At 42.3% G+C, this 72,089-nt stretch overlaps 1 protein-coding gene across 1 annotated transcript; it reads left to right on the top strand.

The window, feature by feature from the left end:
* Positions 1–13,963: 13,963 nt before the first annotated feature.
* Positions 13,964–63,553, top strand: LOC139326223 (vomeronasal type-2 receptor 26-like). Its single transcript, XM_070956379.1, has 5 exons — positions 13,964–14,121; positions 14,791–15,079; positions 50,727–51,521; positions 61,253–61,379; positions 62,643–63,553. Exons 1-5 carry the CDS (start codon positions 13,964–13,966, stop codon positions 63,551–63,553), a joined length of 2,280 nt encoding a protein of 759 aa, XP_070812480.1.
* Positions 63,554–72,089: the final 8,536 nt, after the last annotated feature.

The following is a 72,089-nucleotide window of genomic DNA, read 5'->3' as shown; positions in this document are numbered from 1 at the left end:
TTTTGCAAGAAACCCATCAGAAATCTGAAGGCTCAAATAAAATGTATATAAAGGGTATGCAAATTTATGAAAAATCTTTTGGAACTTCAAAAGCTAGAGGAGTTGCAACATTGATATCAGATAGGGTATATTTTGAAAAAGAACAAGTAATCGTGGATGAAGAAGGAAGATATGTAATAATTGTGGGAAATATTAATGAGGAAAAAGTGACACTGGTTAATTTATATTTACTGAATGAGAAGCAAAAAGAATTTCTTGAAAAAATAACTAAAATTTTGGAAATTGAAAGTGTAGGGAAAGTAATTGTGGCTGGGGATTTTAATTTAATTAGAGATAAAATAGATAGTACTAACCCCACTCGTTGTGGAGGAGCAAATAAAATGGGGACCTTAAGTAAATGGATGTTTCGAAATGGCGTGGTGGATGCCTGGAGAGAAGTGAAAGGAACTGCAAGAGTGTACACTTTTTACTCTAAGATACATAATACATATTCAAGAATTGACTATATCTTAGTTTCTAAAGATTTGTTGAATAATGTGGATAAGATAGATGTGGGAATTTTTTAAGGATTCTGATCATGCAGAAGTTACAATGGAAATAGATTTTAATTTTGAGAAAAAAGGAAGTTGTTGGAGAAAAGATGAAAAACTGTATAAAAATGAGGAGGATAAAAAATGGATATTTAAAAAATGGGAAGAATGTTGGAGATTGAATGATAATGGAGAGGTTAAATTTGAAATTGTTTGGGATGCGATGAAAGCAGTGTTTAGAGGGGAAAGTATCAAGTTATACAGCTGGATGCACGTCACACAAAAGGCCCTGAAACCTCTCCTGGGCTGATTGTGGACTGGGCTACATGGGGTCATCCATCAGGGCTCCCTCTGAGGGTCTGCCCAGCATTTGAGGGGAAGCAACACAGCAGGAGCCCCCGCCCCCAACCTCATTGAAGGAGCTGAGGGAGATCCTGGGAAGGAAGCAGATCTGAAAAGGGGATCCAGCAGGTCACTGGTCACCTACTAGACATTTAAAATTAAATTCAAGAACCACAGAGATCCCAGTCCATCTTTCCTTGCCCACAATGACTTCTCCTCCACCTTTGGCCCTTTGCCTTTTTCAGCAGGAAGCCTCACTTCTGGAGAAAGCCCTGAGATGCCCTCACCCAGCCTGTGTTTCCTAAAAAAGGAAAGAAGCTTTGGCAGAGACTGGCATTCTGCTTTTAAGCACCCCAAGTCTGGGTTACATTTTGACTTTCCCTCTTTGCAACCACATCAGGTGGCAGAGACCTTGGGGGACACCTGTCAAACTCTGGTTGCCCATCCCCATCTGAAAGGCAGAGGAATTGGAGGATGGAAGCAGGTAACACTAAGGAGACCTCCGCTGTTTCTTGACCTCTCTTCTGACCAAACTTTGGGGGGAGAGCTGGGAATAGCTACACATTTGATTCTTTGGATTTTAATTGACCGATTGCATTTTCCATTATTGTCACTATTCCTCGATTCCTTTAAATTATAATTTGCCCTCCCTGTTCAACAATTGTCCTAAAGGATCATTGAGATTATAAGAACTGGAAGACAAACACATGGACAATATTATGTCCTGTTCTGGAACATACAGTAGATTCTCTCGAAACCTATATTCTGATTTTCCAAACAAAATATTAATGCTATTACTTTGTCTTCTGGCTGACAACTGTCACTATTTGGTGAAGGCCTGCAATTTCCTAATTGCTAAGCAGGGATGCTGAAGGTCTCACCTGGATGGGCGCGCAGGGCGGGTGCTGCGGAGGAGCCAAAGAGCCGGGAAGGCCCCCCCTCCCTCTTCCCTCCCCCGAAGAAGCAGCAGGAGAGGCTCCCCCGCCCACAAGCACCGCTCCTCCTTTGCCTTCGCTCTGCCCGACGGTCCCCAAAGCCCCCCGGGCTCTTCTGGCCCTTCCCCCAGGGGGCGCTCTCCCCCTCCCCTCCCCTCCGCCCCCCCCCAGGCTCCTCCGCCGCCCCGTTGAGTCCCAGAGCCTCTGCCTTCCTCCGAGCGGCTCTCCCGCGGGCTCCCTCTCTCTGCCACTGGGGCTGGGACCTCCGGCTTCCCGCGGCTGAGCGAGGCTCCGGGGATTTGGGGCTGGCTGGGTTGGGCTCCGCTGTGGAAGGGCTGCGTGATGAGAGGCGCCACGAAGAGCTCCGGAGACTTTGGGGCAGCCGATGGGGAGGAAAACGCCATGGAAGGAAAGGAGGGGGGGACTGGGGGGGGAGAAATGAATAAATGCCCAGAAGCTTCTCCTTGGGTTGAGCTCTGAAGGTTTCAGTCGGTCAGGCGGAGACTTCTCCAGTTCAACCAGTTCAACCAGTTCAACCCAGGCAGCCAGCCAGTCCAACTCAACCACCAAGGCAGAATCCCTGGGAGCGCCCATCATCCCCGGCCAGAGCAGCTCCGTGGCCCAGGAGAAGCGGGAGGGAGGCCGAGGGACGGCCAGGCTGAGAAGGCAGGAAGAGCCCCTGGGACGGTGGAGCTGAAGGGCTGCTCGGCATCTTCCCAGCTTCCTTCGCGCCCTTCAGCTCGGCTGGCGGAGGCCCCGAACGGCACCTGGGAGTCCAAAGAGCGGGGGGGGGGGGGCTGGAGCTCTCCGGGGCTGCGGAGGGAGCCTCGGTGGGGCTGAAGGCTTTTGGCCAATGGGGAGGAAGAGCGCCCCCTGTGGGAAGGGCGAGGCACCGATCTGGCTAGACTAGCGGTGGGTGGGTGGCGGAGCTGTCCTAATAGGAGCTCACCTGGGAACTGGGGGGGGGGGGGCAGAGCGAAGGGGAAGGAGGAGCTGGGATTTTGAGGAGGGGGGCTGCTTTTCTTGGGGGGAAACAGGCTTCCCTGCTGGCTGGCTGGCTTTTCCACAGCGATCTCTGTGGTCGCCCATCCAGAGGAGACCCTCAGCATCCCTGCTTAGCACCAGAGACCATCCAGGCAGCTGCGCCTCCCTGCTCCCCTCTCGCCTTGCCCCATTGCCCGAGTGTGGGAGGCTGGACTCTAGAATCTCCTTAGCGTGGAGAAGAAATCACAATCTGTCTCTTAGAAGTTTAGAGCTCTTTCTGAGCTCAACTGCTTGCCTTTCCCTTCCACTTGAAGTTGGGCTGGGAGGGGGAGAAGAGAGAACCCTGAGAGCCTGGACAGAAGCATCAGTTCCTCTCCATCGTCTCCCAGGCATTTGGGAGGGGGCCTCAACCAGGGTCTCCATGCAACCAGGCTGGGCTGCCCCAATTGAGGTGCCCTGGAAACAGGCAGGAGGTCCTGAGTCCAGACTGGGATGGAAGCCCCGAAGTTGCCGTTGACCTGGGAGCCTCTGGATGGAGCTTGGCGCTGGGTCCTCTGGAAATTGGCTGCTCTCTTCGGGTCTCTCGGTTGTCCTCAGTAAGAAACGTTTGGGGGAGGCTGGGTATCATCCTACTTCAGGGGTATGTTTCTTAGGCTTTGCCTTTGCATTTTGGTTTAATTTGCTTGAATTAATAATAAAGCTTAAAATCTCTTTATTCATTGGAGAATATGATAGGAGAAGAGGAGGAGGAAGAATCAACAGAAGCCGAGACAGCTGCACGGGGTCCCTTCTGAAGAGGGCGGCCTTCGGATTGCTTTGATCTCGGAAGTTTTGAGCAGGTCAGGCTGATTCTTCTTCTGGTGTTTGTACTTAGAAAATCATCCAAAGACAAGGGAAGGGGACGGGGCTTCCTTCCCCCTCCCCTCCCCCTCCTCTTTCAATCCCTCTTTCCCTTCCTGTTTCCCACCAACTCACGCAGACTTCATGCAGATTCCTCATTCTCCAGGGGGGCCTGGATGAGGCCGTTGGAGATGAAAGAGAAATGCCACCTTCTCTTTGTTGATTTAGTGGAGAGAGGTGGACACTCAACCTAGTCTCAGACACACGTGGGTGGATGGATGGATGGATGGATGGATGGATGGATGGATAGATGAACAGATGGATAGTAAGTCTTGGTAGTACAGTGGTCTAAAGCACCCTGTTATTAAGACCAGCTGCCTGCAATTACTGCAGGTTCGAATCTCCCCAGGTTCAAGGTTGACTCAGCCTTCCATCCTTTCTAAGGTGGGTAAAATGAGGACCCGGTTTGTGGGGGCAATAAACTGACTTTGTATAAAATATACAAAAGTATGAAGGCTATTGCTTAACACATTGTAAGCCGCCCTGGGTCTCCGGAGAAGGGCGGCATATAAAAATAAATTTTAAAAAAAAATTAAAAATTTAGGGGCTCCCATTCAGCTCGGCTTGGCTCCTGGGCGCAGAGAGGGTTAGGTAGCAGCAGTGGCTCCTGACATTGCTGGGGAGTGAAGTCAGCGCAGCCAGAGGGGTAACCAGCCACAAATCGTGGCACCCGCCTTGTTCCCCAAAGCTGCTGGGCAGATCCCCCCACCCACTGTCCTGAAGAGGGAGGGTTGTTCCTCAGGCTGTGCCCCGACCCAGATCCCTGCCGCCTGGAACTGGCTGAAAATGGCTGAAGGGTGTGGGCCGGCAGGTGGGCAGGGCTACATTCGGCGTATAAGACGCACCCAGATTTTCACCCCCTTTTTGGGGGTAAAAAGGTGCGTCTTATACACTAAAAAATACGGTAAATCCAAGCACAGGGCAGAACAGATGACAGGGTAAAAGCTATAAATTAGGGAATTACAGGATACGTAGGAAAACAGGATGAAAGCCATAAGTGAGTAAAAGGATCCGAAGTCCCCTCCCCACTTGAATGGCAGTTTCACAATAGGGACCTGATGTCAGCTTTGGAAGCCATGTTAGGTACTGACAGGTACGCTGCTGTCATGTCACCCCTAGTCCTTTTCACTAGGCTGGCCACGCTGGTCATAGTCCTAGTCATTGTTACCAAAACAGGAAAGATGGCTGCAGCCCAGGTCTTTGCTTGGAAGACTGTGTGGTGTGTTTATCTAGATTGAAAATGGGGATGTAAAATGGATCAAAATAGAAAGGGCATCCTGGTAAGAAGAACTTCAGCTATTTGGTTGTGGATAAATGAGTGTTTTACAGTTGGCCCAACTTGCCATGCCAGCCTGTTGCGTAATTTTAAGGATCAGACTCAATAAATGATTCAAGGATGAAGTATTCAAACATAACACTATTTATTTACAGTAGGCATTCTATATTCTCTGAATGATTGTAGATAGAAGCAAGGAGGAGGTGCATACATCTCCTTTTATATTAACAAGGCGGAGTAAAGGATGGGAGTGGTTACATATGAATATATTCAGGGAGGAAGAATAAATTAACCCCTGATACCCCGTGTATATACAATTCCTCTATTAGAGAATAAGGCATTTACTTGTGACAAATCCCCCTCTAAATGCCGATTCGATATACAGCAATAATTACATTCAGATTCAGAACAATACAAAACTTGTAATTTAGAAGTTAAATATTTGTGTTGTTTAGATGGCAAAGGCTTAGTCAATATGTCAGCTATTTGTTCTGATGTTTCGCAGTGAACTGCTTTAATAAATCCATCTTGAGATAATTGTCTTACATGTTTGAATTTGATATCTATATGTCTGGATCTTTGACCAATAGCATCAGATCTAGATATCTCAATAGCAGCTTTGTTATCTTCATGTATGATAAATGATAATGAAGGATTTTTCCAAATATTTGATAATAAATCATTAAACCATACAAGATTGTTGGAGGCTTTAGACAAACAAACATATTCTGCCTCGGTTGTTGATGTAGCTACTAAATCCTGTTTTCCAGTATACCAGTAGACTGGACAATCGTTAAGAAAAAATATATAACCAGATGTGCTTTTTCTACATATGGTATCACCTGCCCAATCCGCATCAGCGTAATAAGTGAGGATGGGCTCTTTAACATTATTAGGTTCCAGTAGTAAACAGAAGTCTAAGCTGTGTTTTAAATATCTTAATATCCTTTTAACGGCTTCCCAATGATACATTAAGGGTTTGCTAACATACCTGGATAACAGATTGAGGGGCAAAGCAATATCAGGTCTAGTCCAATTGGAGATATACAAAAGGGAACCAATAACTGATCTGTAAAGCGTATTATCCTTAAATTCAGGGGATGAATCATCCATGTTTCTTAAGAAATCTGTTTGCATAGGAGTGTCACAAGTCTTAGCATCATTCAAATTACATTTGTTTAGGAGTTCTATAATTTTATCTTTCTGGGAAAGTTTAAATCCTTTTTTGGTTTTACTGATTTGAACTCCAAGATATTTATTTACCTTTCCCAATGATTTTAAAGAAAAATGTTCATTCAGTTTTGTTACAAATGTATCTCTTTTTTCTTTATGTTTACCAATATATAAAATATCATCCACATAAATTAACACAAATTCTAGAGAATCACCCTCTTTTTTGACAAAGAAACAGTTGTCTGCAGTGGTGGCATTGAAATTCATATTTTTGAGTACTTTGACTAAACATTCATACCAACGTTTGCCAGATTGTTTTAATCCGTACAAACTCTTATTCAATAACCAAGTTTCATTTTTGTTTGTGTATTGACTATGAGGTGCTCTTACATATATCTCTTTATCAAGTTTTGCGTGTAGATACGCAGTCTGTATGTCATATTGGAATACATCAAGGTTAAGTGCAGATGCTATAACTAAAGCTGTCTTAACACTCTCAGTCCTCACTGTGGGAGAGTATGTGTCTGTGTAATCCTCAGAATATTTTTGAGCATAACCTTGTGCAACTAATCTAGCTTTATATAATGTGTTGCCTTCTTCCAGATTTTTAATTTTGAATATCCACCTGGTGCCTATAATAGTTTTGTCCTTAGGTGCAGGAGTAGGTGTAAATACACTTAATTCTCGTAAACTGTCCATCTCTTTGGCCATGGCTAGTTCCCATTTTTTTCTTTCTTCAATGGGGAGCTTTAATACTTCTTCGTATGTGTTTGGCGTTGATGCTTCACTATTCATGTACATTATGTAATCCTTGTATTTGCTTGGCACTTGATTTCTGTTACATCTGATTGTTTTTTCTGGTTTGCTATCGTTATCGTGTAGGTATCTTGCCTCTTTTTTTGTTAATGAATCTGTTTTTATCCTGTGTTGGCTATTTGTCCATGTCTTATTTTTGTTTCTATGTGTGTCATGATTGTGTTCTTCTCTATCTATTTTATCTTTATGTTCAGTGTCTAAATTTGTGGTTGGGAATATTTCATTAAGATGTATTTTAGACCAATTGGCCTGTTCATGAAATACAGCTGTTCTAGAAATTATAAATTTGTTGTTATTATCAATAAATCTGTATCCTTTTGTGCCTGTTTCGTATCCCATGAATCTAAGTCTTCTTGATACGTTCTCTCCTTTACGCCTCAATTGTTTTGGTATGTGTACATCCGCTGTGACTCCAAATATGTGCATGTGTGTTATTTTGGGTTTTCTATTGTACATTAATTCGTATGGTGTCTTGTTTATAATGCTGGACCAAGTTCTATTTTGTGTATAATTGGAATATTGTAATGCTTCTGACCAGAATTGTTTTCCTAAGCCAGCATCTTCTAATGTGCATCTAATCATGGTTTGTAGTGTCGAGTTCTTTCTCTCTACCACTCCATTTTGAAATGCAGAGAAAGGGCTAGACGTGAAGTGTAGCATCCCTTTGTTTTTTAGCCATTGGGAGAATTCTTTTGACATGAATTCAGATCCCCTATCTGTCATGATTTGTTTTATTTTAATATTATGTTGTGTTTCTACACATTTGTAAAACTCTTTAAATTTTTGAAACGTTTCATCTTTGTGTTTCAAAGTGTAGACAAATCCGTAACGACTATAGTCATCTACAATAGTCAGAAAGTATCGTTTTCTATATGTGATTGATGGTGTTAATGGACCAACCAGATCCATATGTACCAGATCAAAAATTCGATTAGTTGATCTTGTTGCCTTTCTTGGCTTGGGATTAGTTCTGAGTTTTGTGGACTTACATACTGAGCATTCCAAATAATTTTTACAATTTTTTATTTTAACACCTTCAGCATGTTCAGTCATTTTTTTGTACTACAGGAAAACTAGCATGTCCCAATTTTCTGTGTAAAATATGTGCACATTCATCGTGGATTGGTTTTCCAATTGTAGTTTTTTTGTTATTGGATGTGTCATTAATAGATGTGTCTTTGTGGTTATGAATTGTTTCATGTTCCTCATTATCACTATTGCTATTGTCTTCATTTTCTATGTTATTGTCATCTTCCATGTTAGAATCAATGTTGTGTAACCATTTTTCTTTTATAACCAAATATGGTAGACCTCCTTTGATAATCACACTACCCAAGCTTGTTTTGTTTTTCTCTAGTGTTGCTTTTCCTTTTGAGAATACTATATTTATGTCAGAATCTCTACTTAGTTTTATTGCACTAAGTATGTTATGAGGTATTTCTGGTATTAATAATACCCCCTCTATTTTTCCTAGACCGGGTAAGTTTACATTTCCTCTACCAATAACTTGGACTTTTTCTTGATTGGCTACCTTAATTACAAATTTATCTCCTATAAATGAAGATAATATATTTTTGTTATGTGTTGTGTGATTAGTTGCCCCAGAATCAATGAGCCAATCATTATCCCCTGAATGTTGTATGTTAGTTGTATTAGGTTTATTTAATCCATTTAGTGATCCAGACTTTCTATCTCTCGAATTATCCCTGCCCCCTCTATGTTCTCTATAATTAGGTGAGCTTCTATATCTATGTCTATCAATGGATGATTGTCTGTTATGGTATCTACTTCTATAGTCATGTTTTTGCCTTTCTCTAAGAAATTTAGGACAATCTCTTCTACAATGTTCTTTGGATCCACAATTGTGACATTCAATTGATTCTTGATATTTTTCTTGAAATACTACTCTCTTACTTTGTCTATGTTCTATGTGATTATTACAGCGACTCCTTCTTGAATTATCTTCAGCTATTAGCTTATTTGATAAATTCTCTATGGATAAGTATCCTAAATTATTTGTGTCTAAATGTGATATATAGTTATCCCACGATGGGTCTAATGAATTAATGATGACACTTTCCATTGTTTGATCTGAAATTATCTCTCCCCTTAAATGTAGCTCTGCTCTGATTTTGTTTAAAGATATCAAATGTTCACTTATAGTAATCCCAGGTTTTATCCTAGCAGAGAAGAAATCTTTAGACATTCTTGTAGTGGTAGCTACACTTTCACTATGAAACAATTTAAACATGCATTGAATAATTTCTGAGACAGTCAAGTTATGCTTAATACTATGGTACATAGTAGGAGATATACTAGATATTAATAAGTAGAATGCTCTGTGGTGCAGGCAGTCCAATTTTAGAGTCCAAGGTCTTTTGGGAGGGTTAGTTATAAAGAATAATAAGTTTTCTTTTAGAAAAACAACCTGAAGTTGTTGACACCATTCCTGCAAATTAATACCATCTATTCTCAGTTTTGGGAAATCATTGGGCAAGTTCCCAATATTATTTGTTCCATTACTTACAACTGGAGGTAGTCCGTGATCTTGCAAATGTTGATAGTTGCAGAATGGTGTGGGTATGCTTGCAATGAGTCTGAATGGCTCTCTCTGCTCTTCATGTCCTCCGTAGTTGTCTGCATGTGTTTGCGCATGCGCGTTGCTCATTTCGCTTCTGAAGCTGTCGGAAGAGGTTCTCGCTGCTGCAGCTCTCTCGTAGTGTTCTTCTTCGGTCTCCGGTTCGATCTTGGGTGTCCAGGTGATGACTGGCACTTGTTTCTTTTCGCTGAAATAGTTCTTGTTGAAATCTCTGGTTCCTGGAATGGTCTGTGGCGTGGGGGAGTATTTGCAGGGTTCTCTGGGTTCGGGCGTCGGTGCTCTCGTCGTTTGGATAGAAGCGGGTAGATTCTGAGATGTTTGCTTGCTTGTCTTTTCTTTATTCCTTGATTGCTAGCTTTTGTTGATTCTTTTGTAAGTCTAAATTTTGGACCGAATGTTGCAAAAAGAGTTTTCATTGCTGATTCTATTTGCATTTTGATTGAAGTTTCTTCGATGTCTGTGTCAGATTCTTCTGAAGAGTAGATTTTTTCTTTTTTGCTTTTTACATTATGTAGGGTTTTTCGCGCCAGACATTTTGAATTCTGTTTTCTGATTGGCTCTGCTTCGCTCATCTTAGTGGTTTGTTGAAACCAAGATGGCTGCCATTCAAAATTCTGTGCGGGACCGTTAGTCTTCTTTTTTGTTATATTCTTATCTACAGGCAATTCGCTCACCATTTTTAGTTCTTTAGATTCATCTGTTACGATGTGTTTTTCTCTTGCTGCTCCGCTGTTTTTTATGATGTCTTGGAGGTTCGCGATGAGATTTTCGTCATCCTTTTGGCTTTTCAAAAGTCTCAGTATCTCTGATCTGAGTTCGTTGTTTTCTATCTCGTTCTCTTCCTGGTCATCAGTTTCATCAATTATCTCCTCGTTGTCTGTAGTGCAGTCTTCAGATTCTTTTGTTATTATAGTTGTGGATTCATCGATCATTTCTTGATCCGTTTCCATCTCTTTATTGTGTGCCCTGGTGTTGGGTCTTTCTCTTTTGTTTCTGGAGTTTTCTCTCTTAGGCATATCTGATTTTTATTGAGTCAATTCAACCATCCTCTGCTACCAAATTGTTGCGTAATTTTAAGGATCAGACTCAATAAATGATTCAAGGATGAAGTATCCAAACATAACACTATTTATTTACAGTAGGCATTCTATATTCTCTGAATGATTGTAGATAGAAGCAAGGAGGAGGTGCATACATCTCCTTTTATATTAACAAGGCGGAGTAAAGGATGGGAGTGGTTACATATGAATATATTAAGGGAGGAAGAATAAATTAACCCGATACCCCGTGTATATACAATTCCTCTATTAGAGAATAAGGCATTTACTTGTGACACAGCCACTCTGAGAATGGGCAGGTCACCTCTGTGACACACATTTTGTGAGTGTGTCAATAAAAGCATTTCAGCCATGCTCCGGCACACGCAAAAATGGCCTCCTCTTGATTTTGATCTGGAAGGGACTAATGACTCCTTCTAACCATCATAAGGCCAGGATATGAAAAGGAGAAGGCCCATTCATATAACACAACTGAATTAGTTCAGACCAAGGTGAGGTCTGTCTGGGCTGAAAAGGCAGTTTGAGATTGGAGACTTTTTTTTTTTTAATTTGATTTATATGCCGCCCTTCTCCGGAGACTCAGGGCGGCTTACAGTGCATTAAGCAATAGCCTTCATTCTTTTGTATATTTTATACAAAGTCAGCTTATTGCCCCCACAAACTGGGTCCTCATTTCACCTACCTTAGAAAGGATGGAAGGCTGAGTCAACCTTGAGCCTAGGGAGATTCAAAATTACAGTAATTGCAGGCAGCTGTGTTAATAACAGGGTGCGTAAACCACTGTACTATCAAGGAACTTTCTGTTCTTGTCCCACAAATCTCTCTATTTTAAATGATTTATAGAGCCACCCATCTCACATGAATGACTCCATTACCAGACTCCATGCTCACAAAGCACTAGAAACTTGAATTTGATTTGGGACTTTATCTCTCCCTTCAATGGCTGGGGTGAGATTTTTATTTCACAAATAGGAAAGCTTACACACTTTTTAAAATTAAAATAAACAGAAATTGTAAATCCTTTCAACTGGTGCAGAAAGTAATGTTAACACTATAACTATTTTAGCTATTTTCTATAAGCTGTTTGACGACACTATTTTCTGGTACGTCCAATTTCACTTCATCTTCCAATCTCTCTGCTCTGTGTCTCCAATAGATTTGCTTAAGGCTGACTTTTATCATTCTTTGCTTTTAATTGCTGTGTATCTCATGGCTCACACCCTATAGAGCTAAAGAACTTTTTCTACAGATAATTTATATTTTTTTATTTTTTTTGGTGTTCACTTTTGACTTTTCTTCCATCAAAGTCTAAATTTTACTTTATTGTTGTTTTTTTTAAATATATTTTTAAATATTCCTTTGTTTTCTGTGACCCTTCACTCCTTCTGATTCTGGGCTGCATCTGAACAGGATTTCCTAAAAGAAAGCAGATTTCACATTCAAATCCTCCAGTTCTTTCTTTTTCTCTTTAAACATTTTATTATTTATAGAATAAAATATAAAAATACAAAATCAAAAAGAAAGAGACAGTGGGTGGGGGGAGAGAAGGGGAAAGGGAAATGAGGGGGGAGAGAGAAAAGAAAAAAAAGTGCTGACTTCAGACTTCCTCTGTTCAAAAAAAAAAATAAAGCATTAAAATTGAACCTCTTTACTTTTCCATAATAATATAAAGGGTTTCCTAAAACAAAGCAGATTTTGCATCCAAATCCTCCAGTTCTCAGGGAAGACAAAAATCCCACCTCTCTTTCTCTCTAGTTGCTTCTATTCCCGCCCCCTTCGTCATCACAACCCTGTAGCCAATCAAACGGAGGAAAGAGACGGTTGCCTGGGAGCTTCCCTGCCCTCAGCCTGATGGAGAAGAGGCTGAAGGAGCCAAGCCCAAAAAAAAGGGGGGGTGTCAAATAAAGAGCAAAATTCAGAGCTTTGGGGGGGAAGAGAAAGAGGCAAAATCTCCCAGAATTGCCGAGGGAGGAGGGCTTCCCCAGAAAAACCCCTTCCCCAGAAAAGGCTGCAATGAAGAGGCTCTCCTCAGCTGGGGGCTCTGGAAGGGCCACGGGGGAACCCATCTTCCTCATAATCACCGAGGGTCCCTTTCATAGTGAGGCCAGCCCCCTTTTCTTCCAGGGCAACCCCAGTTCCCCCTTGGAAGACCCAGCCCTGCATAGCTTCTCCCCCACAGGAGCCTCTCCTGGAAAGACACGGAGCCCAAGCGAGGCTGGAGAAACCCCGAGGGCTGCTTCCCCCCAACATTCAACCCTGGGACCCATAAACCATGTTAGTCTGTTCCCAGGAATGCCCCAGATCCCCTCCTCCTCCCTGGCCATCCTGGGCTTTCTCCGTGGGTCTGGGCTTTGCTTTCCCCTGGGTGACCCATGCATGGAAAGAGGTGGCTGAGTAAGATGGGATATGGTCTCCCCCCTTCCCAGGACTCAGAAGATGGAAGTTGGATTTTGCAGATCAGCTTTCCATCTACAACACGAGGATCCTGAGCTCCCCTTCCCTCCTTTCGTCCCTCCCTCCCCTCCCCACACGGGGAAAGAGGCAGCCTTGATTTCTCCATCTCTTTTCACTTGGCTTTTTCTAATTTCTCTCTCTCCATCTCCCTCCCTCTCTCTCTCTCCCCCTTTCCCCCCCCTCCCTCTCCCTGTGATTTTTTTTTTAAATCCGCAAAGTTCGAATAACTAGTTTTTCACTAAAGTTGATTTTGTTCTTAGAGACTGGCTGCACTATTGCATCAGCCTTTTTGTGTGTTGCCCTTGAGCATTAACTTTCAAAATAAAGTAAATTTTAGCTCCAACTCAGCTGGCAGGTATTTCAGATCTGTGGCAGGCTCTGGCATTAACTGGCCCCCGTAGTTTTGTCTTTCATCACTATGCAAACAAATATCAGTTTTATTTGTTATTTCAGCCACTGGTGCCATGTATTCCTGCATGGAGCTCCCAAAACTCTCAATTCTAGATGAATGATTTAATTCCATCTCTGCTTCTGTTATTTTGAATCACATGGGGATTATTTCCCTTTCATTTCCCTCCAGAGAAATGCCCAACCATCTCTGACTGGAAGAACTACTTGAATTATCCAGGGATCCCTCCTGAGAGGGAGAACTGTAATAAAGTTTCAGCTCTGCTCTTTGGCCGAATCCTTCAGGGGAGACTTTGGGCAGAGAAATATGGAGTTTTGGGACAGGCAGAATCTGTGCTCTTGAATGTACGTCTCCCTCCTTTCCAGGTGAAGCTGAGTGTTTCTCTGTGTTTGAATCAGGAAAGCATCTAGATATTCCACTTTGTGAGAGTCCTTTGATTCTTCTAAATCTTCTTTAGAAACAGGAAAGGGATTCATTGATTCACGCCATGAATTATGGACCTCCTGCTTCTGCTTCTGATGCTGCTTTTGTCCCATCCAGTCTCTGGGAAGCTGAGGATGAAATGCCCACTGAGTTTGGAGAACCAGGATGGGAAACCATGGAGCTACTACAGACCAGGAGACCATCTAATCAATATAGTCATCAGTGGAAGGGAAAGATTGCATACAAAGTTGCTTTTCAACGTGGCTCCTTCTCTTCAATTTGTTTTCCCTGATCTGTAAGTCATTCAGGGTGATTGAGTTGCAGTCCCTCCATTCTAACACTCTCCTTCTTTTCTGTTTTTTTTTTCTTCTTCATTTTTTCCTATATTGGGGGATATGTCTAATTTCCTGAATGATTTTTATTTTATTTATTTATTTTATTTAATTTATATACTGCCCTACTCTGGAAGGACTCAGGGTGGTGAACAGCCACAAGATAAAAGTACATCATACAAAAGTTAAAAACCATTTAAAAGTATATTAAATAAATTTGGTCCAATAAATAATTTTGATTTCCATGGCTTCTCTCTTTTGTCTGATTTTGTGAAAGACACTCAAAAAGGGGTCTGAAAAAAAGCTGAAAGGGCTCCAGATTATTTTCCTCCCTCAATTCAATCCTTAATTTATCACTTTAATAATGAATTTTATTTAAAGTAGTGGGGAACCAGTTATAGTTGCTGTACCTCAACCCATTTCCATATTTGTGTAACTGATCATTGCTTTTGGATCAATGTTGATTTAAGGCTCAGTAGGCTTCTAGAGGATTATATAATATTATATATAACAAAAGTATTTGTTGTGGCTGTTGATTATAATTACTTTTTTTCAATAGGACTTCTTACGAATTTTTTTATTGCTTAATATACATTTTCAACATTCAAGTGGTCAACAAGAATTCCCAGTTTCTGCACAACCTCACATTGGGCTACAACATCCATAACAACTATTTGAGCACTTTCCGCACTTCAGATGCCTTGCTGGACATTCTCTCCACTGGAGAAGCCAATGTCCCCAACTACAGCTGTGGAAGGAAGGAGAACCTCCTGGCTCTTCTTGATGCAGCTGACAGGGAGATCTCCATCCAGATGTCAACATTAGGAGGCACCTACAAAGTCTCACAGGTTTGTGTGTGTTTTTCTCCTTCTGGTAAAGTGAGGGGTGGTGGTGGTGGGTGAGCAATAGATGCAATCATGTCTTCTCCATGGAATTCAATAGCTGCTTTTCTCCATATTCTCAATATTTTACCCCATTATGTTCATGTTGAGATTAATCATAAAAGGCCTGAAATGCAAGCAATACATTCCCTGGAGAAGATATTCTAACAACTTTTTAACTGATCAAAAAATATCCCTGGTTGTTGGGGCCTCTATTGGCATCTTCATTTTCACAGATAAATAATGCCTGTCCTATCCAGTCAGATTGAAGTTGGCAATAGTAGCATTTTATCCATCTAAAAAGTGGAATAAAAATTACTCTAGCAATTATAGGCCAAATAGACTAGCAGATAGTGAGGCTAAAATTTATGCCATGATCCTCTTAGTTAAACTTGAGAAAAATTCATTCCATGCAGAATGTTTTACGTAGAATTAAAAGCTATATAGATTTTGTAAGAAATAATGCATAAATTAATAATCTAATTAATAATCTAATAGTGCACCCTGTTATTAACACAGCTGCCTGCAATTTCTGCTGGTTCGAATCTCTCCAAGGCTCAAGGTTGACTCAGCCTTCCATCCTTTCTAAGGTAGGTGAAATGAGGACCCAGTTTGTGGGGGCAATAAGCTGACTTTGTATAAATATACGAAAGTATGAAGGCTATTGCTTAACGCACTGTAAGCCGCCCTGAGTCTCCGGAGAAGGGCGGCATATAAATCAAATTAAAAAAAAAAAAAAAAATATTGGCAACAAGTTTGTCCTGAAATATCTAATCTATATCAGTGAGGTAAAATAAGGTTTGCTGCTTTCTAGATGTTAGTGCAGCATTTGACTTAATAAACAGAGAAATATGATGGAGAAAATGGATGGCCCTCAAAATGGAGCTCAGCCTGTTGGCCCTGATCCAAGCCCTTGTTTGAGAGGGAGGTTTGGGCTCAATGGAGCCATGAGAAGAAGGATCTATGCTTACCAAGGGGGAAGGGAAGATGCATATTTGAACCCTTGTTCTTCAGTCTAGATATATGTTTTTTTAATTTGATTTATATGCCGCCCTTCTCCGGAGACTCAGGGCGGCTTACAATGCGCTAAGCAATAGCCTTCATCCTTTTGTATATTTATACAAAGTCAGCTTATTGCCCCCACAACTGGGTCCTCAATTTACCTACCTTAGAAAGGATGGAAGGCTGAGTCAACCTTGAGCCTGGCAAGATTAAAGATATTAATGACTTACTAGAACTAATGCAGGGTTCAAAAACAGATCATAAATAAATGTTATTTCATTCTTTGACAAAAATGACTAAATTAGGGACCAGTGAAATGCAGTGCACGTAGTATACAGTACGTGGATTTCAGAAAGGCTTTGACAAAATAAACCATAACCTATTTCTTGGTAAGCTGAAAATATGTGGGATGGACAGCATCACTCCCAGATGGAGTCAGCCTATGGTCCTCAATGGAACTATGTCTGCATGGAGGGAAACAAGCAGTGTTCCATTTTAGGCCCAGAATTCTTCAACATCTTCATGAATGATTTGGATGAGGGGAGAAATGGGGAAATCATCAAATTTGAAGACAACACTAAAGTGGCAGAAATAACGAACACCTCAGAAGATAGGCTGAAGATCCAGATGGATCTAGGTAGACTTGAACCCTGGGCCTATCTAACAAAATTGAAATTTAATGTAGAGAAAAGTAAGGTTTTATACTTAGGCTAGAAAAACCAAACGTACACTTACGTTTGGTTTGGATTCATACCTCCAATTTTGATGAAATGATACGGGACTCCTCCCACTGCAGTGAGAGGGCAGTGGAGTCCAGCTTACCGGCTCTGAGATCCATCTTGCTCCAATACCTTTAGACTATTTATCAAACTCCTGACCAGATTTTTTACCTCTCATCTTTGTATGGCTTATACCTCGGCAGACCTGCTTGCGCTGCGAGATGCCCCCCTCTCGTGGCGATGGCCTTCCATGTTATCAAAGGCCTACCTTAAGGACGGGCTTTGGAGCCCTGAGAGGTGGCATGTTTCAAAGCGGGGATTAAGGGGTTTTTTAATTAGGGGTTTTAATAATTTTTTAAGGGGAACCGGGAGGACGACCAAAGGGGATGGGGGGGTAATCCACCAAGGTCAGAGCCGAGCCCGGCACGGGGTAACGGTGTGGAGGATATAGGACAAGGGAATGGGGAGGGGGCGGAGGGCTATCCCAATGAGGGAAATACCATCAGCACGGTGGTTGGGAGGGGCAGATATGGTGGGAGCAGGGGGCCACATCATGTGTTGGGGACGCCCACTCGCTGTTTGAGAGCAATTGCGCGCCCCGGCCCCCAAGGCTCCTCTCGGATACTAGGTGGCTTAGATACTCAGGACCTGGGCCTGCGGCTGATGCTGTGCAACGCCAGGTCTGTGGTAAATAAGGCCCCCCTCATTCACGATCTTATCCAGGAGGGGGGAGCGGACCTGGCAGGTATCACGGAGACCTGGTTGGGACCGGAGGGAGGAGTCCCTCTGGTCGAGATGTGCCCAACAGGTTTCAGAGCATACCATCAACCGAGAGCCCAGGGGAGGGGCGGGGTGGTGGTGGTTATTATTAAAGAATAATAAGACCTGGTCCAAGGGAGACCACTGTGCCTCAGATTGCCGGATGTGAGTCCCTCTTCGTGAGATGGGGTCATGGGGTTCAGATGGGCTTGCTGCTTGCGTACCTGGCTCCCTGCCGTGTGGCAACAGCCCTGCCTGAGCTACTCGACGTGATAGCCACGGTGGCAATTGATACACCCAGGCTTATGGTCATGGGTGATTTCAACTTGCCATCCGTTGGTGAAACGTCTGGGATGGCTCGGGAGTTCATGGCTTCCATGACGGCCATGGACCTGACCCAGTTAGTTCATGGCCCCACTCACGGGTGGGGACACACTCTAGACTTGATTTTTGTCTCTGGCCAGTGGTTGAGTGATCTTGTTATAGGGGATATAGACATGGAACCCTTGTCATGGTCAGATCACTCACTCCTTCGTCTGGACCTTCGTACTGCTACACCCCGCCGCAGGGAAGCGGACCCAATTAGATGGGTCCGCCCCAGGTGCCTGATGGATCCTGATAGGTTCCAGACGGAGCTTGGTCCAATTCCTGATGATCTGGCACACGACTCAGCCGAGGACCTGGTAGCTGCCTGGGATCGGGCGGCTGGTGGGGCCTTGGATCGAGTCGTGCCTTTGCGGCCTCTGACTCGGTATCGATCCCTCCTGGCTCCTTGGTTTACCGAGGAGCTGAGGGAGATGAAACGCTGGAAAAGACGCCTAGAGAGCGGTTGGAGGGCCAGTCGCGCTGAATCTGACCGAACACTGGTAAGGTCACATATTAAGACCTCCCTAGTGGCGATAAAGACAGCAAAGTTTAATTACTTTTCCGCCTCTATTGCGTCATCAGGGAATCGTCCGGCTGCCCTGTTTAGGGTAACCCGTTCCCTGCTCCATCCGGGAGCGCGGGAGGATCCCTTGGAAGGCAGGGCGGAGGATTTCGGACAATACCTGTATGACAAAATCGCTCAGATCCGGGAGGACTTGGACTCTGACTGGGTAGATCAGGGCAGGGTGGCGAGGAATAGTCTTGAGAATGTTATCTGGGAGGAGTTTGATGCTGTGACTCCCGATGATGTGGACAGGATTTTGGGGAGACTTAGTGCGGCCACATGTTTACTGGACCCATGTCCCTCCTGGTTGGTACTGGCTTCCCGGGAGGTTACACGAGGCTGGCTCCAGGGTGTTATCAACGCTTCGCTGAGTGAGGGCCACCTTCCTGCTGCCTTGAAAGAGGCGGTGGTGAGGCCTCTCCTCAAGAAGCCATCCCTGGATCCGGCAATATTGGCCAACTATCGTCCTGTCTCCAACCTTCGCTTTATGGCGAAGGTTGTTGAGAGTGTGGTCGCGCGACAGTTTCCGCAATTCCTGGAGGAAACATCCTATCTGGATCCGTTCCAGTCAGGTTTCAGGCCTGGGCACAGCACGGAAACGGCATTGGTCGCATTCGTTGATGATCTCTGGAGGGCTCGGGACAGGGGTTGCTCCTCTGTTCTGGTCCTGTTAGATCTCTCAGCGGCTTTTGATACCATCAACCATGGTATCATGCTGCACCGGTTGGAAGAGTTGGGGATGGGGGGCACCGTGTTACGGTGGTTCTCCTCCTTTCTCTCCGACCGGTCGCAGTTCGTGTTGACAGGGGGGCAGAGGTCGACCTCAAGGCCTCTTATATGTGGAGTGCCTCAAGGGTCGGTCCTCTCGCTCCTCCTGTTCAACATTTATGTGAAGCCGCTGGGCGAGGTCATCCGTGGCTTTGGGGTGAGATACCATCAGTACGCTGATGACACTCAGCTGTACATCTCCACCCCAGGCCATCCCAATGATGCCCTTGAAGTGATGTCCCAGTGCCTGGAGGCTGTACGGATCTGGATGGGGAGGAACAGGCTCAAGCTCAACCCTTCCAAGACTGAGTGGCTGTGGTTCCCGGCATCCCGATATAGTCAGTTGACTCCATCACTGACTATTGGGGGCGAGTCTTTGGCCCCCACAAAGAGGGCTCGCAATCTGGGAGTCCTCCTGGATACGCAGCTGTCCTTGGAGGAACATCTGACGGCTGTAACCAGGGGGACCTTTTGTCAGGTTCACCTGATTCACCAGTTGCGGCCCTTTCTTGATTGGGATTCCCTATGCACAGTCACTCATGCCCTCGTAACCTCTCGCCTTGATTACTGCAACGCTCTCTACATGGGGCTCCCTTTGAAGAGCACCCGGAGGCTCCAACTGGTCCAGAACGCAGCAGCGCGGGTAGTGACGGGAGCAGCGTGGCGCTCCCATGTAACACCGCTCCTGCGTGAGCTGCACTGGCTCCCGGTGGTCTTCCGGGTGCACTTCAAGGTGTTGGTTATCACCTTTAAAGCGCTCCATGGCATAGGGCCTAGCTATCTTCGAGACCGCCTGCTGCCACCGACAACCTCCCATCGACCCGTGCGCTCCCACAGAGAGGGCCTCCTCGGGGTGCCATCAGCCAAACAATGCAGGCTGGTGACCCCCAGGGGGAGGGCCTTCTCTGTGGGGGCACCTACCCTCTGGAATCAGTTGCCCCCAGAGATAAGGAGAACCCATGACCTCAGTGCCTTCCGCCGTGCCCTTAAAACTTTCCTTTTCCAACAAGCTGGGCTGGCCTAATTCTTTTTAAGTGTTTTTAATTGTTTTGTTTATCGTTTTAATTAATGGGGCCAAATTTATATATATTTTTAACTGTATTTTAATATTTGTATTTGATATTTTTATTTGGCTGTTCACCGCCCTGAGTCCTCAGGGAGAAGGGCGGTATACAAATTCAAAATAAAATAAAATAAAATAAAAATAAACTTAGAGATTAGGTGAAACCTGGCTCCATAGCTGTAACTGTGAAAGGGATCTTGGAGTCCGAGTGGACAATCACTTAAATATGAGCCAGCAATCTGTGGCAGCAGCCAAAAAAGCCATTGCAATTCTAGATTGCATTAACAGAGAGATAAAATGAAGATCACATGAATTATTGGTACTGCTTTATAATGCCTTGGCAAGACCGCACTTGGAATAGTGCATCCAGGGGACTTCCGGTGGTGATGCAGGTCGAAGTGGCATGGGGAAAGATCGCTCCGTACCCAGTGCCGATTTTCCAGCGTTTTGGTGCCCGTTAAGGGAAAGGATCGGTCTTGGTGGGACCGGTAAAAAAGAGGGCAATCTTCGGAGGAGGTGTGGAGAGGTGCAGTCTCCCACCACACCAAGAAGGACCCTTAATTCGAACGTGGAAGAAAACGGCCGAAATGGCCGGCTCAGAGGTCTGACGCACGGAACAAGAACATCAGGAAGCAGAGAATGAGTACGGTGTGAAGATCGGCGGTGAGAGCAGAGGTTTAAAATGTTACAAAACTTTTGGATAAGTGAGAGGAAGAAGAATTTAGATCCAGGAGGGGCAGCTGAAAAGGAAGAAAGACTCAGAGTGGGAGTGGGTGGCAAACAACAAGGAGAGCAAAAGTGGCGAGGGTGAAACTAGACCAGCAGGAAACACCAGAGGAGCAGAAAAAGGATGATCGAGAAAAACGAGTGTTTCGGAAAGCGGGGAAGTGAAGAGAACTGAGTATGAGGTGTTAGTTTCACCCTTAGTATAGCTGCTCTAACGAAACAAAAGTGTGGACTGGCAAAAGTAAGGCTATACAAAAGTGACATTGCAGATTTGGAATCGCCATTTTGATATATCGGAGGGAGGAATAATTCTCCAAAAGAAAGACTATACTTGATTTACATTTGAACTTCTTATTGACTAACTACAAAAAAAAAAAAGGAACAAGACATTGTGAATAACTTTATATTTATTAACCAGTTGAACAGATAACTAATCTACATTTATTTAATTTATTTGATAATTAATTATAATAGTAAATAGCAAATTAGTATATTTAGTAACTATTGACTGTTTATTATTGTCCACATTTCTATAGCTTTTCTTTTTATATTATTATTATTCTTTTATTATTCTTTTTGTATTATTTTGTATTATTATACGCTTTTGGATTAGATTAGATTTTGATAGTTGACTATATCTCTTCTTTATAGCAATTTATTGTTTATAGTAATTTATTGTTTATAGAAAGTATTTAACTTAAGTTAATTTCAGAAAATCATAGGCTGATGAATTGATAACAATAATAGTATAAGATTATTAGTAATTAGAATATTAATCAAGGTATTTTAGTAAGTGTTTCAGGAGGATTTTATTTAATTATATTAGTATTGTACTGTATAAGAAAGGAGAGAAAGGAGAGAGGAGAAGGGAAGAAAGAGAGAGGGGGAAGAGGGGAAGAAAGAAAATTGAGTTAAAAGCAGATGCTGATTTGGGAAAAAATAGACAGGATTCTAGGAGAACAGTATAAAATTTTGAAGGAAATGATTAGCACCACAACAACTACCGTGAAGTCAGGAAAGAAAATTACCTCAACATTAACTGGATCAACAGCCTCTCCTGTAGCACAGAGAACCATAGAAGGGATGTTCCCAATGGAAAAGCAGACCCCCACCTTGAGTATACAAACTGTCCAGACTACCTTAGTAACAATCCAAGAGACTATGTTAAAGATGCAAGAATGCATGTCTAAAAATCATGAAGAATCAAGGAGAGATCTGGATGAGGTTTAAAAAGCGGTTAAAGAGGATATACAAAAATTAGATGAAAAAATGGACTCAATCCAAGAGATAATATAAAAAAACGATCAATGAATTACGGCCATAGGGGGAAAAAATGGAACAAATGGAAGATAAATTAGATCTATTGGATCAGAAAATGATAGGACTGAATAAGGAGTTGGAAAACACAGTGGCACACTTAGAAATGGAGAGAGTGGCATTTTATTTAAGATTTCAAAATGTGAGAGAAGAAAGAGATGAAGATTTAACACTAGTGATGGCTGGAATGATTGCAGAAGCTCTTCAACGAGATAAAGACGAGATTATTAATGAATTAGATGAAGTCTATAGAGTACATACAAATTACGCTAGACAACACAAATTGCCACGAGAGGTTCATGTACGATTTGTACAACGGAAAGTGAGAGACATTGTCTTTAAAATAACAAAAGAAGAACCTATGTATTACAGACAGAAAGAAAATTACATTAAAACAAGTACCAAAAAGAATAAGAGAATGGAGAAAAGACTATTCGTTCCTAGCCATGATATTAAATAAGAAACAAATACCATTTAGATGGATAATACCGGAGGGGATGTTGGTGTTGTGGCAGGGGAAAAAAAATAAAAGTTGATTCGCAAGATAAAGCACAAACCCTACACGATCAGGTGATGGACATAGAAGGAACAAACAGTAGAAGAGTAGAGCAGGAATGGAGAGTCAAAGGAAAACAAAGGCAAGAAGGACAAGAAATGGTATGTGAGGAGGGAAGTATAGATAAAGAAGAAGAGGGAGAAATCCAAGAGGAAGAAGGAGTACAAACAAGAGCAAAGAAGAAGGACAGGAAGTAACAGGAAATAGAGGACAGGACAAGCATTAAAGAATGGATCGGAATTTAAAAATCATATCATTAAACATAAATGGACTCAATTCACCAGCCAAAAGACACCAAATTTTTAGGAAAATAATTAAACAAAAAATGGATATCGTATGTCTTCAAGAAACACATATAAGAAAACAGGACGAAAAATATCTACAATGTAAAAAATTAGGAAAATCATTTGTATCGTTAGCAGATGAAAAGAAAAGAGGAATAGTAGTATATATTAAGGAAGAGATAGAAAGCAATTTGAAGTATGCAGATTTGATAGGAAGAATTTTGATGATTGAAGTAAAAGTTAAATATAAAAATGTATTATTAGTGGTTATTTATGCACCAAACAGCGGACAAGAAGAATTTTATCAAAAAGTGCATGAAAAAATAATAGAACAAAATATGGAGAATGTATGCTTGATTGGCGATTTTAATGCAATTGTGGACATAAAAAAAGATTATAGGAGCGATCAGAATAATAAAAAAAAGAAAAATTTACTGCCTAGAACATTTACAAATTTAATAGAAGAATTAAATTTAGTAGATATCTGGAGATTTTATAACCCAGAAGAGAAAAAATATACATATTACTCTAACCCCCATAAATCCTGGTCCAGAATAGATATGACATGGATTACTAAGACATTGATACAGGAAATAGAAACAGTAGAAATAGTTTTAAACGATTGGGCTGACCACAATCCAGTAATGTTGGAATGGAAAGAGCAACAAAGGAAAAGAAGTAGGTGGATGGTGAACATACAGATACTGAAAGAAAAAGAATATATCGAAAAAATGGAAAAAGAATTAAAGTGGTTTTTTAAGGATAATAACAAACACCAGACATCCCTTCAGAATTTATGGGATACAACGAAAGCCTATATTAGAGGATTAACAATAGCATATAATACCAAAAGAAAAAAGGAGAAGGAAAAAGAATATAACAAAACACAAGAAGAGATTAAAAATTGGGAAGGAAAATTGCATGACAAGCTTGGAGATGAGCAAATAAGAAGTAATTGGGTGGCAGCCAAACATAAATTGAACTTATTAGAACAAGAAAAATACGTTAATGCATTGAAATTTATAAAACAAAACCACTTTGAACATGCAAATAAGCCAGGGAGATGGTTGGCCTATAGACCGAGGAAAGAAAGAGAGAAAAGAATAATCCATCAATTACAAGATAAGGAAGGTAAGTTACAACAGAGATTAGAAAAGAAAATAGAAATAGCAACCCAATTTTTCCAAGAACTATATAAGCAGGATGGACTGGCACTAGAAGAAATAAATCAATACTTAAACGGGGAGGGAATGCCGGTAATAACAGAGGAAGAAGAAGAGATATTAAATAGAGATATTGTCAGGCTTCGTTACTATCTTAAATAAATTTCATTTTCAAACGCAAAGTCTCTAATGAATCTTTTTTCTTTATTTAAGAATAGAGAACAACATTCCTGAACTCTGTTGCAGTCAAAATTGGCACCTCCTTCCACACCCCTCCCTTTCCGTTCTTCAACCCCAATGTCTCATTGGCCACTATGCAGATCCATCTCTTCGTCCCATGCACTTTCTCTTCACAAGAATTCCCCCCTCCCTCTGTTGCCCAGGTAACGCTATCTGCTGAAGAGCCAGGAACTAGGTGAAAGTTCATCCCAGCATTAAGCAAGTCTTCCTGTGTCTTTTATGTCAGCGCTGAAAGAGATCACAATTTGGAACGCTGACAGATATTACTATAGAAAAATTAAATGAAACAATTAAGAAACAAAAAAACAATAAAACCCCAGGGACAGACGGGCTACCAACTGAATTTTATAAAGGATTAGGAGAATCGTTAAATTGGATTCTATTGGAAATTTATAATGAGGCATTGAAAGAGGCAAGGCTACCAGACTCATGGCATATATCTCGCTAATCCCGAAAGAAGCAGCAGATGAAATGCAGATAAAAAACTACAGACCGATCTCTTTATTAAACTCTGACTATAAGATTTTCATGAACATAATGGCAAATAGAGTAAAAAAAAAATATTGAATTGAAGAATACACCCAGACCAAAACGGATTTCTACCAACAAGACAAATAAAAAATAACATAAGAACTGTAATTAACATAATAGAATATTATGAGGTACATCCAGAGAAGCAGGTAGCTCTGATATTTTTGGATGCACAAAAGGCTTTCGATCAGGTTAATTGGCGATTTATGATACAACAAATAAAAAAATGAAATTTGGGGAGAAATTTGAAAAAATGATAGCTTCAATATATACAAAACAAAGAATGAGTATATTAGTTAATGAGGATCTTACAAATTCTTTTGAAATAAATAGGGGAGTACGGCAAGGATGTCCACTCTCACCATTACTTTTCATCTTAACACTGGAAAACTTACTTATAAGAATTAGATCGAATAAAGACATAAAAGGTCTAACGGTAAAAAGAGAAGAATACAAGGTCCCAGCATTTGCGGACGACCTTGTATTCTTTGTAGAGGACCCACTAGAAACAGAATCAATAGTAATAAATGAGATAGAGAAATTCGGCAAAGTAGCAGGTTTAAAAATCAACAAAGACAAGACCAAAATGTTAATCAAAAACAAATAGAAGAATTAGAAAATCAATCAGGACTACAGGCAGTAAAAAAGGTGAAATATTTAGGTATTAATGTGACAGCTAGAAATGTAGCCATAAAGGACAACAACTATGGAACCTTAGTACAACAAATTAAAAAAGATCTAGAAAAATGGGGGAAATTAAAATTATCACTTTTAGGAAGAATTGCTGCGATAAAAATGAACATACTGCCGAGACTCCTCTATTTCAAACTATTCTGGTAAAATTGGAGAAGAATTTTTTTACTAGTTTGAATAAAATAACTTCAAAATTTATATGGGAGGGGAAAAAGCCAAGGATAAAATTAAGTATTTTACAGGATGACAGAACCAGAGGAGGATTCGGATTACCAGCATGGGAAAAATATTACAAAGCGACGAGTCTGACATGGATCAGAGAATGGATTAGTTTGGAAAACCAAAGATTATTAAAATTAGAAGGACATGATCTATTGAAAGGGTGGCACGCCTTCATATGGAACACTGGGAACAAAACATATAAACATTTTAAAAATCATATAATAAGAGATTTATTAATTGGCACTTGGCAAGAAATTAAAAATAAACACTACATGAAAGTTCCCAGTTGGATATCCATAATGGAGGCGACAATGCACCCCAACACATTGACAGTACAGAAAATAATAAGATATAAGGTACTATTAGACTCCCAGGGAATATTAAAAATGCGACAAGAGCTTAGAGATCAAGGTATAGAGATGGACTGGTGGCCCTATTTGCAAATACAAACAAGAAAGATCAAGAGGAAGGAGGAATTGAATTAAACCCCAACCGATTAGACAAATTATTTGAATCTAAAGAAGAAAAAATAATTTCAAAAATTTATAAATATCTATTAGAATATGATTTGGCAGAGGATATAGTAAAAGGACAAATGATAGCCTGGGCAAGAAACATTGGAAATAATATACAGTTGGAAGATTAGGAAAGGGTGTGGGAAACCAATCAGATTATGACAAGGTCTGTAGCTTATAAAGAGAATCAGTACAAAATGTGGTACAGGTGGTATTTGGCCCCTTCGAGATTGGCGAAGATGTACCCCAACCTCAGTCTAATTTGCTGGAAATGTAAACAGATACAGGGGACTTTCTTCCACGTCTGGTGGCTTTGCCCAAAAACAAAAAAAATATTGGGAAAAAATAAAAACTTGGTTAATGGAAATAACGGCAGAAGAAATAGAATTTAAGCCAGAAATTTTCTTATTGGGTATGATTAGAGAAAATATTAGGAAAGAAATAAAATATTTAATATTGCATATAATTATGGCAGCCAGACTGGCATTTGCTCAGCTTTGAAAAATGGACCAAATTCCAACAGAACAATTAGTAATTCAAAAAAATCTACAATTGCATTGAAATGGACAGGTTAACACTGGAATTAAAGGATAAGGTAGACTTGAAATATTATATGGTATGGAACAAATGGCATGAATGGATAAATTAAAAAAAAAGAATAAATGTGAAAGTTTGTAAGATAACAAAATTAACAAATAGACACCGTCAATAACATACATGTGTGTATGTGTGTGTGTGTGTGTGTGTGTGTGTGTGTGTGTGTGTGTGTGTGTGAGTGTACAGTTAATATCTCGGGTTTCTTCCCGTGTAATGGCAAACATATCCCTAGAAGGGTAGCAGCGACGTTTCGACAAAATCACATTTGTCATTTTCTGGCTGAAGTTCTCGGTTTGGTTCTTATGGGCAAACTGTGTGATTGTAACTGACGTTTTTCTATGAAAAGAGGCAAAGGTGTATTCTGATTGGTCGACAGTGTTGTTGTATTCTGATTGGCTGATGACGTAGCTGTATTTTGATTGGGTGGAAGCGCTGTTGCCTGGTTGTGGGTTACTAGATAAGTTATGCTGGAAATGGTGGCAACACAGGCATTATGATGAATCTTTGATCTATGGTTTAGATTTTGTGTTAAGATTCGTCTGTCTATGAGAGCAGGTTTCCAAATAGTAGGCAGACGGGAGGTGTCATCACGTTTATTCATACAATATGGTCTTTTCTCTATTTTAATGGCCTCTCTGATTATTCTGCCATTGAGATGTTCAATTTTTGCAACTGTTTTTGTGTTATTAAAATTAATCTTATGTCCTGTGGCATTTATTGTTGTACTAATGATGATGTGTGTCCTTTCTTTTGTACTGAATTTTTATGTTCCTCGATGCGCACACTCATTCTTCTGTTGGTCTGTCCAATATTTGTTGAGGGGCAGGAAGCACACGGGATTTCATATATGCCTTGATCTTCTAATTCTATTTTGTCTTTAGGGTTTCTCAGAATAGACGATATCTTTCTATCTGTGCAAAATATGGTTTTGATGTTGTGTCTATGTAGTATTTTGCTAATTTTATCTGTTGTTCCTTTTATATAGGGCAAATGGCTTTCCCATTGTTTTGTTCCTCTTGTTGATTTCTCTTCTGTCTGGGTGTTACATGCTGGATCATACTGATGATTTTGTTTCTACAGAACCCATTTGATGTCAGTACGTTAGTTAATGTATATAATTCTGTTTGTAAATGTGCTTCATCAGCCAGACGTTTAGTTCTTGTGGTTAATGTTTTGGCAACAGAGTTTATTTGTGCTGGATGGTGGTGTGATTTGGTGTTGAGATAGCGGTTTGTATGTGTCTTCTTTTGATAGATGGGATGTCCTAAGATGCCATCAGATTTTTTATAAATTAATACATCAAGGAAAGGCAACTGATTTTCTGATTCTATCTCCATGGTGAACTTTATTTTGGGATGGAGGCTGTTCAAATGTACTAAGAAGTTTTCCAGTTTATCTCTTCCATGCGGCCAGATCACAAAAGTGTCATCAACATATCTAAGCCACAATTTTGGCTTGTTAACAGTTTTTTCTAAAGCATTGGATTCGAATTCTTCCATGAAAAGATTAGCAATGACCGGTGATAATGGTGATCCCATTGGTGCACCTTCTACTTGTTTATATCTCTGTCCTCTGTGTATGAAATATGTGTTGGATAAACAATGTTCTGTTAAATATGTGATATGTTTCGGTAGTTGATATTTGTTTTTAATTGATGACAGGGCTTCTTTGACAGGTATTTGCATGAATAGTGATACAACATCAAAGCTTACAAGTAAGTCATTTTCTTTTATGTGTTGCTTTTTCATTATTTGTATGAAATGGTATGAGTTCTGTACATATGAAGCAGCAGATTCTGCGTAAGGTTGTAGATGTTTTGCTAGGTATTTGGCTAGATCTTGTAACGGTGAGCCTATGGAACTTACTGTGGGTCTAAGAGGTATTCCATCTTTGTGTATTTTTGGGAGGCCATACAGTTTTGGACATTTTGATGATTTTTCTCTGGGGATAATTGTTTGTTGGATTTCTTTACTTATAGTACTTGATTTTATCTTAATCCTCGTGGTTTTTTTAGATATGTTGTTGGGTCTGTGTTTATGGGTTTATATGTGGCATCTTGAAGTAAATCAGACAGTTTCTTTTCATAGTCTACTGTGTTCATTACTACCGTTGCATTGCCTTTATCTGCTGGTAATATCATTATGCTATTATCATTTTTTAAAACTTGTAGTGCTTTTTGTTCTTCTTTTGATAAGTTGCTTTTAGGTGGTTTACTAGTATGTAGTACTACATTGGGGGGACTGTGAAATATGCTGGGATGCTATGGGGCCGGTGTATTTCTTCCATCTCACCAGCAGAGGGGACTGACCATCAGACCAACCACTGTGAGAGGGTGGTTGGATCGTATACCCCTTGAACTGTGTCGACTTGGCAGGAGACTTTGCCCACTGTTGTGAGGGGACAGTGGACTTCGGACCTTGGATTTTGTATGCTCCCATTTTATTTGCTCTCCATCTGGACCTTTGGGACATGGTCACTCATCCTCTTGTAGCAAAATGTACTCGGCAGCTGAGCTTCTTGTTCTGCGAGATTCCCCCCTCTCGCAGGTTTGGCCCTCCACTCTATCAAGGGCCTACCTCGATGACGGGCTTTGGAACCCCGAGAGGTGGCATGCGGTGAAGAGGGGGTTGAGGTGTTTTTTAAAATTGTCACTAGCTAATCTTTTAAGGGTTTTTTTGGGGGGAGGGTTGTTTGGTGAAGGAGAGGGAGGGTGATTTGTTGGGGGGGGCAGGCCCGGCACAGGGTCGTGTTAGGGGAGGTGTGGAGCGGGGAGTGGAGGGGGCTAGTGTTGGTATGGAGGAGGGCGATTCCATCAGGACTGTCGGTGGGAGGGGCAGATATGGTGGGAGCAGGGGGCCACATCGTGTTGTGGGGGCACGTGCCTGCTATCTCCAAGCGGTGACGTACTCCGGCCCCCAATGCTCACCTCATTCCCTGGGTGGTCCAGAGTCTCAGAGCCCTGGTTTTAGGCTGATGCTGTGCAACGCCAGGTCCGTGGTCAACAAAGCCCCCCTCATCTGTGAGCTGATTCAGGAGGGGGGAGCGGACCTGGCGGGTATTACAGAGACCTGGTTGGGCCAGGAGGGGGGGTCCCCCTCGTTGAGATGTGCCTACCAGGTTTCCACACATTTCATCAGCCGAGGGCCCAGGGTAGGGGTGGGGGAGTGGTGGTTATTATAAAGGAAGGTCTCGATCCTAGGGAGGCCACTGTACCTCAGATTGCCGGATGTGAGTCTCTCCTTGTGAAGTGGGGCCATGGGATGCAGGTGGGCTTGCTGATTGCATACCTGGCTCCCTGCTGCATGGCAGCGGCCCTGCCCAAGCTCCTCAATGTCATAGCCGGGGTGGCGGTTGATACCTCCAGGCTTTTGGTCATGGGGGATTTCAACCTGCCGTCCATCGGTGAAACGTCGGAGGTGGCTCGGGAGTTCATGGCTTCCATGACAGCCATGGACCTGACCCGGTTAATTCATGGCCCTACTCACATAGGAGGAAACACGCTGGACTTGATTTTTGTCTCTGGTCAGTGGTTGAATGGCCTAGATATAGGGGATATAGTCATCGAACCCTTGTCATGGTCAGACCATTCTCTCCTTAGATTTGACTTCCTGACTGCTGCACCCCGCTGCAGGGAGGCGGAACCGACTAGGTCAGTGGTTCTCAACCTTCCTAATGCCGTGACCCATTAATACAGTTCCTCATGTTGTGGTGATCCCCAACCAGGGGTGGGTTCTAAAAATTTTTTACTATCGGTTGTGTGGGCATGGCTTATTTTGTGGGCATGGCTTGGAGGTCATGTGACTGGGTGGGCGTGGCTAGATAGTCATGTGACGGATGGCCATGGCTATGTGTATAGGGTGTCAGGTTTCGGTGCTATCTTGAATAAACTTCATTCTCAAGCGCAGGCTGTCTAATGAAACATTTTATTTTTAAGCATAGCAGACTCCGACATTTCTGACTCAATTTGCAGCCAAACTGGCCCCTCCTTCCAACCCCCTCCTCTTCCGCTCTCCAGCCCCAACGTCCCATTGGCCATCATACAGATCCATCTCTACATCCCGGCACGTTCTTTTCACAGGAATGCCGCCCCCACCCTCGTCTCCCAGGAAACCCTATCTGTATATACAGAACTAGGTAAAAGTTCATCTCAGCAATAAATCAAGCTTCCGCTCTTTCTGCTTCAACTTGTTATGTCAGCGCTGGAAGAAAGCCTAATTTGGAACGCTGACATCCGGCCCCTCTCCCTTCACTTCTGCAACATCACCTATCCCATAGGGAAAACACAACAAGATTAGTTTCATCAGCCCCTCCCTGGCTGTGCACCCCCCCCTCCCGGCTTTCCCGGGTGGTGGATCGGGTCCCGGTCTAGGCGTTCCACATCTTGCTGCTATGTGGCCGCTTCCCCCACATCTGTAGCATTTCAGTGGGCTCCGTGGGGCAGTTGGTCTGTAGGAGGGCTGTGATGTTGGGGTTTCTCGTCTGTTGAGTGGCCCCTGGTCTGGTCGGCCTCTCTCCTTTCCCTCTGGTGGTTTTGACGTGTCACTCGCCCGCAGCCCTCTGTCGACTTTTATCGCTACCCGGAACCATTCAGCGAGTCGGTTTGGGATGTCACGATAGGCAGTCACTTGGGAAATTCTTTTATCTAGGCTTGTTCTAAAAAAATACACCAGCAATCGCTCTGGTAGGGGAGGCAGTGTCCCAATGACTCTCCTGAATTCACGGATATGCTCTCTGATAGGCTTCCCCCTCTGCATTAGGTTTCTGAGCTCGTCTTCCACATAGGGGTCCTCCTCCTCCTCCTCATAATGGGCTCTCAATAGTTGCAAGAACCCATCCGCATCTTGTAGCTGGGGGGCCCTGTATTTGTAGAGTGATGCTGACCACTTCTTTGCTTCTCCCTCCAGCCCTTCCCTGATAGCATTCACTAGGGCTCTGGGGAAAGGGTAGAGGTGTCCGAACCGCTCTATGTATATCTCAGCTGAATCGAGGAATTGGGCGAGGTTGTCTGGGTCACCATCGAACTTCCCTCTGAACTGGGGTGGTTCCTCCCTCTCTGCCCTCTCCTCTCTGTGCTGAGCTCTGGAGGGCCAGCCTTGGAGTTGGTAGTCCTTTGCCTCGTCTCTCATCCTGGGGTGGGGAGGTGCTGCCTTGTCTGGGCTTCGCTGCCATTCCCATCCCCAGCTCGCCCTTCCCAATTCACTTAGGGGTTTTTCTTTATCTTTTACCTTTGATTTTTCCAAGTTGGCTGGAATCACGACCGCTTCTGCTCCTCCCGTTTCTTGAAGCAGGCTTTCCTCCGAGGGCTTGGCTTCAGCCATAGTCCGTCCGACCAGATGTCTGGGAGGGAACGGGATGATTTAAACTCAGCCAGCCTGGATTTGGAGGAGTGTTTGGCTGTCTGTCAGGTTTCGGTGCTATCTTGAATAAACTTCATTCTCAAGCGCAGGCTGTCTAATGAAACATTTTATTTTTAAGCATAGCAGACTCCGACATTTCTGACTCAATTTGCAGCCAAACTGGCCCCTCCTTCCAACCCCCTCCTCTTCCGCTCTCCAGCCCCAACGTCCCATTGGCCATCATACAGATCCATCTCTACATCCCGGCACGTTCTTTTCACAGGAATGCCGCCCCCACCCTCGTCTCCCAGGAAACCCTATCTGTATATACAGAACTAGGTAAAAGTTCATCTCAGCAATAAATCAAGCTTCCGCTCTTTCTGCTTCAACTTGTTATGTCAGCGCTGGAAGAAAGCCTAATTTGGAACGCTGACATCGGGACTACTCAGAGGGCTGAAAAAAGTCATTTCTGACAGGTCCTCGCACTTTTGACTGGTCCTCACACTTATGACCATCTTCACATTTATGCCCGTGCAGCATTCTTAACAACCATGTCACTCATTTCACAACTGCTTCTCTTCACCATGGTGACAAGATAGGGCAAAAAACATAAAATGTGAGGACAGTCGTAAATTCGAGGACTGGTCAAAAGTGCGAGGACCAGTCAAAAATAACTTTTTCAGCTCTCTGAGTAGTCCATGTGCACAAAAGGACTACCCAGAGGGCTGAAAAAAGTGATTTCTGACAGGTCCTCACACTTTTGACCAGTCTTCGCACTTATGACTAGTCATCATGCCCATTGTAACATTCTTAACAACCGTGTCACTCATTTCACAACTGCTTCTCTTCATCATGGTGACAAGATAGGGCAAAAACGTAAAATGTGAGGACAGTCGTAAGTTCGAGGACTGGTCAAAAGTGCGAGGATCAGTCAAAAATAACTTTTTCAGCCCTCTGAGTAGTCCATATGCATAAAAGGATACAGCAATAGAGAGGGAGGAAGGAAGGGAAGGGAAATTAGAGTAGGAGGGAGGGTAAGAGAGGGAGGAAGAGAGGAGGAGAAGGAGAAAGGAAGAGGAAATAGGGAGGAGAAGAAGTGGGGGAAGAGAAAGTAAGAAGGAAAGAAAAGAGAGAGGTGGTAGGTTTGAGGAGAAAGATTGCTGTACAATAAAAAAGATGAAAGGGAAGAAAACCAACCCCAAACAAATATAAAGATATTAAGATAAAGAATGAATTGTTAAACTTTAAAGAATAAAAGAGAACAAATATGAATAAATAGCAATAATTAGAAACACACATACAAACATACAATTTATTTTCTTTGAACAGAGTATTTGGCCGGTTCACAAATTGAAACAGTGTGTAGTCATTTCAATTAAATTTATAATTTCTATATTTCCTTTTTGCCATATTTATTCCTTATCTATTTTTTTTTTTAAAAAAAACAATATTACCCTTCATCCTCATCTCTAATCTTAATCAAATTCATTTTTTCCCTTCTATTCTATATTATACCCCTTCCCATTGGCATCTATTTTTATATCCATCCTTACATTGGGTAATTATGTAATTATATAATAAGTTGTTTAATACAAATTCAACATTTTAATATAAATCAATTAGTTATATAACTATCTTTTTTGTATATCAATCAATATGAACATGAATATTCCAATTATTTCCATGCAATCCAATTTCTTACAAATCAATTAATTATATTTACCAATAATAATAAACCAAATAATTTCCCCCATATATTCCTCCAAACCGCAATTTAACCATTTCTGCTTTCAACACAATATACAATTAATAGTATCTCAATTATTACAATTCCCTAGTTAAACAGAGCTTTTTTTCTTTTGTGTTTTAAAATCTTGAACCTCCTCTTTTGCCCTAAATTTCCCATTGTTTGCAGTTTTGCACCTACCTTTTTTGGTGAGGAAAAAGAAAAAGAAATCTCTCTTCCTCATTTTGTCACATTGCAGCAAAGACCCTGCTTTACTTTCAGTTTCGTTTTTTCAGCATAGCTGGGGGGGGGAAACTGCTCCTCTCTTTGCAGCTAGCAACAGAGCCCTCCGCAAAACAGCTGAGAGCAAATCAGCTAAGAGTCCGGAGGCTGATCAAATCAATTTATGGTAATTAACCTATGCTGAAGCTGAAAGGGGCTGTTTTTTTCTATTTTTGCAGGCACCGGTCTTCTCATTTGTTTTCTTTTAACACTGATCAGCTGTAGGGCGGCCCTTTGAAGCCCCGTGGCAAGAATTTAAACGGTTTGTTTCCCTCTAGCCATCAGCTGGGACTCAGGAGGCAGCAATAGATTGGGAGTGGGGTAAGCAAATGGTGACCGGTGATCCAACAGAGGCAGAGGGTAAGGGTGAGTGAAGGCGTGGGAGGGGGTGAGAGAGGGCTTTGGCGACCCCTGTGAAATGGCCATTCGACCCCCAAAGGGGTCACGACCCCCAGGTTGAGAACCGCTGGACTAGGTGGTTCCGCTCCAGGCGCCTGATGGATCCTGATAGGTTCCAAATGGAGTTTGGGCCATTCCCTGAGACTCTGGCTCACAACTCGATGGAAGACCTGGTGGCCGCCTGGGATAGGGCGGCCGCTGGTGCTTTAAATTGGGTCGTGACTTTGCAGCCTCTGACCCGGCGCTGAATCGGCCCAGCTCCTGGGTTCTCCGAGGAGCTGAGGGAGATGAAGCACTGGAAAAGACGCCTAGAGAGTAGTTGGGGGTCTAGTCGTTCTGGATCTGACCGAGCACTATCAAGACCTACTTAGTGGTGATAAAAGCGGCAAAGTGTAACTACTTTTCCGCTCTTATCGCCTCGGCAGATAATCGCCCAACTGCCCTGTTTAGGGTGTCCCGCTCCCTTCTCCACCTGGGAGCACGGGAAGACCCCTTGCAAGGGCGTGCTGAGAATTTTGCGCATTATCTGCATGATAAAATCGCTCAAATTTGGGATGGCTTGGACTCTGACTGGGTGGGTTCAGGCGAGGTGTCCGAGGCGGGTCTTGAGAATGTTATCTGGGAGGAGTTTGATCCTGTGAATCCCAAGGACGTGGACAGGGTGCTGGGGAGGTTGAACGCAACCACATGTTTATTGGACCCGTGTCCCTCCTGGCTGATACTGGCTACCCGGGAGGTTACACGAGGCTGGCTCCAGAGGATTATAAACACTTCTTTGAGTGAGGGTTTCTTACCTCCCGCCTTGAAAGAGGCGGTGGTGAGGCCCCTCCTCAAGAAGCCTTCTCTGGATCCGGCTGTTTTGGCAAATTACCGTATTTTCCGGTGTATAAGACGACTGGGCGTATAAGACGACCCCCAACTTTTCCTGTTAAAATATAGGGTTTGGGCTATACTCGCCATATAAGACTACCCCTCTTCCAATGCACACCAAATAAAAATTAAAAAACATCAACTGGCTCACCTACAATGTAAAAGCAGCTGTGCTAGACCCAAAATGGCCCCTGCAACAAGCAGGAACCTCACACAGCCACAAAAAGTCCAAAAAACCAACTTTCACACTTTACACACACAAAATTCCACATACAGCTTTGTGAGATTTTGTGTGTTTGTGTAGTTAGAGTGAAACCCTACAGAAACACACTAAATCTCAGAAAGCTGCACAAATATTATTTTATTTTATTTTATTTTTATTTTTATATGAAAGCTAAATTTAAAACTTCCTAAACTTTAAATGGCTAGGTCTAAAAAAGAACAACTAAAAAAAACCCAATTGACTATTTTTTTAAAGCTCCCAAAGGGGAAAAAAAACTTACCCAATAGAACAGGGGTCTCTAACCTTGGCAACTTTAAGACTTGTAGACTTCAACTCCCAGAATTCCTCAGCCAGCTTTGCTTTGCTGGCTCAGGAATTCTGGGAGTTGAAGTCCACAACTCCCTGCTTGCTTGATTGCTGATTGCTGATGGAATAGATTCAGGCAAGCAAAGCAAGGCAAGCGTTGGGACTAGCAGCTGAGGTAAGCAAGCTGGAGGGGGAAAACTTTTTATCTTTTACATGGCTCTGGCCATCCCAGCTGAGTTGCAGGGAACTCAGCTGGGATCGTCAGAGCTGGGATCATCAGAGTAAAAGGGAAAAAACTTTTTTCCTTTTACATGGCTCTGGCCATCCCAGCTGAGTTGCAGGGAACTCAGCTGGGATCGTCAGAGCTGGGATTGCCAGAGCCATTTAAGGCTCGTCAGAGCCTTTCAGGCTGGTCTGCCTGGTTACAGGAGAACGACACCCGGCGTATAAGACGACCCCCGACTTTTGAGAAGATTTTCATGTGTTAAAAAGTCGTCTTATATGCCGGAAAATACGGTACCGTCCTGTCTCCAATCTTCACTTTGTGGCGAAGGTTGTTGAGAGTGTGGTTGCGCGACAGCTCCCACAGTACCTGGATGAAACTGTCTATCTGGATCCGTTCCAGTCCGGCTTCAGGCCTGGGTACAGCACGGAAACGGCATTGGTCGCATTGGTTGATGATCTCTGGAGGGCTCGGGACAGGGGATATTCCTCTGTTCTGGTCCTATTAGATCTCTCAGTGGCTTTTGATACCATCGACCATGGTATTATGCTGCGCCGGCTGGAGGGGTTGGGAGTGGGAGGCACCGTCCTATGGGGGTTCTCCTCCTATCTCTCCGACCAGTCGCAGTCCGTGTTGGCTGGGGGGCAGAGGTCGACCTCAAGGCACCTTGTTTGTGGGGTGCCGCAAGGGTCGGTCCTCTCGCCTCTCCTGTTCAACATTTATGTGAAGCTGCTGGGTGAGATCATCCGTGGATTTGGGGTGCCATGCCATCTGTACGCTGATGACACTCAGCTGTACATCTCCACCCCAGACCACCCCAACGATGCCCTTGAAGTGATGTCCCAGTGCCTGGAGGCCGTGTGGGTCTGGATGGGGAGGAACAGGCTCTGACTCAACCCTTCCAAGACCGAGTGGCTGTGGCTGCTGGCGTCTCGATATAGCCAGCTGGTGCCATCGCTGGCTATTGGGGGCGAGTCATTGGCCCCACGGAGAGGGCTTGTAACTTGGGCGTCCTCCTGGATGCACGACTGTCTTTAGAAGAGCATATGACGGCCGTGGCCAGGGGGCCTTTTTATCAGGTTCGCCTGATACGCCAGTTGCGTCCCTTTCTGGATCGGGACTCCTTATGCACAGTCACTCACACCCTCGTCACCTCTTGCCTGGACTACTGCAATGCTCTCTACATGGGGCTCCCCTTGAGAAGCAACCGGAGGCTCCAGCTGGTCCAGAATGCAGCCACGCAGGTAATTATGGGGGCGACATGGCGCTCCCATGTAACACCTCTCCTGCGCTAGCTGCACTGGCTCCCGGTGGTCTTCCAGGTACGCTTCAAGGTATTGGTTCTCATCTTTAAAGTGCTCCATGGCTTAGGGCCTGGGTATTTACGAGACCACCTTCTGCCACCGATAACCTCCCACCGGCCAATCCGCTCCAACAGAGAGGGTCTCCTCAGGGTGCCATTGGTCAAGCAATGTCGACTGATGGCCCCCAGGGGGAGAGCCTTCTCTGTGGGGGCACCCGCCCTCTGGAACAAGCTACCCCCAGGAATACGACTGATCCCGGACCTCCGTAGTTTCCGCCAAGCTTTGAAGACCTTCTTATTTCAGTAAGCTGGGCTGGCTTAAAATTTTAATGGGCTATTTTATGGGTAAAGGGTTTTAAAATTTGGGGAAGCCAAAGTGATCTAATTCTGTTTTAATTTATTTTAATTTTTATACTGTATGTATTTTAATTTTGTCTGTTCACCGCCCTGAATCCTTCGGGAGAAGGGCGGTATACAAATTTAATAAACCTAAACCTAAACCTTTATATTTAATAAAGTTTGTTTTTTTTAAAAAAGGAATAGTGCATCCAGTTTTAGTCTCCATATTATAAAAAAGATGTAGAGACTCTGGAAAGAGTGCAGAAAAGATGATTAAGGGCCTGGAGACTAAAACATATGAGGAACAGTTGCAGGAATTCAGTATGTCTAGTCTAGTGAAAAGGACTAAGGGTGACATCATAGCAATGTACCAATATTTGAGGGGCTGGCACAGAGAAGAGGAGGTCCACCTATTTTCCAAAGTACTAGAAGGCAAGACAAGAAACAATGGATGGAAACTAACAAAGGAGAGAAACAACCTAGAACTAAGGAGAAATTTCCTAATGGTGAGGAATGGAACCCTTCAGAAATTGATCACTGGAGGCTTTTAAGAAGAGACTGGACAGCCACTTGTCTGGAATAGTATCGATAGATACAGATTAACAGAGTTGGAAGGGACCTTTTAGGTCATCTAGTCCAAGCAGACCCTACACCATTTCTGACAGATGAGGGTCCAGTCTCTTCTTGAAAGCTTCCAGTGATGAAGCTCCCACAACTTCTGAAGGCAACTTTAACTCTTTATTTCCACATTGAATCTCTCCTTGTTCAGTTTCTAGCCATTATTCCTTGTCCGGCCTTTGTCTGGCTTTGGGTGCTTTGGAAAACAGCTTGACCCCCTCCTCTCTGTGGCAGCCCCTCAAATATTGGAAGACTGCTGGAGGTCAGCTGATATCGCGGCGAGACGGACAGGAAGTTTCTGCACTCCAGAGACTCCTGCTGATATCTCTGGTCCCGGACAGTTCTTTATGGACCCCACAGCCTAGTTTTGGTTTGTGGTAGTGAAGAGTGCATCTCGGTGATCTCAGGGGTATCGCAAACCCCCGATTGATCCTGGGAAAGCTCTTTTTCCGGCTCCGGAGCCTCAGCCCTTAATTGGCTGCCAAGGCTGGGACAGCTTGAAAGCGAGAGGAAGGACAGTACATCCGATCGGTGAGATTTCTCTTTTTAGTTTTATACTGAGGACACCCTGAGGCAAATAGTTTTGAAGAGTGTTTGTAAGAAGAAACAAGCGGCGAACTTTAAGAAGAAAAAAAATTTTTTTTTTCCACTACCTTACTTGGCAACTTTGTAACGAGGCTTAATTGCTTCACTTTTACTATTGATTGTGACTGACTTGACTTAAAGGAAAAACTTGTCAAAGACTGGATAACTTGTATTTTTCTCTTTTTTCTTTCTTTTTTTTTTATTGAAAAAGTTTTCAAATACAAGTTTTTCCCCCTTTTCCCCCCCCCTCCCCCTCCCTAACCCCCCCTCACCCCCCCTCACCCCCTGTGACTTCTTCATAACAAAAAACCTAATTCATAACAGATTACTTACTCCCTCCTCTAAATACTGACCTTTACTTACTAGAAATATTATTAATATTATAACATCCCCTTTTAACCATACATTTCAAAAAAGAAAGGAAAAAAAAAGAAAAAGAGAAAGAGAAAATATTCTACTATGACATTATATGATGACTTCTATTTTTTTATAACCATATTTTTATAACCCCCAATTTAACAATAATCTGCCCTTTTTCTCCTCTTTCAAACTTTTATCTATATATTATTTTACAACATTTCAAAACCATCTTCCACTTTAAAAATATATAGTAAATCCTACTTTAACATTTAATCTTTTGTGTATATTAATATAACATTTTAAAGCGGCCTGCCCCATAAATCCTAATTTAACATTTATTCAACTCTGTCCATTTCCTCCACTCCCCTAAATATATCACTTAAACATCCCTTTTCTTAAACTAATCAGTCTGTAAACTAGCTTATTCACCCACTTTCCTGCAAAATTGCCATACACAACAATTCTTAATATCTTTGAATCACTACCCACTCTGCCTAAATATATATATATATATATATATATATATATATATATATATATATATATATATATATATATATATATATACGTATATATTCCAATATATCTAAATAGAAAAGAAAAAACAATAACTTTAAGTTTATAGTCCATATAATATCTTCTCTGAAGTCTTTCCGCTGGATTATTAAGACCATCATCCATAATAGGGTAACATAGCTTCCTGATGCAACAGTTTGTTCAAAATCTTCAATCATATCTGCCCCCATCAGTAGTAAATATCCTCATATATATATAAAAGTAAAAACAACCACCCGAGTGACATTATAGTTATATTCCATATAGTTGTAATTGTGGCTTTCATCAGGATTATTGATTCCCATCATCCTAGTGGGTAATAACCAGATCTTCTGCATGCCCCAACGTAACTCTCTTGCCTTGTAACTCAAGATAGTTATAATATATTTATCGGTACAAAAAAAAAAAAAAATCCAAAGTAGATGATTCAAATCCAACAGTTTAAGGCTCTTTTCACATCCCAGAATTACGGCAATGCAGAGGTCTGTCACTGGCCTCAGGATAATATTAACCAGTACTTCGCCTCCACTATCTTTTCACATATTCATACATTTTTTAAAGTCACTGGCTTCACTGTTGCTTGGTTTAGAAATTTCTATTTTTGTACGACCTGTTTCTTTTTTTCTTTTCTTTTTGTGGGTTTGATTTCCATCCTGGTTTCCTTTCTACAGATTGTATATCAACTAATCGGTTTTCATTCTGCTTTGTAGGTTGATCTTGTTGGTTTTGTTTTTGTATCTCGTGTTTCTTTTTTGCCCCTTGTATATCATCTGGTTGGTATCCATACTTGTCTTTGACTTGATAAGTCATCACGTTAGAGTCAGATGGCACTTCTCTCAAATTTGTAAATAATCCGGCTGGGGTATCCAAAAAATCCAAAGGCAATTTATCTGGTACAGTCTCTGTAATTCGATATTTTCCCTTTATTTCCAACTCCTTCTGCTTATCCTGTATTGTGCCTAAAGATGTTAAATTCATTTTCAAAATGTTTTGATAAAATTCTTCCGCTCTTTCAACAGTATTTAACTGGTATCTTTCTCCTTGATATCTCAATATAATACCAACTGGGACGTCCCACCTAAATGGAATATTTCTTTTTTTTAACTCAGTCACCAAAAAACCAAATTTCTTCCTTTCCGTTAATATCTTAGGTGGGAGTTCTTTGTAAATCCAAATCTTTCTTCCATACAATTGCAAATTAGAATTGAAGGAATTTTGCACAATGTTATTCCTAATTTCTTTATCTGTAAAATAAATCACCACATCTCTAGGCAATTGCCTTTGCTTTGCAATCCAGGAGTTTATTCTGTAAACTCTGTCAATCCTACAAAACACTTCCTCAGGTTGAACCTTTAAAATCCCAGCTAGAATTTCAGAAGATGTTTTCCTTAAATCATCTCTGTTATTTTCCTGCAAACCTCTCAGTCTTATCGCATATTCAGTGAAATTATATTGTACCATTAAAACCTCTCTTTCAATCCTCTGTTGCAAATTTTCTACATTGCCAGTCTTTTGATCAGCCTCCATTTTAGGTTTTTCTTCTGAGCTATTATCTTGAATATTTATCAAATCATTTTCAATTTTTTTAATTCTATTGTCCAAATTATCTTGAGTTTCTTCCATTTTAGACTCTAGTAACTTAGTATTTGCATCCAACTGTATCATAAATTCTGAAAAGCCATTAGCCATTTTTAAAATTTTTCGCTCCAAAAAATCAAACTTAGATTTCACCAATTCTTTAATTTCCTGCTTAAATTTTTCAAGGTGCTGATTCACAATCTCATCCCTTCTTACAATCTCCTCTAAGAGAAATTCTATTATATTAAAATCAGGTTTCTGAGACTGGAGACTTAAAACTTGTTCCTTTAGCTTGTTAGTGGGGGAGTTCCCCCCCCCCATTACTTGTTTGTCTGACTTTATAAGTCTCAGTGCCATGTTTCCGCCCAGGCAAGCTTTATAAAAGAAAAAAAAAAAAGGACTTCTTTCCAACCAGAAGCAATATCCGATCCCCAGGAAAAAAAGAGAGAGAGAAAGAACACGGGAGCGAAGTTTTGTCTACAATTGTAGCCAGTGGTATTTATTCTGCTACATTGTAATAATAGAGAACGGAAGGACTTTCCCTTTCAGCCTCTTCTCAAGCCTCGGCAGACGCCATTTTAAAAGTCCTTTTTTTTTCCTCTTTCCTTTCCCCTTTTCTCTTGAATAGTTTTTATAAAATAAGTAAAATACTTGCGATTCTGTATCACAGGTCCAGCTCACATTTTCTTTAGTCAATCTGTTAAATTCGCAGGCTTGCTCTTGTCGCCTGGCTCTGCATATAGCAAGGTCTCCCAAAGCCCGGAGCAGCGGCTGGGGATATGGGGAAGCTCATCCGCTCCGTCCCAAAAGTAAAAAAAAAAACTTTTGGGACTATGCAGAGAGTTCTACCCACCCCAGCCAGCTCTATCTCCGTTTCCTCATGGAAACGGAGTTTTTTCAAGCCGCCATTCAGTTGTGAAGGCGGCTCTAACAGGCAGTGGAAGCTGACGATCCCGAAGGAACATCTGGCGGCGGCCAGCAGCAAACCGGAAGTCCTCTTTTTTCTTTCTTGAACTGGCTGATATGGACTAGAATTTTTTGGATTGATTGAAGGAAATCTTGGTTTGCTTTTTTTAAACTTCTCCTTTTACTTTTTTCTTTATTTGGATTTATAATGAGAGAATTGTAAGGCTGACTGGGAAGAAAGGAGAGTGTACAGTGCCACCCACTGGGAAAAGTTTTCTTTTTACTTTTTCTTTTTCTTTTTTCTTTCTTTCTTTCTTTTTTTTTTTTGGACTTAAAATAGCAGTTTAGAGAGACATTGTAACAAAAACAAGAGGCTTCCAACTAGGCTGATAAGACCTGAAAAGAGTTGAAGAAGTGGCATATCTGTATTGTTTAAACAGGTGTTTCAGCTGGACTTTTGAACTAGAAACCTTGAAATAACAAAGAAGAATTCTGTTCCTTTGAAGCTGTACTTGTTATCACTTAAACTTTCCGTTCAATATTGTGGACAGATTACATTGTCATTCTCTGTATACTTCTTGGACTTAAAAAAAAAAACAACCCTATACTCTCCCTTTTTAGTTTTTGTTCTTGTTGAGAAAAATTAGACATAAGTAGTATTGGACTAAGTATTGGATTAAGGAACTCAAGAGATTGAAGATTATTTTTTCCCCTCCTGTTTAAGTGTTTGAAAATTTTCTTTTTTCCTACTTTTTAAAGTTTTTGTTTTTTTACTATTTTTTATTTTTTCTCTTTCTCCCTATTTTTTAACCCAAAGGTGTGGATTAAGGTGTGGAAGAACCTGAAGAATTAGATTGGATTATATATTTTTTCATTTTTTTGTTTTTTCCTCTCCAGTTTTTATAATTTTTACCTTACCCTTCTTTCTTCTTTTTTCTTTCTCTTCTTTTTTTCCTCCCCCTCTTTTTCTCTTTTTGGATTTTTTTCTCTTGGATTTTTCCCTTTGATTGGACTATAAAATGAGTAAAAAAGCTATGACAGTGGGATCAGCTACAACTACGCCTGTACCATCACCTTCTGGTGGCCAAAGATCTATTCAGACCATGTTACAACAAGAGAAAGATAAAGACAAAGACAAAGATAAAGATAAAGAAGCGTCTCTACAAGCAATCTTACAAAGTGTGCAAACGACAACTAGCATAGTACAAAGAATGGAAAAACAATTATCTAAGATGGAGACTCAACTATCTAAGACAGATGAAAAAGTGCAAAGGATGGAGCAGCAGTTACTCAAAACAGATGAAAAAGTGGATAACATCCAACAAACAATGGCGAAATATGATGAGAGACTTTTCAAATTAGAGAAGAAAGAAGATCAAAAGGAAAAGAAAATTAAAGAAATTGAGAAATGATTGGAGGAGGTTGCACTTGAGGCCGGCGGGATAGTTAGCTGGGAAATGGATAAAGCTGAATTTTGCCTAAGATTTCAAAATGTGCAAGAAGAGAAAGGAGAAGACCTGGCAGATGTGATGATTGGATTGCTGGCTGAAGCTCTAGAAATTCCCAAAGAGAAGGTGTTAGAGGGAGTTGAAATTTATCGAGTTTACACCAAGCACACTATATGCAACAAACTGCCAAGAGAGGTACACATAAGATTTACTAAAAATTAATCAGAACGCAAATCTTACAAGCAGCAAGGGATAAAATCTTAAAATATAAAGAAAAAGAAATTGTGGTTTTGAGACAGATACCAAGGAAAATCAGAGAGTTGAGAAGAGAATATCAATTTTTAACCAAAATCTTGATTCAAAAAGAAATTAACTTTAGGTGGTTGATCCTAGAAGGACTGGTTGTTACATGGCAATTTCAAAGATATAGATTAAATACAATTGATAAAGCAAGAGCTTTTTATGATCAATTTTTTCAAGGAAAAGATACAGAAATCCAAGTTGAATCCCAATCGGCAGTCCCACTAAAACTTACTGAGGAAGAATTGATATGTCTTGAATCGACTGAAGGAGCAGTTGGCAGAAACACTGAATCAAGAGAACAATGTGAGATACGATTGACTAGAGCAATAAAACCTTATTATAAAGTATGAAGATGGAGAGAGAAAATTAATCTCAATAAATATAAATGGACTTAATTCGGCCACCAAAAGAAAGACAGTATTTCATAAATTAGAGAAATTAAAAGCAGATATAATACGTCTGCAAGAAGTATATATTAAAAAACAACATGAATACCTATTGACACAATCAAAATTGGGGAAAATCTTTTCATCACTAGCCCAAAACAAAAAAAGAGGAGCTGTAATATATATTAAAAAAACCATTTTGGTGGAATGTAAGTACTCAGATTTGGACGGAAGAATTTTGATGGTGGAAATACTCAATAATAACAGAAAATTCTTTTAATAGCAATTTATGCTCCAAATGAAAACCAAAGTGACTTTTATAGAAGACTACACAATAAAGTAACTGAAATGGATTATGACAACATATGCATGATGGGAGATTTTAATGGAATTGTGGAGGAAAATTGGGACTACAAAATGAATAAAGCAACAAAGCACAGCAGGAAAATATTGCCAAAGTCCTTTTTTAAGATGATGGAGGAAATTAATATGAAAGATATATGGAGAGAAAGAAATAAAGGAAAGAAACAATATACATTTTATTCAGACAGACATTTATTGTGGTCTAGGTTAGACATGATATGGTCAACAATGGAATTGTTGTTGAATATAGAACATGTGGAAATAGAAACTAATTTATGGGCGGATCATAACCCGGTGATGATAACTTGGAAAGGACAAAAAAGAAGAGCCAGATGGACTTTAAATAATACAATATTAAAAGAGCAAGAGTTTGTACAGAAAATGGAAAAAGAACTGGCCTTCTTCTTTAAAGAAAACAAGAAAGATGAGACATCTATACAAATCCATTGGGATACAATGAAGGCATTTGCTAGAGAATTAATTATAGATTATACAAGAAAAAAGAATGTAAAAAAAAATTAACACTGAAAACACTGAGTGATGATTATAGGAAACTTGAGAAGGAACTTCAGAATGATCAATATAAGAAGAATGTTAAAATTAAAATGAATATAGTAAAACATAAAATGGATTTATTGGAGAAGGAAGAACTGGCTCAGAAGATAAGAAGTGCTAAACAAAATTATTTTGAAAATGCGAATAAACCAGGCAGATGGCTAGCATATAAATTGAAAAAGGAAAGACAATCGAGGAATATAACACATCTTATTGATGAACAAGGGGAAAGCAAATTTGGACATAAAGAGATGGGAAAGATTATACATGAGTTTTACAGAAAAACTTTATAAAACAGAGACAATAGAGGAGGAGGAAGTGTCCAAGTACTTACAAGATGCAAACTTACCTCAGGTTAATAAAGATATTGAGGAGATGTTGGAAAGAAACATAATGATGATGAAGTTAACAGAAGCAATTAAGAAACAAAAAAATGGCAAAGCACCAGGGCCTGATGGCCTACCAGCTGAATATTATAAGACATTACAAGAACCTTTGACCATCCCATTATTGGAGGTAATGAATGAAGTGATGACAAAGAAGGAAATACCCAAATCTTGGACAGAGGCATATATTACTTTGATTCATAAGGAGGATACAGACCCACAACAAATCCAAAACTATAGATCTATATCTTTGTTAAACTCGGACTACAAAATTTTTGCTTCAATATTGGCAGAGAGACTTAAGAGATACTTAAGTAATTTCATATATTCGGATCAAAATGGATTTCTTCCAAAAAGACAAATTAGAGACAACATAAGAATAATCTTGGACATTTTAGAGTATTATGAAGCACACCCTGAAAAGCAGATGGCTCTGGTTTTTTTAGATGCGCAAAAAGCCTTTGACAACATTAACTGGAAGTTTATGACTCTTCAAATGGAAAGAATGGGCTTTGGGAGGAAATTTGTACAGGCCATTGAAACTATTTATTCTAAACAAACGGCAAAAGTAATGATAAATGGAGAATTGACGGATTCGATTGAAATAGAAAAAGGCATGAGACAAGGATGTCCTTTATCCCCATTGTTGTTTATATTGACATTAGAAGTTTTAAATAGACATGTCAGAGGAGAAAAAGAGATAAAGGGCATGAAGATTCGGAAAGAACAATACAAACTCCAAGCTTTTGCAGATTGTTTTTATTATTGCAGTTTTTATTATTGAAGAACCATTAACAACAATAAGTAAATTAATAGAAATTATTGGAGATTTTGGAAAAGTAGCTGGTTTGAAAATTAACAAGGATAAAACGAAAGTAATGACTAAAATATGTTGAAAAAACAGAAAGAAGAGTTGATGGAGATTTCAAAAATGCAGATTACAAACAAAGTGAAATACCTGGGGATACATTTAACACCAAGATGTAGTGCTCTGAAAGAAAACAATTACAACAAGCTTAAACCACAGATAGGGCAAGATTTGTTGAAATGGGGCAACTTGCGATTGTCTTTGATTGGTAGGATTTCAATCATTAAGATGAATGTCTTGTCTAGAATCTTGTACTTATTTCAGACAATTCCAATTAAGTTGGATAAAGAATTTTTTATAGACTTAGATAAAATGATAAGGAGATATATATGGCAAAGGAAAAAGGCGAGAATAAAGTTAAAGCTGTTACAAGATGCTAAATCAAGGGGGGGCTTCGGTCTGCCCAATTTTGAATGGTACTATCAAGCTGCAAGTTTAACGTGGATAAAAGGATGGATAACTCTGAGGAATACTAGACTATTAAATTTGGAGGGACATGATTTGTTGATGGGTTGGCATGCTTTCTTATGGTATAAAGGAACAAAAATACAAAGGTATTTTAGAAGACATCAAATACGTGAAGCTTTATGGCTGAATTGGGAGAAGGTTAAGAAACTTTTATTACTTGAAAATACCTATTTGGATATCTACAGCAGAGGCTTTTTCTTATCCCGTAATATTTAGAAAGGAAGAAACTATCAGGTATAGTGAACTATTGGATGAAAAGGGTGAACTCCAATTAAAACAGAAACTAGAGGAACAGGGATTTAAGATGGATTGGTTTTCATATATGCAAATATTTTCTAGATATCGAGAAGATTGTAAGCAAGAAGGGTTTTACAAGGTTTTGACTAATTTGGATAAGATTTTAATGGGAGTAGACGATCATATTATTAAAAAGCTGTATGTGTTTTTGTTAGAGTTAAAACTGGAAGAAGAACAAGTTAAAAGAATCGATGGTAGCATGGGGGAAAATTTTGGTTATGGGATAGATTTAGAAAAATGGCAAAAATTGTGGTCTTGTAACTATAAAATGACAATGTCTACAGCATATAAGGAAAATTTGTATAAGATGTTTTACAGGTGGCACTTATCCCCATCGAGAATCGCCAGAATGTTCCAGAACAAATCGGAGAAGTGTTGGAAATGTCATCAGACCCCAGGATCCTATTACCACATGTGGTGGACATGCCTAGAAGGAAGGAGATATTGGACTGAGATACACATGTGGTTGGAAAAAATGACCAAGAGACACATAGACTTTAAACCAGAGATATTTTTATTAGGGATCTTACCAGAAATATATAACAAAGAACTGCAGTACTTAATTGTGAATCTCCTAACAGCAGCTAGAATTGTATTTGCTAAAAATTGGAAAGCAGAAATGATACCTACAGATGAAGAAATTATTAGGAAAATGTTGGACTGTGCCGAAATGAGTAAACTGACATTAGAAATAAGAGAGCAGGAAGAAAAACAGTATTATTTGATATGGGATTTATTTTATCATTGGCTAAATAATAAAAAATGGTGATATATAAGTAAATGCTGAAATATTTTAAATGATGATACAACCGATATATTTTATATAAAAATAAGTTGTGGATATGTAGTGATATTGTGAAGAGAGGGGAGGGCACTAGGGATGCAAACCGACCGATGTACTGTCTGTACGTGATTGAATGAATGTTTGTATGTTATTTTTCTTTTTTGTTTTAAAATAAAAAAAATGATTTGGGGAAAAAAAATATTGGAAGACTGCTATCATTTCTTCCCTGGTCCTTCTTTTCATTAGACCAGCCTGCAACTGTTCATTGTATTTTAGCCTCCAGTCCCCTAATCCTCTTGGTTGCTCTTCTCTGCATTTTTTCTAGAGTCTCAACATCTTTTTTATAGTGTGGTGACCAAAACTGGATGCAGGATTCTAGGTGTGGTCCTACTAGGGCTTTATAGGGTAGTTTACTACCTCTCTTGATCTTGATTATATCCTTCTGTTAATGCAATTTATTTATTTATTTATTTATTAGTCCAATTTATATGCTGCCCTTCTTCGGAGACTCAGGGCGGCTTACAATGCATTAAGCAATAGCCTTCATACTTTTGTATATACCTGCTTAGTAAGGCTTTCGCCCCCCTAAACGGTGTTCTTTTTATACAAAGTCAGCTTATTGCCCCCACAATCTGGATCCTCATTTTACCTACCTCGAAAGGATGGAAGGCTGAGTCAACCTTGAGCCTGGTGAGATTTGAACTTGCAGTAATTGCAGGCAGCTGGCAGCTAAGTGCTACTTAACAGCACTTTAGTCCGCTGCACCACCAAGGGCCCTATTTAGGATTGCATAAGCTTTTTTGGCTACCACTGCACACTCTTGACTCATATTTAATTGGTTGTCCACTAAGATTCTAGAATCCTCTCACAGTTACTGCTATTAAGCCTGGTTTACTGCTTGAACAGGGGGTTGGACTAGAAGACCTCCAAGGTCCCTTCCAACCCTTTTATTTTGTTATAAGTTCTGTTATAGGTACACATGTTTAGCCTGCTAAATTCCTATTGGAATATATTGATTTACACAGATAATGTGATATTATCATACTTAGACATTGGATTGTATAGACTTGGATTGTTTTGTCTTAATAATTATCTGATAATTTATGAAGCAAGTTCAAAAGTTATGGTCTTTGGGAAATGACATAGTAGCCATAGATGGTCAGCCATTAGAACAAGTAACACCTTTCCTTACCTGGGGTTGTTTTCTCTGAGCCTGAATCTTGGCTCCCTCATCATCCAAGGAGCTCAGTTAGAGAAAGGGCAGGAGAGAAAGTGGTGCTTAAATGAAAACCTCACAGCTCTCCAGCTTCCTCAGCCCCAATGATTAAAGTATCTGAGGCCCAGTTTTCCCCCATGTTCTTACATCAATCTGATGTTTGGGGCTCCAGAGAGAAACCACCAGCAGAACCAACCCAATCTCAGCCTCTGAGGAGGATCTTGGGGTGGGTAAAAGGACTCCAGCTGCTGCCCTCAGAGCTGATTTGGCAATTTACACAATTTCTGCTTTGCCTAAATTCAGAAAATATGGGCATTGGCATAAAATTTAATCTATGGAAACTATCAGACTCTGAAAATTGTGGCTGTTGGAAGAGACAAAACTTCAATGAAAGACCAAACTTGGATTATGCAACTGACAAATCTTATTAGGCTTTGTGGTCTGCCTGTTTCTTGTATAACTGTAGAAAGAAGTTAAAAAATTTCCTCCAGAAAGAATCTGGGATATAGAAGCAAAAAAAGATGCAGCAATCCTCGTAAATTTTAATAGGCCCTTTATTGGAATAGAATACTCCAGTTGGCATTTGCACCTGTTAATCTAATTGTGATCAATTATAGGGGTGATACAGTAATACGATTTACATTTTTATTGTTTTTTAATTTGCTTATTATTTTCCATTATTATGATACAATCTTGGTAATGTTCTGTCTTTAATATTTTAAACAATGTCTGATTAACAAACTATTCTAAAATATTCATGAGAACCAGTTGCATTTATTAAAATCTAGTATTTTGGACTTGATCTGACCCCCAATATAACACAGCATTCTTCATTGCTTTTTCAGATCAGTCATACAATTGTTTCAGAGGCTCTGAGTGATAAAAGAAAATTCCCCTTTTTCCACAAAATGTTCCCCAAAGAAGGATTCCAGTACCCAACAATTGTCCACCTGCTCCTCCACTTCAGATGGACTCTGATTGGCCTCTTTGCTTCAGACACAGAAAATGGAGAGAATTTCATGAGGATTTTTCCTCCTGTGCTTGTCAGGAGTGGAATTTGTGTGGTTATATCACAACGATTCTCAACAACTGGATACACAACAGCCCTCAGGGATTCCCTCTCTAAGTGGAGACAAGTGAACGTCTTTGTTCATTTCATGGAATATGAGTCCATTTGGGAGAGAATTCTTCCTTTCCATTTAACATTTATGCGTCTGTCAGGACCCATTGAAGGAAAAGTCTGGATCCTCACAAATTTTGCAGGGTATAAAATGAACAAGCATAGATTTCTCAAATACATCCATAGTATTTGGATCTTTGGTTTTCTGGAAAAAAAAAGGCCAAAGGATTCTGCCTTTGAACCCCATTTCTTTGTGGAAGATCAGTTTCAAGATCCTTATTTCTGCTGTTCTCTTTCAAAGAACGTTTTTTCTGTCAAAGGCCTCAGAAGATGCACCCAGAAAGCCCCACTGGAGACCCAGGAGAAAAGGAACAGAAGAAGGATCGCAAATTACTACCATCATTACAGTATCATGAAGACTCTGGCCAAGGCCTTGGATGCCGCTTATTCCTCCAGATCGAGGAGGAGAAGGAAGGAGGGAGAAAAGACTTTGGGGTCTCCAAGGCTGCAGCCGTGGCAGGTATGGGGGTCCCAATATGGATCCATTAATCTGAGATACTTTGGAGGAGGAATCCAGAGGAGAAGGAGGGGAACCATCTCAACAGATCTGGCCAATTCGATTACTCAGGGAATAATGGTTCCAAAGAGTAGATAATATGGCATTTTAATATTAAACTCTGCTCATTTGAAAGTGCTGTATTCTTTTTTAAGTGAATTCCTGTATTTGTGGGTTTGTGATGAGGATGGTGGAATTTCCCCTTTGTTCCATCCCCACTGCAGGTGGGTCTGTGTGCAGCTCAACAGGCAGCTAAACCTCCCTCTTCTCCTCCAGTGAAAGGGAGCCTGGGGTGGATCTGGGTGTTTCATTGGGAGAAAAGGGCACGGAGAAACTGAGGAAATGTACAGAGTGAGAATCAAATATAAATAGGAGATAGGCAGCATTAACTAACAGCCAACAAAGAAGCAGCTGGAACCTCTCCAGCGATGCTCCATGTGAGGGACGGAGGCCTCCGGATGACCATGTGTCTCGGTCAAACCGGCTGCTTCCGTCTCCTCCAAAGGCTGAGAGAAAAGGGAGTCTGGCTTCAGACCATACAGTTAGGCTTATCTGCCCCCGGCCACTAGGTGGGGCTAGAGCAACAACTGCCCAATAGATACATGTTGTGGCATGACAACCTTTATAAATTTGGAGGAGACCCTGAGACCATCTAGCCCAACCCCTCCTCTCTGCAGGAATCCCAGTTAAAGCTTCTCTGACTGATGGCTGCTCAGTCTTTGCATTCAGACAATCCATGAAGAGGAGACTGAACTTCTCTGCTTCATTGGCTCAGCTCTAAAACAGCTCATCCTTTTATCATATTTTTCTCTCTCATTCAGCTAAAATCTCCTCTCTTGTAACTGAATTCATTTTTCTGTGTCTGACACTCTGGAATAATAGTGAGCAGATCTTACAGTTCTGTGTAATGTGTGAGAGTCAGTGGTGGGATTCAATTTTTTTAACAATCGGGTCTGTGTGCGTGGCTTAGTTGGGGGTGTGGCTTGGTGGTCATGTGACTGTGTAGGCGTGCCTAGCTGGTCAAGTGACCGGGTGGGCGTGGCTATGTGCATAGGGACTACTCAGAGGGCTGAAAAAGTCATTTCTGACTGGTCCTCGCACTTATGACCATCCTCACATTTATGCCCGTTGCAGCATTCTTAACAACTGTGTCAGTCATTTCACCACTACTTCTCTTCATCACGGTGACAAGATAGGGCGCAAAACGTAAAATGTGAGTACAGTCATAAGTTCGAGGACAGGTCAAAAGTGTGAGGACCAGTCAAAAGTAACTTTTTCAGCCTTCTGACTAGTCCATATACACATAGGGACTATTCAGAGGGCTGAAAAAAGTCATTTCTGACTGGTCTTTGCACTTTTGACCGGTCCTCACCCTTATGACCGGTCATCATTTATGCCCATTGTAGCATTCTTAACAACTGTGTCACTCATTTCACAACTGCTTCTCTTCTCCATGGTGACAAGATAGGGCAAAAACGTAAAATGTGAGGACAGTTGTAAGTTTGAGGACTGGTCAAAAGTGCAAGGACCAGTCAAAAATAACTTTTTCAGCCTTCTGACTAGTCCATATACACATAGAGACTATTCAGAGGGCTGAAAAAAGTCATTTCTGACTGGTCCTCACATTTTTGACCAGTCCTCGCACTTATGACCTTCCTCACATTTATGCCCATTGCGGCATTCTTAACAACTGTGTCAGTCATTTCACCACTACTTGTCCACCATGGTGACAAGATAGGGCGCAAAACGTAAAATGTGATGAGTACAGTCATAAGTTCGAGGACTGGTCAAAAGTGCGAGGACCAGTCAAAAATAACTTTTTCAGCCCTCTGAGTAATGCATATGCACAAAAGAATACAGCAATAGAGAGGGATGAAGAAAGGAGAAGAGAGATGGAAGAAGGAAGGAGAGAGAGGGAAGGAAGAGAAGGGAGGAAGGAAGGGAAATTAGAGTAGGAGGGAGGGTAAGAGAGGGAGGAAGAGAGGAGGAGAAGGAGAAAGGAAGAGGAAGTAGGGAGGAGAAGAAGAGAGGGGAGAGAAAGTAAGAAGGAAAGAAAAGAGAGAGGTGGTAGGTTTGAGGAGAAAGATTGCTGTACAATAAAAAAGATGAAAGGGAAGAAAGCCAACCCCAAACAAATATTAAGATATTAAGATAAAGAATGAATTGTTAAACTTTAAAGAATAAAAAAGAACAAATATGAATAAATAGCAGTAATTAGAAACACACATACAAACATACAATGTATTTTCTTTGAACAGAGTATTTGGCCGGTTCACAAATTGAAACAGTGTTTAGTCATTTCAATTAAATTTACAATTTCTATATTTCCTTTTTACCATATTTATTCCTCATCTATTTTTTTAAAAAACCAATATTACCCTTCATCCTCATCTCTAATCTTAATCAAATTCAATTTTCCCTTCTATTCTATATTATACCCCTTCCCATTGTCATCTATTTTTATATCCATCCTCACATTGGTTAATTATGTAATACAGTTGTTTAATACAAATTCAACATTTTAATATAAATCAATTAGTTATATAACTATCTTTTTTGTATATTAATCAATATGAACATGAATATTCCAATTATTTCCATGCAATCCAATTTCTTACAAATCAATTAATTATATTTACCAATAATAATAATAAACCAAATAATTTCCCCCATATATTCCTCCAAACCACAACTTAACCATTTCTGCTTTCAACACAATATACAATTAATAGTATCTCAATTATTACAATTGCCTAGTTAAATAGAGCTTTTTTCTTTTGTGTTTTAAAATCTTGAACTCTCCTCTTTTTCCCTAAATATCCCATTGTTTGCACCTACCTTTTTTGGTGATGAAAAAGAAAAGAAATCTGCCTGCCTAATTTTCCAAAGTTGCAGCAAAGCCAACAGCCTGCTTTACTTTCAGTTTCATTTTTCACCATAGCTGGGGGGGGAATCTGCTCCAGCACTCTTTGCAAGCAAGCAGCAGAGCCCTGAGCAAAACAGCTGAGAGCAAATCAGCTGAGAGTCGGGAGGCCAATCTAATCAACGGGCTAATTAGCCTATGCTGAAGCTCGGCGGGCCAATAAAATTACAAAAAAACACCGAACCGCTTGTTAAATTGCTGGCTCGCCCACCCCTCGCCCACCACTATTTATTGGCAATAAATAGTGGTGCGGAGGGGCGGGGCAAGGGGCGGGGCGAGCCAGCAATTAAACAAACGGTTCGGCCAAACCGCCTAGAACCAGCAGAATCCCACCACTGGTGAGAGTGATTGGAAGAGGGCTGCATCCTCCCTTCTCCAAGCGAGAGATTGTGTCAGTTGGAAAAGGGGCTCCCAGACTCCTCCTGATCTTCAGCTCTTCTCCTTGTTCTCTTTCCTCAAGGCTAAGAGCAGCTCCTTTGATCTCTTCCTTGCCTTATTTCTCCTTCCCTGAAGTTCACACATAGATTTTGTGCAAATTCTCCTCCAAGCGTGATGCCCGCAAGGGGGCCTGGTCCTTGAGTTGGGGTCTCCCCAAAGCACAACGTTCACTTCCTGAGATTCTTATGGCTGCATTTGCCTTCTTTCCATGAATATCTCCCTGCTGACTCAGATTCTGTTTCCAGTTAATTACGATGTTGAGATCATTTCCACAAACATGCCTATCAAGTTTGGTATCCCTCATCTTTCTTCCAGTCCCTCATTCATGTTCTTACATGAGACTCTATTTTTAGTCAAGTTCTAGTTGCTAAAAATCAGATATTTTTCTACTGCTTTTTACATATGCACCCTTCTGTATGTGCTAATGATAAATATTGTTTCTGGAAACTTGATATTCCTGTCATTAAATTTTATTTTTTTCAAAAAGGTAAAATACACACTTCAAAAAATAAAACTATTACAAAGACAAAACAAAATTAGATGAAACATTTTTTAAAAAATTGTGGATTAAAAACAGATAAAACTACATACGCATATATTGTTCTCCAGTTGAATACTGACAAATGTACATTTCTCCCCCTCGTAAAATAGGCCCACAATTATAAACATCTACCAATATATTTGCAACCACTTGACTTGTCATCTGTCTGCTGTATATAAAAAAATGTATTTAACAGGCAATAAAAAAAAATTAAATTTCAAAACTTCAAAACTGTCTGTTATCTGCTATTATATTTAACTCTCAGACAATTTGCAGGGGCTTATTATGTACCTCAGACCACCACAATCATTATCTCTGACCATCCTGAATCTGTTCATAATTCAATATCTTTGTTTGATTCTTAATAATAATTCATTTCCTTAAAACTTTAATTAGGATCTTTCCCAGCAACTGATTTCCATTCCCCAAAGTCACAGGACCTCCTGTAAATTGAAACTCAATGACTCTTTAGACATGTTTTCCAGTTAAATATGACAAGTCCATTCCCCAATCTCCCTCAATCTTCTTGAAAGAATCCATTTCTTCAGTCATCCGTTCTGTCCACTTTGAGTCTTCAGGGTCCATGGCCTCTCCAGCCCTCTCCAAGCAGCCTGCCTTCAAAACAGACTCCTCCTTCAGGGATGCCAGCAGGAAATTAACTTCCAGTCCACCCATCCAATCCATCCAATTCAACAATTGTTGCTTGCTTCTGATTATAACCTTTGATTTAAAACCATTGTTATTTTATCAAACTTTTTAAATGATGTTTCAAATAAGGTTTCTAAGTAGAAAAACTTTATAGTCTTTAATTAAATCACATCAAATTAGCTTACTCTAAGATCTACATGTTAGATCAAATCTTGCGTGAAGGGGATTTATCAACTTGACCGTATTAATGATGACATAGAAAAATTGATGTCCAATAGCAAAAAGTTATCCCTAACCTTCAATCCCTGGCCCATTAATTAAAGTATATAAAGGTTACCCCTATGCTCTTGTATGGAGCAGAAGTTTGGGATTTCTACTCAACCACAGTACTAGAACAAACACAGTCCCAGCACCTGAGCTGTATTGTGGGGGTAGATCTAAGGACATCTGCTGCAGCAGTTAGAGATGAATTGGGAATTTATACAATTCATCCACTATCCAAGATCAAAGCATATAACCACTGGCACAAAGTCAATGAAATGGAGACTGCTAGACTCCCCAAGTTATGCTTACTAGAGCAGATAAACTCACAATCACAAACCTCTTGGATCACTAAACTGATTAATTGTGGAAGTAGCTGTGGCCTTCCTGACTCTTGCGTAACAGGAGAACAATTCAAAAAACAGCTGCCCAAAGAATTAAGGATGTAGAAGCACAAAATGACATGGCTATTCTTAGTAAGGTGAGTAAGTTGAAATGGCTGAGCAAATACAAACCTACTTTTCAACTAGACAACTATTTAAAGTTGCAACTGCCAAAACATCTTAGGGAGAGATTTACGCGAGCAAGATTCAAACAGCTGGACACAATGGTCAGATATGGGAGATTCCACTCTAGACCTTATAATGGACGTCTCTGCATTTGCAGAGTGGCAGAGGCAGAAGACCTGGCTCACATCCTATTTGATTGCTGCCTGCATAAGAGGGTGAGAGGCAGGTACCTTGGTCCCTAGACCAAACGAAGGACCCATTGGGAATCCCATATCAAAACGACTCACCTTATCTGCAGCCAGAATTTGAAAACAACATTTAATGCAGCTCAGTACTTGAGCAAAATGGCTCGGTTGAGATTGGCATATTTATTTATTTATTTATTTATTTATTTATTTATTTATTTATTTATCAAATTTCTATACCGCTCTACTCCCGCAGGACTCCCGCGGTGAACAGCCAAGATAAAATACAGATAATACAAACATTAAAAATCCATTAAAATTATTAAATATTTTGGCCGAAAACAAATTTAAAACACCCAATTTATAAAACAAATTAAACGATTTAAAAATTTAAAAGGGAGAGTTAGGCCAGGCCAGCCCAGCCTGCTGGAATAAAAATGTTTTGAGAGCATGACGAAACATGCACAGATCCGGGATCCTCCGTATCTCCGGGGGAGCTCGTTCCAGATGGTAGGTGTCCCTACAGAGAAGGCTCTCCCCCTGGGGGCCGCCAGTCAACACTGTTTGGCCGACGGCACCCTGAGAAGCCCCTCTCTATGGGAGCGTACTGGTCGGTGAGAGGCTATTTGTAGCAGAAGGTGGTCTCGTAAATACCCCGGTCCGATGCCATGGAGCGCTCTAAAGGTGGTAACCAAAACCTTGAAGCGCACCTGAAAGACCACCGGGAGCCAGTGCAGCTCGTGCAGGAGGGGGGTCACATGGGAACGCCACGCCGCTCCCATAACCACCTGCGCGGCCGCATTCTGGACCAGCTGGAGCCTCCGGGTGCTCCTCAAGGGGAGCCCCATGTAGAGAGCATTGCAGTAGTCCAGGCGGGAAGTAACGAGAGCATGAGTGACCGTATTTAATGAGTCCCGATCCAGAAAGGGACGCAACTGGCGAATCAGGCGAACCTGATAAAAAGTCCCCCTGGCCACAGCCATCAAGTGCTCTTCCAAAGACAGCCGTGAGTCCAGGAGGACACTCAAGTTGCGAGCCCTCTCCGTGGGGGCCAATGACTCGCCCCCAATAGTCAGTGATGGCACCAACTGACTATATCGGGATGTCGGAAACCACAGCCACTCGGTCTTGGATGGGTTGAGCCTGAGTCTGTTTCTCCTCATCCCCATATGTGGGACTGATTGGGGTAGACTGAAGGGGTGATATTGAAATATAATTTTATCATATTTTATTTATCCATATATTATTGTATTCTATTCCAATCTCATTTTAAATTGTATTTTATCCAAATTCCATTTTAAATTGTTTTTATCAGATTTTAGTAATAATTTGTGTTTGGAACTCTGCACTTTGATTTGGCCCATGGACTAATCAATCAAGTAAACAAACATAACCTTCAGGTGTTGTAGGAAAAATTTAAAAAGATTAAAAATTATTTGAGTATCATTTTGAAGACAGTTTTTATCCACTTAGTTATCATACCATCCGCCCCTCAGTTTTCTAATCATATCACACAATTGTTTGTGAGTCCGTTACTGAAATCCAGTGATATCACCAGAGTTCCCATAATCTATTTAGGAAGTGCAATGATGTGTGAGAATGACTTTTGGGATGAGGAGAAGAGAGGCCTCCCCCAGACTCCAGGACTGGCCCATGTCCCTCCCCAACCTCCTCACTGTCCGAATCTGCTGCCAGCTCCACTGGCCGCTGGTGGGCCACAACAGCTATACGGATTCTTCCTTCGGCTTCTGTCAATCCTGTCTCCAGGCGCAGAAGTGCATTTGAGAGACAACGTGGCACCTGGAGAATTGATCTGGTGAATTTGGATTGAACTACTTCTAATGATGTAAAACATGAAGCTGACGGTCCGAGCAACGTCCCATAAAGGAGCTGTGCTAGCGACTTGGGCACAAAAAGCTTAATAGCAGCAGGGACATAGTAGCCTCCCTTTGCGCGGAAACAATGAAGAATGGTGCTGGCTGATCTTTGGCCCAGGGCAGCTGCATGTTTCTTGAACCCTTGGCCTGAATGGCCACCCCCAGGGATTTGAAGGTGGTACCTGCTCTATTTTGTGGCCATTTAGATAGTATGAATCAAGTTTTGGCCTTTTTGATCTTTGTTTTCTCATCATTGATGCCCAGTTGATTGTAATTACGGTGCTGGAGAAGGGCTCACAAGGCTCTTTTCAGGCCTTCTGGTGTCCTGGAGAGGATCACAGAGGCATCTGCATAGAGCAGGAGGGCGATGCTTCGGTCACCTATTTTTTTTTGGGGGGGGGGTTATTTGGTTTGTTTAGCCATTTTACCATGCCAGTTGTGTAAAAGTTGAAAAGCAGGGGGCCCAAAATGCCCCCATTTAACCCCCTTTTGAGTTTTAACTGACTTTGAGAGGGACCCCTGCATATCACACCTCACCTTGAGGGATGTTTTAGTATGTAGGGCAGGTAAGAGATGAAGAAGCCTGTGGTCAATTGAGGCAGCTTCCAGCTTCTCCCATAGCTTAGTCCTGGGAACCGTATCAAAGGCTGCCTTGAGATCTATGAAGCAGGCATAGAATGATGCAGGTCTATTTGATATGTATTTTTCCATCAGTTGATGAAGAACTAAGCACTGATCGGTAGTGCCTCTCCCCTCTCTAAGCCCGGCTCCCTCTTCAGCGATCAAATTCTCAAGAGCCAGCCACTCTCCATCTGGAGGCGTTTTCCATCAGGATGACCAGGGAGAAGATTAGCCTGACAACTTTCTTCTTGCTCAACCCATGCTTTCTGGGAATCAACCTCTTGTTTTCAAAGAGTTTATGAATCATCTTTTTTCCCCTCTCTTCATTTTATTTGTCATCTGCTCTAGAAGGTTCCCTATAATTGATCAATTGCGTCGATTATATTTTCTCTATATTTTTGTCAGTATATGATTGACAAATTTTTCTCAAACTTTCTCATTCACTTATGAAGATAATGGCAGTATTTGTATCCTATTTAACCATATTTGGAGATTAGACAATTGTGGAAGAAAGATTCAATATGGGATGAGAAACAAAGTTTTCTGTTTTTCAAATTCTTGGATGTTCCCATTCTAGTTTCATCGCTTTCTGGAGAAGAATGAATTTTGGAATATTTCTGACAGAAAACTGTACTTGGACCAAAATGGAGAGATAAATGCAGATCTGGGCATCAGAATCTTCTTGATTCTCCCTAAGGAGGATCCCAGGAGAGTGATTCTGGCGTATTCTCTAAGACAGAGACTTACTATCAAACAAGATGCTCTTTCACGGCTAAAGTTGCTGAATAAGGTGAGAGAAATTTTGGTGTCATTTCTCTGTTTTCCAAAGTCTGAGGTCCCATTTCAAGTGGGCAAAGCAGGGGTGAAATGCTACCGGTTCACTCTGGTTTAGGCAAACCGGTAGTGATAAAAACTTTTAAAAGGTTAAAAAAAAGGTTCCAACGATCGCGCAGCACAGCTGTGATCATCAAAATCTTTTTTTTTTTTTTTTACTTTTTAAAGCATTTTTTTTTAATATTATTTACTATTTGCCTAAACCGGTAGTAAAAAAAATGCTTTAAAAAAGAAAAAAAAAGTAGGCCAAGCCCACCCAGTCACATGACCCCCACCAAGCCACGCCCCCAAGCCATGCCCTCAGAACCGGTAACAACAATTTTTACACTTCACCACTGGGGCAAAGCCCAGAGTCTCCAGGGTGGTTGGCCTCCCATGCCAGGTGGTGTCATCTCATGGAAGCTCTTCAAGAGACGGGACCTAAGTGGAGTAGCTTTGCCATGTTTTATGGAAACCTTTCAAGATCTTACTGGTCAGAGGTTTCTTTCTTCATCACAGTTTTTACTCTACATTAAAAAATCTAATGGAATCAAAGCTTCCTAAAATTTATACAGTAAACTTTCTTCTCAGTTTTAATAAAAATATATCATCATACTTAAAAAAAATCAATTGCATCTCTCTAGACTTAATTAAATAGAAAATTACTTTAATGTAATGTTAAATTCCGAAATCAAAAGGAACTAAATGAAGAATCTGCCAGTTGTTTTACCTCCTGCATCTGTTTAGAAGTAGTCAGAGGTTTCATATTTACCCCAATGAAGACCTGAGGCTACTTGTCTCCATCCATTTCTACCTCCATTTTCCATGGACGGAGAGTCCCAACACCTTTTCTTTGGCATTCTTTGTTTTTCTGCTCAGTCTCTGCCTCAGTCCAAATGTGTGGAAAGTTGCCATCCTGGATTTGTCAAGAGGGCTCGAGAAGGAGAGCCAGTTTGCTGCTATGACTGTGTTCCTTGTCCGGAGGGGACCTTCTCCACTCAGGAAGGTGGGTCACACTGAGGAAAATGGGAGGCTTTGTGAAACTGGATCCATCTACAACTTTTTCATGAAAGTGCAAGTTAAAAGACAGATCGAAGCTCACCTGGTTTTTTATTTTTAACCTGCACAATTTCTTATCTAAAAGGAAGTAAATCCAAAAGACTTGGAAGGAGGGGCTGGGAAGAGATGGGAGGAGGAGGAGGCAGACTGGGCAAGCTTTACTAACAGCAGAGGAAATATCTCTTCTGCTTTTTAGTTTGGATATGTGCTGCTAAGTTTACCTTTCTAGGAACATCTGAGTCAGGGGTGAAATGCAAAATTTTTCCATACCGGTTCGGTGGGCGTGGCTTGATGGGCGAGGCAGGCGAAGGATATTGCAAAATCTCCATTCCCAACCCACTCTGGGATCAGCCAAAGGTGGTATTTGCCGGTCCTTTGAACTACTCAAAACTTCCGCTACCGGTTCTCCAGAACCTGCTCGATTTCATCCCTGATCTTAGTTCTTTGAAACTTGATCAATTGTTTTAGGTCCACCTTCTGAAAGACCTTGCAATCCACTGTATATTGGATTCTCCCCTTGAGGATCACTGAGAAGGTGTCACTGGTCCATAATCTGGTGCTGTGGATAGTTATGGGGAGAACTCATTACACAAATAGTCTGCCAGTCATGTAGATCAATCAATCAATCAATCAATCAATCAATCAATCGGAATAGAATAGAGCTGGAAGGGACCTTGGAGGTCTTCTAGTCCTACACCCTGCTCAAGCAGGAGACCCTAGACCATTTAAGACAAGTGACTGTCCAGTCTCTTCTTTAAAACCTTCAGTGTTGAAGAACCCAAAACTCTGGAGGCCAGCTCTTTCCACTGGTTAATTGCTCTCACTGTTAGGAAGTTTCTCCTTAATTCCATATTGCTTCCAGATGTTACAGGATACTGTAGGTATCCTCCAAGTCCATGATATTAACTGTCAGGTGGACTCAGAATGTTTGCCTAAAATGATTATATGATTCATTATTAACCTCTGATAGTGTAGGTTCCTATGAAGATTCTACACATTACACTGGAAATAATTAACACCGTAGAATTTCGCTCAATTTAATATATCTGGCTACATTTCTTTAAAAAATCCTTCTTATACTCTTTTTAATGAAATCTTTAATAAATACTTCTTGGAAAATGCCGCTGGTATCAGCTGTTATCCAAAGAAGGCATTTCTTGTAAGATAAAAGGACAGAATATTAATGAAAGTTGCTTTTTTGCTTTCTCAGATATAAAAAAATGCACCAAGTGCCCAGATGATAAATACCCAAATGAAGCCAGAGTCCAATGTATCTCCAAAGTTATAATCTTCCTGTCTTATGAAGAACGTCTGGGCATCATCCTGGTCTCTTTTGCCCTACTCTTCTTCCTAACAACAGGCCTTGTTTTAATCATCTTCATTAAATACCGAGAAACTCCCATTGTCAAAGCCAACAACCGGGACCTCTCCTACATCCTCCTGGTCTCCCTCCTGCTTTGCTTCTTGTCTTCTTCTCTCTTCATTGGTCAACCAAGGAAAGCCACCTGCCTTCTCCGACAAACAGTCTTCAGCATCATCTTCTCAGTTGCTGTTTCTTCTCTTTTGGCCAAAACCATCACGGTTGTGCTGGCCTTCCTGGCTACAAAACCAGGAAACCGGGTGAAGAGATGGTTGGGGAAGAGCTTGGCCAACTCCATCATCTTCTCTTGTTCTGGAGTTCAAATTATCATCTCTTCCATCTGGCTAGGAGTTTCTGCCCCATTTCCTGACTCTGACCTCCACTCCCAGCCTGGAGAGATCATCCTGCAATGCAACGAAGGGGCCGTTGTCATGTTCTACCTCACCCTCAGCTACATGGGCTTCCTGGCTGCCATCTGCTTCACGGTGGCTTTCCTGGCCAGGAACCTGCCTGGGACTTTCAATGAAGCCAAGCTGATCACCTTCAGCATGCTGGTCTTCTGCAGTGTCTGGGTGACTTTTGTGCCCACCTACCTGAGCACCAAAGGGAAATCCATGGTGGCTGTGCAGGTCTTCTCCATCCTGGCCTCCAGTGCTGGTCTGCTGGGCTGCATCTTCATCCCCAAGTGCTACATTATCCTTCTGAGGCCAGACCTCAACACAAAGGAGCAGCTCACAGGCAGAACAAATGTGAAAACATGAGATATAACATCATTGTGATATTGGAAGAATTGTTAATGGTTCTTTTGTTAGAAAGGAGATATTCTTTCCATTTAGATGGTATGCAGGAGTCAAAGAAAATCATATGTATATGTTTCAAAATGGGAAATTCTTGGATGACTGGAATTCTTCTAGCTCTCTTCCCTTTCAGCTCAATGAAGAGAACTCTGTAAGAGTCATTCAGAGAAATTTGCTGTTCAGCAACAGCTATTGAATGTGACACCTTATAAAAAATAATTCCGGCACTTGTTCCTACAGCTAAAAGTGTGTGAGAGAGAGAGTGAGGAGGAAAAGAGGCCAGGAGGAAGCTGCGGGAACAGTCTGGTTGCCTGATCCTCTCCGTGAGAATGCCGGAATGATGTGAAATGATATGTTTGACCGGCTCTCAGTTGGGGAGGGAAATCTTCATCTCTCTTCTATAATTCTTTGTTGATTTCCTGATAAAACCTCCTTTGCAGAAAGAGTTCAGCAGAAGAGCTTCTGGGATTTCAGTTTGGGATTGGATTGGTTTTTTTTTTTTTTTTTTGTATGTGCTTCACACCAAAATAATAAATAAATATTAAAGTGTATTAAGAAATTGCCACTGTATTTTTTTTTTCTTTCATCAACCGTAGAATTAAAATAGTAGTTTTCAGGCCCTTTAATTTTTCACTCTACAATTACTACCTAAAGCATTTTCTCTGCTTGTCTTGTCTGTGAAGGGCTGGAGAAGATGCCCAGAGAAAGGGGACCTGGAGACTCTCCCCAGGAGGAGGTTGAGGGGATCCTGTCTAAAGGCAGCTGCATCACTGACCAGGTCACAAACCTTCAATGCTGCATAATATTCATCCAGGTCCAAGAAGGAGGTGAATAGAGGGGGGGGGACTTCCAGGTTTCTAGGGAGAGGCACCCATGGAAGCTGTTCTGCTCTCCAACCACACAGATTGCTGTTGTAAGGATCGCCTCTCCTTCCAACTTAAGAAAGTACGAACTCTTGAAACGTGGTTGTTCAAAAGGATTCTTTTATTAAGCAGAAGTGAAAGCCATCCAGCTAAAGCACAATCTGAATGCCCTTAGGCAAAGCAGTAGGATTAAAGTGGTAGAGACCCCTCCCTTCAGGTCAGAATGCGGATTTCAGCCAATACACAAGTGTGAAGATGTTTTCTTTACTATTTCCTTTGAGAACCCGAACACACATGCATTCCCACCACTTCCCTTTAAAGTGAGACAACCCACATGGCTATCATATAAATTCCTGCAGGTAAAGGGAATCTCAGGCTTCCTTGGTGCCAGGATATAGGTTGTAAAATATCTGATGACGCAGGCCATCCAAGTCCCCCCTTCCTTCACTTGAATGGCAGTATCACTTTTAGGGATCTGACATGCTACCCTCCTTAGAAAACAAAAGGGTCCACCTGTAAAAAAAAAAAAAAACAAATATACACAAGATTTCAAGATTTCATGATAGTAGATCAACAAGGTTTGTTAGGGTATTGGGAGTGAAATTTTCTCAGTAAGATTGGAGCCCTAACGTGGTATTTAGCGACCCATTCATTGTGTGCTGATGGTAAATGTTTCCAAGGAACTAAGTATTGGACTTTCCCTCTGTGGATCCTAGAATCAAGGATTTCCTTGATCTCAAAGTGTTGTTCACCTTCAATCATGATGGGAACAGATGGTGTAGATGCAGGTGGTCTGAGGGATGAGGTTACTTCTCATTTGAGTAAACTGATATGGAATACTGGGTGGATCTGCCTGAGTGTCTTTGGAAGAAGTAGCTCAACTGCTACTGGATTGATGATTCTAGTGATGGGGAAAGGTCCAATGAACTTTGGCCCTAGTTTCGTTGATGGTTGTAATGATTTCAAGAATTTTGTAGATAAGTATACTCTGTCTCCAATATGAAAAGGTTTGGGTTCCATCCTTTTCTTGTCAGCTTGAATCTTAAAAGCTTCTCTAGCTTCCTGTAAGGCTAATCTAACCACTGGCCACGTGTTTCGCAAATTATCCATCCACTCCTTAAGTGAGGGGATGGTGGGTTCTTCTGTGGGTAGTTCAGGCATGGGGCTGAAATCCTGGCCTGTTGCTACTCTTAAAGGGGGTAAAACCAGTGCTTGAATGTACAGCGTTATTAAACACAAAAGGCAAAAGTTCGGTCCAATTATCCTGTTGAAAATTAATGAAACATCTTAAATTCCCTCTGATTCATGCTCCAAGATGGCAGAGATTCCCTCTGCGCATGCTCCAAGATGGCGACCCGGGTCTAGGCTCGCCGTGATAGAGATGGGGTCTTGGCTTGCGAGGGTCTCCGGGGGGGTCGTTTGACCATCTGGGACCCCCTGCCCGGCAGGCGTTGCTTGTAGCCGGTTGACTGAGCGCTTTTTGGGCTCTCTAAGGTGCCGAGAACAGCGTGGCACCGACGCTCCGACGAACAGCTGTTCCAAGGCCGCCACGAGAAGGGCGGCGTTTGTGATCTATGGGCGGCGGCGGCGGTGGCAGCGGAGGAAATAGAAACGGCCGGCTTTCGGCTATGTCTGGATGGTTGGTGCGGCGGCTGTGGTGGGGACGCTGGCGTCGTCGCGGACTGCACCCCCCGCCCCCCCGTGTCGGAGCAGTGGAGGTAGACGTCGGGGGGAAGGAAGCGGGCGTCAAAGGAGGCGAGGGCGAATGGAAGACGTGGCTGTTGGTGGTGCCCGCGATGATGCCAGCGCCTCCGCCGACGCCGTTGCAGCAGCTGTTGGGATGGCTGGAGTCGTGTAGCCGAGGAAGAACATGAGGGGGGAGCCTCCATCTCTGAATTTTTAAATCTTGGCAACTTCGGGCCGCCATGGGGCTCTGGGGTAATTCCCAAATTTTAGCTCCCATGGTGAGGCCTCCTTTATAGCCATCTTGGGGGGCTAGGACTGGGCACATAGGATGATTGGAAGACCTGGAAGACTCGGGGGGGGGGTTAACGAGGGTGGAGGGGCTGTTGGAGTTATTGCACAGCCCTGGTTAACCCTCTTCCCCCCCCCCCCCGTCCTAGCTGGGCCATTATCAGGCCCTATGACTAACATGCTTGCCCTGCCAGTTTCTGCTCGATGGAGGTGGCTCCCACCTATTTTCCATCTATACGCTACCTGTATGAATATTGTGGACAGCTTACTTTCTTCTGGAGACTTTGGACCTGGCTCTGTTTGTTATCTAGCATGCTGGCTGTATGAAAAATGGCAGCTTACAGGAGGACGAACGGAGCCGGTTTCTATCATTGTTTCACTACCGATGGGATGTACCACCTCCCCCATGGCTAGTTGGCCAACCATCGTGAGAGGCTGGTTGGACGATTACCCTCGAATTGGTTGGAACATTGGACTCCCCCACTGCCGTGAGAGGACAGTGGAGACTCTTCCGCTTATGGTCAACCTGCCTTTTTTCAGGACAATTTGGACTATCATGGAGCCCTGGGCCATACCTTATCACTACCTCAGAGCTTAGATGTACCGAAGGGCACAGCTTCTTGCATTGCGAGACTCCCCCCTCTCGCAAGCCTGGCCCTCCACGTTATCGAGGGCCTACCTCAATGACGGGTCTTGGAACCCAGAGAGGTGGCATGCGGCGAAGAGGGGGTTGAGGGGTTTTTTATGTAAATTTTTGGGAAAAATTTTAAGGGGTCCCGGGGGGGGGGAGGTAAAACTGGAACTAGGGTAGTGGGTTTGGGGGATAACCCACCAAGGGGAAGGTCAGGCCTGGCCACTATACGCGGCGGGGGGGGTGGGAGTTCCGGAGGAAATGGGGGTGGTCGAGCTTGTCCAGATTGTGTTTTTACCATCGGTACTGTGAGGGGGAGGGGTAGATATGGCGGGAGCAGGGGGCCATATCATGTTAAGGGAGCGCGCACCCGCTGTCTCCATGCGGTAGCGTGCTCCGGCCCCCAAGGCTCCACTCGTTCTCCAGGTTGCACAGACCCTCAGGGCCCGGGCCTTCGGCTGATGTTGTGCAATGCCAGGTCCGCAGTAAATAAAGCCCCCCTCATTTGTGATCTTGTTCTGGAGGGGGGAGTGGACCTGGCAGGGCTTACGGAGACCTGGTTGGGCCTGGAGGGAGGGGTCCCTCTGGTAGAAATGTGCCCACCAGGCTTCCACGCATTCCATCAACCGAGGTCTCAGGGGAGGGGCAGGGGAGTAGCGATTATTATTAGAGAAGGTTTTAGGCCGAGGGAGGCCACTGTTCCTCAGACGGCCGGTTGTGAGACCCTCCTTGTGAAGTGGGGTCATGGGGTTCAGATGGGTTTGCTGATCACGTACCTGGCTCCCTGCCACGTGGCAGCAGCCCTGCCCGAGCTACTCAACGTTATCGCCGCGGTGGCGGTTGATACCCCCAGACTTATGGTCATGGGGGATTTCAACCTGCCGTCCGTGGGTGAGACGTCTGAGGTGGCTCGGGAGTTCATGGCTTCCATGACGGCTATGGATCTGACCCAGCTAATTCATGGCCCTACGCACATGGGGGGAAACACACTGGACTTGATTTTTGTCTCTGGACAGTGGCTGAGTAATCTCGAGATAGGGGACATAGCCATCGAGCCCTTGTCATGGTCGGATCACTCTCTCCCTCGCCTTGATCTTCGAACCGCTGCTCCCCGCCGCAGGGAGGCGGAACCGATAAGATGGTACCGCCCCAGGCGCCTGATGGAACCTGATAGGTTCCAGACGGAGCTTGGGCCAATGCCTGAGGTCCTGGCTCTCGCCTCGACTGGAGACTTAGTGGCCGCCTGGGATAGGGCGGCCGCTGGAGCTCTGGATCGAGTCGTGCCTTTGCGGCCTCTGACCCGGCGCCGATCTCACCTGGCTCCTTGGTTTACCGAGGAGCTGAGGGAGATGAAGCGCCGGAAAAGACGCCTAGAGAGTAGTTGGAGGGCCAGTCGCACTGAATCTGACCGGACACTGGTAAGATCTCATATTAAGAATTACCTAGTGGCGATAAAAGCAGCGAAACGTACTCATCTTGCTGCTCTTATTGCGTCATCAGATAACCGCCCGGCCGCCCTGTTTAGGGTGACCCGCTCCCTGCTCCACCAGGAAGCGAGGGAGGACCCCTTGGAGGGAAGAGCCGAGGACTTTGTTCAGTATCTGTATGACAAAATCACTCAGATTCGGGAAGATCTGGACTCCGACTGGGTAGATCCAGTGGGGATGACGGAGGCAGGTCCTGAGAATGTTATCTGGGATGAGTTTGACTCTGTGACCCCTGAGGACGTGGACAGGATTCTGGGTAGACTGAATGCGACCACATGTTTGTTGGACCCGTGTCCCTCCTGGTTAGTGCTGGCTTCCCGGGAGGTGACGCGAGGCTGGCTCCAGGGGATTATAAATGCTTCATTGAGTGAGGGTGTCTTTCCCGCCGCCTTGAAAGAGGCGGTGGTGAGACCTCTCCTCAAGAAGCCTTCCCTGGATCCGGCAATATTGGCTAATTATCGTCCAGTCTCCAACCTTCGCTTTGTTGCGAAGGTTGTCGAGAGTGTGGTGGCACGACAGTTTCCCCGGTACCTGGATGAAACGACGTATCTAGATCCGTTCCAGTCGGGCTTCAGGCCTGGGTACAGCACGGAAACGGCATTGGTCGCGTTGGTGGATGATCTCTGGAGGGCTCGGGACAGAGGTTGTTCCTCTGTCCTGGTCCTATTAGATCTCTCAGCGGCTTTTGATACCATCGACCATGGTATCATGCTGCACCGGTTGGAAGGGTTGGGGGTGGGAGGCACCGTACTACGGTGGTTCTCCTCCTTTCTCTCCGACCGGTCGCAGTCTGTGTTGACAGGGGGGCAGAGGTCGACCCCGAGGCCCCTTATATGTGGGGTGCCACAAGGATCGGTCCTCTCGCCCCTTTTGTTCAACATTTATGTGAAGCCACTGGGCGAGATCATCCGTGGTTTTGGGGTGGAGTACCATCAGTACGCTGACGACACCCAGCTGTACATCTCCACCCCAGACCACCCCAACGATGCCCTTGAAGTGATGTCCCGGTGCCTGGAGGCCGTACGGATCTGGATGGGGAGAAACAGGCTCAGACTCAACCCATCCAAGACCGAGTGGCTGTGGTTTCCGACGTCCCGATATAGTCAGCTGGTGCCATCGCTGACTATTGGGGGCGAAGCATTGGCCCCCACGGAGAGGGCTCGCAACTTGGGTGTCCTCCTGGATTCACGGCTGTCTTTAGAAGAGCACTTGACGGCCGTGACCGGGAGGATTTTTCATCAGGTTCGCCTGATCCGCCAGTTGCGTCCCTTTCTGGATCGGGACTCGTTACGCACGGTCACTCATGCCCTCGTCACCTCCCGTCTGGACTACTGTAACGCTCTCTACATGGGGCTCCCCTTGAGGAGCACTCGGAGGCTCCAACTGGCGCAGAGTGCAGCTGCGCGGGTGGTGATGGGAGCGACGTGGCGCTCCCATGTAACGCCCCTCCTGCGCGAGCTGCACTGGCTCCCGGTGGTCTTCCGAGTGCGCTTCAAGGTTTTGGTTATCACCTTTAGAGCGCTCCATGGCTTAGGACCTGGTTATCTACGGGACCGCCTGCTACCACCAATAGCCTCCCACCGACCAGTACGCTCCCATAGAGAGGGGCTCCTCCGGGTGCCGTCGGCCAAACAATGTCGACTGGCGGCCCCCAGGGGGAGAGCCTTCTCTGTGGGGGCACCTACTATCTGGAACGAGCTCCCCCCCGAGATACGGAGGATTCCGGATCTGCGTACCTTCCGTCGCACGCTTAAGACGTTCCTATTCCAGCAAGCCGGCCTGACCTAAACTTCTCCGCTTTTAAATGGGAACTTTAAATTTGGTTTTAAATTATTGGGGTTTTAAATATGGTTCAGCCAAATGTATTTAATTTGTTTTATCTCTATTTTAAATTTTGTATTTCCATGTTTTATTTTTATGGCTGTTCACCGCCCTGAGTCCTTCGGGAGTAGGGCGGTATACAAATTCAATAAATACAAATACAAATACAAATAAATATTGTTCTAGCACCGAGTTCAAAATTTCAGAATTACCATTAGTACAAGGATGAAAGGATGTGCTCAACCCCTGGCCAGTACCAAGTAAGCCCTCCAAAAGTTGGAGGTGAATTGAGCCCCTCTGTCGGAGATGATCCTTTGTGGAGCCCCATGAAGTCGATAAATGTGTATTAGGAATAATTTGGCTAAACTTTTAGCAGTTGGGATCTTTTGGCAGGGTATAAAATGTGCCTGTTTTGAAAATAGGTCTGTCACGACCCAAATAACAGTATTTCCCTCACTGTTTGGCAATTCCACAATGAAATCCATAGCGATCTCTCTCCAAGGCGCTGCAGGTTCAGCTACCTTCTGCAATAGACCTGGGGATTTCCCCTGGCGTCTTTTTGCTGCTGCACAAATGGGGCAGCTAGTTACATAGCTTTCTATGTCCTTTTTTAGTGATGGCCACCAAAATTGTCTTTTAATCAGGTGTAAAGTTTTCACAAACCCAAAATGTCCAGCTAATTTGGAGTCATGGCACCATACCATTAAGCATAGTCTTTGGCTGGCAGGAACATACAACTTCCCCCCCACCTAAGCCAAGTCTTCTTTCATCAGATAGCTGGACTTGTTGTTCAAAAACCATTCATCAGTGGCCAATGCTTGTTTAAAAGTTTGGGTGGTGTCATTGTCTGTCAATGTCTCTTGTATTGCTTGGGATCTGGTGGCTACTTTGGCAGCTAGTTGATTGTTTGTACTATGGGTTTGATTATGTCTGGCTTTGCACTATGGTATTGCAGTTTTCTGGATAGCGCACCCGCCAGAAAGTCCCCCCCCCCAGGAGATATTTTAGAGTAAAATCAAACCGTTTAAAGTACTGAGCCCATCGTACTTGTTTTGGGGAGAGTTTCCTTGGGGTCTTTAGGGCTTCTAGATTTTTATGATCAGTCCAGACTTCAAAAGGGGTCTTACTGCCTTCTAGTAAGTGCCGCCAGGTTAACAATGCTCAACGAACTGCATAAGCCTCTTTCTCCCAAATAGCCCATCTTTGCTCAGTCTCTTTCAACTTTTTGGATGTGTAAGCGCAGGGTTGTAGTTGGTCTTGCTCATTCTTCTGAAGCAGGACCGCTCCTATTGCCACATCGCTGGCATCTGCTTGTATGACAAATGGTTTCTCCATGTCCAGGTGTTGTAGAATTGGTTCTGATGAGAACAGCCGTTTAAGTTTTTCAAATGCCGCCTGGCATTCCATAGTCCAGTTCAATGGTTGCTTTGGTTTAGGGTTGTCCCCCCCCCCTTCGTTTTTAAGAGCTTGGTGATGGGGAGGGCAATCTGAGCGAAAGCAGGGATAAACTGGAGGTAAAAGTTGGCAAAACCCAAGAAGCTCTGTAGCTGTTTATGCATGCATGGAGGCTCCCAATCAAGTACAGCCTGCACTTTTAGAGGATCCATCTCAACCCCCTGGTGTGAAATGCAGTATCCCAAATAGTCAATCTTCTCTTGATGGAATTCACATTTGGAAAGTTTGGCATAAAGTTTTGCAGAGCGGAGTTTGTTTAAAACTGCCCT

The sequence above is a fragment of the Pituophis catenifer genome, unplaced genomic scaffold (assembly GCF_029215685.1).
Source record: "Pituophis catenifer annectens isolate HBS135680 unplaced genomic scaffold, rPitCat1.0.hap2 SCAF_19, whole genome shotgun sequence".
Lineage (NCBI taxonomy): Eukaryota > Metazoa > Chordata > Lepidosauria > Squamata > Colubridae > Pituophis > Pituophis catenifer.
This window is presented reverse-complemented; position numbering and strand designations above follow the sequence as displayed.

Excerpts from the sequence above, each read along its gene's own strand:
- LOC139326223 (XM_070956379.1), top strand. The coding sequence starts at position 13,964 with ATGAATTATGGACCTCCTGCTTCTGCTTCTGATGCTGCTTTTGTCCCA. Across the intron at positions 15,080-50,726 it reads GCACCTACAAAGTCTCACAG|ATCAGTCATACAATTGTTTC; the intron begins GTTTGTGTGTGT and ends TTGCTTTTTCAG. Across the intron at positions 61,380-62,642 it reads GACCTTCTCCACTCAGGAAG|ATATAAAAAAATGCACCAAG; the intron begins GTGGGTCACACT and ends TTGCTTTCTCAG.